This window comes from Rousettus aegyptiacus, unplaced genomic scaffold (genome assembly GCF_014176215.1).
Source record: "Rousettus aegyptiacus isolate mRouAeg1 unplaced genomic scaffold, mRouAeg1.p scaffold_m13_p_1, whole genome shotgun sequence".
In the NCBI taxonomy this organism is placed as follows: Eukaryota; Metazoa; Chordata; class Mammalia; order Chiroptera; family Pteropodidae; genus Rousettus; species Rousettus aegyptiacus.
In genome coordinates, this window is record NW_023416284.1 from 21,846,834 (window position 1) to 21,900,835 (window position 54,002).

The window sequence follows — 54,002 nt, forward strand, 5'->3', positions numbered from 1 at the left end:
GGAACCCCTTAGAGCAAGAGGCTGTGCAGACAGGCTTCTGAGGTCCTGGGGGGCTCGATAGGGTGCATGGGTCTCAGGGGACCCCAAAAACCAGCCAGAGCAATTCCAAGAGAGAAAATGGGCACCCCTCACTCGGAACAGCAGTCACATCCCTTCAATGGCGGTACATCTGATTCCTGTGTGTTTAGCATGCCAAACCCACCAGCAGAAGTGACAGGAGCAGCATTTCCCATTCTGGTGCCTGGACAAGGCTTTTCCACAAGGTGATGAGAAAGGGTTCTGCCATCCATGGAGTTGGTCAGTGCTCCATATTCCGTCCCTCTTCTGGATGGTCACACTGTGAATCTATCAGCATGGTCAAGTAGAAGGGCCTATTTAACTTTGCCAAACAAAATGTTTGCCTGCCTTTCTCGAACTTAGATTCCTTTTCTCTCGCTACTCCTATGGTCAGCCCATGAAACAGTTCTGTGGAACACTAGTTTGGGAAATGCTGAAATACCAGGCTACTCTAGGAAGCCTATTACATAAAAAGAACCATTACTTCCTACGTTATCTTTCAACTAGATTGTCGTTGGCCTTGCTTCAAGTGAGTTGTCCCTGAGCAGGACACTGCCTGGATATTTACTGAGTGTCAGACCAGCTGGGAGTTTGGGAACAAGGTTCCAGCCTCCTCTCCAACCCCATCCTCTAAGTCAAATGAAAGGTGAAGCAGTAAGTTCCCCTTGGGAGGGGCCATCTAAGGTGACAGAGCAGTGAGCCAAAAGGAGAGAAGTCTCCCCAAGGCTCAACCCTCCCGAGGAGGAGACTCAGGGTTGGAGCAGAGGGAGAAGGCAGAATGGCCCACCTACTTGAGCCTTCTCCCTGCAGGATTGCAAGACCAGAGCCTCAGGCCCTGGGAGGAATGAAAGGCTCCCCGGATCTGCCTTCACCCACCTTTATGGGTAAGAGTTGGGTTCTGGACTTAATTACTTGTACTCACATCCCTACTCTGCTCCTAATAGTTGTGTAAACTTGTGTAACCCCTCCAAACAAACCTCGATTTCCTTTAGTGGTAAAATAGGGACCATGATAGGACACAGCTCCTCTGTGACTGTGAGGATTAGGAACAAAGACGTGTCTCTATAAAGTGCTCAGAGTGACTGTCCTATTAATGTGGGAAATCGTCATCATCGCCCCCACAGGAGCAACCGATATCCGGGTCCACTATGAACTGGAGCATCTTCGAGGGGCTCCTGAGCGGGGTCAACAAGTACTCCACAGCCTTCGGGCGCATCTGGCTGTCACTGGTCTTCATCTTCCGCTTGCTGGTGTACCTGGTGACAGCCGAGCGTGTGTGGAGCGACGACCACAAGGATTTTGACTGTAACACCCGTCAGCCGGGCTGCTCCAACGTCTGCTTCGACGAGTTCTTCCCCGTGTCCCACGTGCGCCTCTGGGCCCTGCAGCTCATCCTGGTCACGTGCCCCTCGCTGCTCGTGGTCATGCACGTGGCCTACCGGGAGGCACGGGAGAAGAAGCACCGAGAGGCAGCGGGGGAGGACTGCGGGCGCCTCTACCCGAACGCCGGCAAGAAGCGGGGTGGGCTCTGGTGGACATATGTCTGCAGCCTGGTGTTCAAGGCTGGCGTGGACTCCATCTTCCTCTATGTGTTCCATTCACTCTACCCCAGGTACATCCTCCCTAATGTGGTCAAGTGCCACGCGGCTCCATGTCCCAACATAGTGGACTGCTTCATCTCCAAACCCTCGGAGAAGAACATCTTCACTCTCTTCATGGTCATCACAGCTGCCATTTGCATCCTACTCAACCTCGTGGAGCTGGCTTACCTGGTGAGCAAGAGGTGTCGCGAGTGCCTAGCAGCAAGGAAAGCCTCTTCCTACAAACAGGATGACCTCTTCTCAGGCGACCTCATCTTTCTGGGCTCAGACACTCCCCCTCCTCTCTTACCAGACAGCCCTCCAGACCACATGAAGAAAACCTTCCTGTGAGGGCTGCCTGCACTGGGCTGACAGGGCAGGCCTGGGTTGGAAGAGCTTGGCATCTCTTGTGTGTGCAGTCTTAGGGGTAACAAGCTGAAGGTCAGACGTCCTAGGAACAAATCCCTATTCCACAGCTCCCGCCACCTGCCCCAGTTGTGTGGCCTTGGGCACCTCAGTTTCCTTTTGTGTAAAATGAAGATGATGAGGCCTACCTCATAGGGTTGTTGCTGGGAGGAGGAGTTTAATTAGAGAATGACATGCAAGCACCTTCAGTGTGTGGGGCCCATGGTCAGGGCTTAATAAAAGTCAACTCCTCCACTGATTTAAGGTGCCCTTTGGTCCTTCGCTCTTTGTGACCTTTATCAGGTCATTGGGTCAACCTCTCTGCCCCTTGCAGAGAGTTGCTCTTGGTCCAGCCAGGTGAGGGACCATCCTCTCCCCTAGAAAGGGTCCCCAGCACTCCTAGGGGTCATGCTGCCCGCTCATCCTCAACTCTAGCCTTTATCTTCAGTTGTAATTTTAGGTCTACAGGTTGTCCACAAAGAGAATGGAGCTTAGTATGTGGGAACTACCTGCAGAAGTGGAAAGTTCATGGACTTTACGTCAGAACACTTGCACTTGAACCCAAATTTAAATGTAATTCCGGAAAGTGACTTTGGCTCCTCCCAAAATAGGTTAATAATACCGAGCCTGTGGGATTGTTGAGAGGACTGGATGAGCTCATGGCTGTGGATGGGGTTAGCCAGCTGTAAAAGGCCACATAAATGTTAACCATTGATATTAGGAAGTGCTTGATAAATGCTTATGAGAAACGAGGCAGAGGAGCCCCTCCCTGGCTGCACATTAACCTTCACCGTCCCAAGGCCCCTCTGCAGCACCTCCTGGGTCACACTCAACTTCCCTGGAGGCTTGCCCAGGAGACCTAGGCCCATAGAGGACAGACCACGAGGTGGTACCTGACCCAGTGCTAACTGGGCAACTGCATGCTGCCAAGCTACATTCCTTGTCTCCACCAGGGCAGTGGGGTGCCCTTGTCCAGAGGAACCATAGTCAGCCCTCCCATCCCATACACAGCTCACCAGCAGCCTAAGCTCTAGGCCCCAGAAATGTCCCCACCAGAGTGAGATGTAATCCTGGGCTGAATCACAGATGTCAGCTGCTGAGGACATCAGAACCAGGCTTCCAGAGAAAAGGGCAGGAGAAAGGCCTGGGGACAGGGGGACAGAAGGCAATAAGGCAACAGGTAGGGGACGGGGGAAATGCCAGTGTTGCTGACCCGGCAAATGAGGAAAGCAGGCCCCTCTCCCCACTCACTGCAGTCTCACCCACATATCTGCCAGCCCGGGGAGCCAGACCCAGCCATGCCTGGCCAGGCTGGAGAGAAGGCGTGGGCCAGGCTAGAAGAGCCACAGGTGTTTGCTCTGAATATGTGCCCGGGGAAGTCCGCCTGCCTGCCTGCCCACCTGCTCACTCTCGCTTGGCTCATTGGCTCAGAAAGCCCCACCCAGCAAGGGAGTAAGAAACAAAAGCTACCTTTGGGAGGCCCTCAGGCAGATGGACAAGCTTAGGGACCGGAGAGCAGCTGCTGGACTCAAGAAAGGTGAGGACCAAATTGGGCATGAAGCTGGGCTGGGAGGCAGGTCTAAGGATTCCCCAGGGGACCTTGGGCTGTGGGCCAGGCTTCAGGGAGAAGCAGAGGGAGCTGAGGATCCCTGGAGAAACCCCAGGGAAGCTCCAAAGAAAGGAAGGAATGTCCTGCCAGACCAAAGGAAGGACAGAGGACCAGAGAAGAGATGGGAAGAGGAGGGATCGGGAAGAAGTAGAGTTTCGATTCAGTTTAGCAAACATCTATTGTGTGTTCACTGGGCCAGGCCTGATGCTAAGTCCTGGGAGAACAGACAATAAGACATAGAGGCTACCCTCCGGGAGCTGACAGTCCCTCCTAGGAGACAGGTAAACAGGCCATTCGAGTACCAGTGATGCATGAAAGAAGTAGGAGGGTACTCAGAAAACGTTCCAGGGTCACGACATCTGAAGACGCTGAGATCTGAGTCAGGAACAGAGGAGGGGCCAGGTCAGAGATGGAACACGATGGCACTCAGGATGAGGGGGTGTAGAGGATGGAGTACCCATGACAAGGGCCTGAATGGAAATAATGGGAGATTTGGCTGGCAAACAACTACTAAACAGCTGCTAAAGCAGACAGAGAAGGGGATGCCCCTGAGACAAAAAGGAAATGGTGGGGGGAGGACTGTGCCGGAATCCCACCTCCACGCCCTCCCCAGTGCCTCCCTAAAGCCAGAATGGTTGGGATTCCAGAGCAACCCACTGTGGTCAGGACAGTCAGCCCCCAGGGCCCAGCACCCACGCGGGTGCTGGAGAGGTGGTGGGATGATGCCAAGCCAACATGGTTCCAAAGAGCCTGTTTAGTTTAGGAGGGAAAGTCAGGGTGAGGATGTCCTGGGGCCAGAGAGGAAGAACAGGATGGATATCACCATGTCAGCCAGAAAGGATGATATGAACACACTCAGCTCAGGGCCTGGCTCATGTTTGTGCTCAGTAAAAGCTGGAGGAAACTGAAAAATAAAGATACACATTCCTCCCTTCCTACCCTGGTCTAGACCTGGCAGCTGACTAGAGAGCAGATCATCGAATTCACACCTTCGTACTATCTCTTTAGAAGTTGGGTGAACCGTAGGGCTGAAACGGGGTCAAAGAAGTTGGAGGGCACACCCCTGCAGGACCATTGTCCTTCACATCTATCTATTACTTTATAGAACAAAATATTCCCTGATTTTGCAACTGAAAGACGGAAGTTCAAGACCAGCTCTGCCACTTCCATCTGTGGAGCCCTGGGCAGGTATCTCTCTGGGCCTTAGCTTACTCCCCTGTGAAATGGAGATAAAGGTGATCTACCCTGCCAAGGCATTTTGAGTGAGGACATGATGACACGGTGGTTGTGAAACGACTTTGCCAATCACACCTTTAATAAAGGGCACCCATTTCCAGGTTCTCCCAGGCCTCGTAGCCCCGAGGCCTGTGTGGGTGCACACAGGTGTAGGCCGCTCACATAAAGAACCATCAGCATGAACTGGGCATCCCTGCAGGGCCTCCTCAGCGGCGTGAACAAGTACTCCACGGCACTGGGCCGCATCTGGCTGTCCGTGGTGTTCATCTTCCGGGTGCTAGTGTACGTGGTGGCAGCTGAGGAGGTGTGGGACGATGAACAGAAGGATTTCGACTGCAACACCCGCCAGCCGGGCTGCTCCAATGTCTGCTATGATGAGTTCTTCCCTGTGTCCCACGTGCGCCTCTGGGCCCTGCAGCTCATCCTGGTCACGTGCCCCTCGCTGCTCGTGGTCATGCACGTGGCCTACCGGGAGGAGCGGGAGCGGAAGCACCGCCTGAAACATGGGCCCAACGCCCCATCCCTGTACGACAACCCAAGCAAGAAGCGGGGAGGGCTCTGGTGGACATACTTGCTGAGTCTCATCTTCAAGGCCGCCGTGGACTCTGGCTTCCTCTACGTCTTCCACCGCCTCTACCAGGGCCACTACGACATGCCCCGCGTGGTGGCCTGCTCTGAGCTGCCCTGCCCCAACACCGTGGACTGCTACATCTCCCGACCCACGGAAAAGAAGGTTTTCACCTACTTCATGGTAATCACAGCTGTGATCTGCATCCTGCTCAATCTCTGTGAGGTCGTCTACCTGGTGAGCAAGAGGTGCCTAGAGATCCTCAGCCCCAAGCGCCAGCGGTCTGGGCACCGGAGTTGCCTGTCCGATACGTGCCCACCATATGCCCTCCCCCAGGGAGAACACCCCAAAAATGGGGACTCCGTCCTTACAAAGGCGGGCTCAGCCGTGGTGGATGCAGCTGGGTATCCATAAGCCGTGAGGCTAGCAGCTGGGACCGCCTGCTCCTTAAGGCCACAGCAGGGCAGTGGCGTCTTTTCTGCACCAAGGCATGTGAAGAAGATAGTCGTGGGACTCAAGAAGCCAGTACTGTGGGGAAGTTTTATCTTTGGGTCTTGAGCCCCAGGAGAGGGAGGTTAATGGATGGCGGGGATTTTATATATGGTAATATATTTTATCATATTAAAGTCAAAACACTTAATAAATATGATTTTTCTCAGTACTTTGCAGACCAGGTAGAGAAAGACTGGCAGGAAAGCAGAGAGGTTCATGATGAACCTCAGAGAAGAGGCCAAGGCCCCTCAGTGAGCACCTGAGCCCCTGAGCTCCAGAACCTCAAATCCAGGTTCACCCATTGCACACCACATACACACACACACACACACACGCACAGAGTGTGCCAGAGTGTACCCCCCAGGGCATGGCTGGGAATACCCAAAGGCAGAGGCTGCTCCAGGGGTCTCTGCACTCTGCGACCAGCTGGCCAAGGCAGGAGAAGGACCCCAGGAAACACTGCGCCCAGCATAAGTTGGTTCTCAGCAAGTGTCCTTCAGACGAATACGTATGGCTCAGGAAGTGTCTGCCTTCCCCATTTAGGCCTCTCTAACCCTGCCCAGCATAGGTCCCAGGGGAGTGGGAACCTCTGAGGGTAGAAAGGGGAGGTCAAGTGGGGGAGGGACAGTGCTGAGAGCTAGTCCAGGATGAAAGTCTTCCAGGGTGTCTAGGAGGCATATCCCCAAAGGCCAGGGACCCTTGAGAGCATCCAAGCCAAAGGTTCCCTCATGGATCCTCAAGTCTGAGGAATTTCCCTTATCTTTCCTGGACACACATTCCCTCATTCTCCCCACCCCCATCCAAGCACTCATACTTAGGCAATTCCCAAACCCCCAACTCCAGCCTGGACCTGCCTGAGTGCCAGGGCCCCCACCAACTGCCCACAAGGGAACCCTCCAGGAGGTGCGCAGGCATCTCCCACTCAGCAACCTTCAAACCTGCCCTCCTCACAGACCACTACCCACCCCATGAACAGCACTGCCATCCACCCAGTTGTCCGAGCTGGAAGATGGTCTGACATCCTCATCCCGTCTCCATCTCCCAGCCCCTCGTGCCCCACATCCCAGTGCGACATCAAATCCCACTAATTCCAGCCCCTTAAATGCCTCCTGAGCAGACTCTTCTCCCTCTTCTCCCACCCCGCAGTCTTACCCTCTCACTGGGTCCCTCCCATCTGCCCCCCACTACAGAGACAGAGTAGTTTTTATGCCTATGAATCGGATCTTGTTGTTCTTTCTGCATTAAAAATCCTTCCACCACCACCACCCCCATTGCCCTAAATTTGGTCCCCACTGACCTCCCTAACCTCACCTCCTACTTCCTCCTTCACTGTACCCACCAATTATACCAAGTGCTCAGCCAGACACCTCATGCTGTGCTGTGCCTCGTGCCTTCAGACATGCTGTTCCCTCTACCTAGAATGCCCTTCCTCCCTCCTCTGGGACCCTTTCTGAAAACCCAGGGACAGCCTTAACCACCTTCTCCATGAGTCAGCCTAGCGCACACCTCTGAATTCTCCCTGAATTGGAGTGGTCGGTTCTCCCCATCAGTCTGTGAGCCCTTTACGAGCAGCGCAGGGCAAGACACTGAGTCATCCAGGCCTGGCTGCTTTAATAAATGTTTGTTACCTGAGTAAATGGGCTCTGAGCTGTTTGGCAGAAGGGACTGTGTCTTGCTGACCTGAATCCTCCACCACACCTAGCCCGGGGAGTTCAGCAAAGTGTTTTTTTTATTTGTTTGTTTATATGCTTTGTTGTTGTCCTTTTAACTAAGTTCAGCGTAAAGGTCTTATTTATAGGTGAGGAAACTTTGGCCTAGGGAGGGGAGAGGCCCCTCCAAGCCTACACAGATGGGGTGAGTCTATGGGGGCTGTGGCCCTGTGGTCCATGGAGAGACTCTATGTCCACCCCTGATTATGGGACAAGATCAGAAAAGCTCTCTGTCTTGGGTCAGGGTCCCTAGAAACAGAGCCAGCATTAGGAATTTATGTGCATATGAAGAAAGGAGCAGAGAAACAGGATAAGGAAGGAGCAGAGCTGAGCAAGGTACAGACTCGGAAATCCAGCATTGGCCTGAGCCCTTATAGAGTGAGGAGACTTTGGATCCTAAACCCCATCATAGGGCATCAGGCTGTGGAACTCCCATATCACCCAGTTTTTGGCTTCAGGCCACCTTAAGGACAGGAGGGCTGGCAAGGAGGGGTCGGCGGCTCCCACTCAACCAAGATCGATTGGCCATAAGTAGCCAATATTCACAGCAGCTGGGAAACAAGTGTCCCCTAGCATAGAGGACACGGCCAGGAGCAACAATACCATCTGCTGTACTCCAGGGATCAAGGGCAGCTCTACCTCCAGTCCAGATCAAAGCTGCAACTACTCAGACCCAGAGAACAGGGTGGCCCTGGCAGCTAGTTCCAAATCAGATGGCCCCACACTGCTCAGACCAACGTGGCTCCCATATGCAGGCCAGTGGACCAGCCATGGTCAACTCCCTCTGAGATTCTAGATACCTCATTCCAGCAGCTGGTGTTGGACCAACATATGGTGAGAGCATCCTGGGACCTGACTACCCTCGTGGCAGTCCTCTTCATGGGCGCTATTCCTGGAGGTCTCAAGTCCTGAGCCATTGAGCCAAATGAAGACTGAACGCCATCTGACCAGCCTGAGGGCCCCGAGGGAGCTGGGCAACTCCCTAGGAAACATTCAAGCTTCTCATTCTTATCCTCAGTCCCGCCCACACTCTCAAGACCCCCACACTGCCTCCTTACCACTCTCAGACCTTTCCGCCTTCACTCTCTTAAATATTCTTTGCTTAGCTTAAGCCCCTGCCATCTTTCTCTTCCACTCTCTGCCCTGCCTGCATTGCTGCCACCTGCTTCTCCTCATTCATTAAAGGACTTGAGCACATGACTCAGGACCTTCTGGTATTCTCTCACAGCCCTGGGCCACGGGCACTACCTGTGTATCACTCTGTCCTTTTCATTCCATGCCCTCCTCATCTCTCATGACCTCCTCGTCCACTCCAGTTAGTGACCCACTCACAGGACCACACCCCGGACTTTGTCTTCTCCCAGAAACGCTCCACCTCCAGAATCTTCCATTTGATTCAAACTGACAAATATTTATTGTTCGCTTTATGTGATAAGCCCCATGCTAAGTGCTGAGCCCCATGCTAAGTGCATTCGTCTGGTTAAGTTCCTGACCTCACGGAGCTTATGCTCTATGAAGAGGAAAGCTGCCAACTCGTGGGTCTCTGGGGAAGCACATGGTGCTGGGGGAGGGAGAGAGGTAGACCAACATCCGGGGACCCAGGGAAAAGGTCCTTGAGACTTCTTAAGCTGACACCTAGAGAAAGAAGAAGATTTTGCCAAGCAAATGAGGAGAGGACTCTGGACAGAGGTGATAGCGTATGAAAGGCCAAGAAAGGGAGAAGAAACCTGGTGAGGGATCAGGCTGAAGTAGACAGGGGGCGGGGTCACGCAGAGCTTCCTTTGTAAAGCCCTGTTAATGATTTTGGACTTTATCCTACAGACAGTGAAAAGTCACTGAAGAGACTTAGCACAGAAGTGACGTGATAGAATTTTTAATGTCTCTGGTTACAGTGCCAAGGCACCAGAGCAGGGCTACCTATTCGGAATCTGACACTAATAGTCCAAGAGAGAAACTGCAAGGGCCTCAACAAGGGTGTGTGCAGTAGGGATGGAAAGAACTAGCTGGATTTAAGAAATGTTTACCAGATAGAATCAAAAAGATTTGGTGATTTGATTGGGTGTGGAAATCAGTTAGAAAGAGGAATAGAGGTGACACCCAAGTTTCTGGCTCTGGGTGGTGGCGCATTCACCCTAGGGAGGAGCAGGTTTGAGGGAGATACTGGTAGCTTCAGTTTCAGACAGGGTTGAGTCTGAGATACAAATAAGGTATCCTGGTTATCCCCTCGCGTTCAAGGACCATCTCGGCCCTTGGCTCACTGTCTTTCTATTATTATGCTTATTGTTCTTGGTGACTTCATGTCCAACACCTTGACCTCTCAGGTCCTTGACTTCCTGGCTTGTAACAGGCAATCGAAGCCCCCACATGAGCGCTTGCATCCTAGGTCTTCTCTGTCCTGAGAGCTGCATCGTCTCCTATCCGTTGAGCTTACTCACTCTAGTTCCCACTCCAGCAATCTTGCCCCAATTATTGACCCACCACTATTTTACCATCCATCACCTCCTTTATACCCTCCTCTCCTTTCCCGGCTTGGACTCCATGGGCCCCCACACAATTTTTGATATCCTCCACTCCCTTGCCCTTCAAGGCTTTTACAGTTACTCAGCAGGCAAGACTCTAACTCCAGTTAAGCCCGACTCTCCATGTAGCACCTGTTCAGAGCACCTGGAGAATAATACAACTGGATTGACTGGTTTCAATGGACACTTCTGACCACAAAGCTCAAGTGGGCACTCAGCACCTCAAAGAAATTCTACATTTTCCTAACACTTTAACCCTTGTCAATGTAAGAAACGTCCAAACCTATAGAGCAGCGGTCCCCAACCTTTTTGGCACGAGGGACCAGTGGTGCTCCTATGAGAATCTAATGCCTGATGATCTGAGGTGGAGCTGAGGCAGTGATGCTAGCGCTGGGAACCCGCTGCAAATACAGACGAAGTTTCACTTGCTGGCCCACCACTCACCTCCTATTGTGCAGTCTAGTTCCTTACGGGCCACTGACTGGTACCAGTCCACGACCTGGGAGTTAGGAACTCTTGCTATAAAGAATTTTAATGAGTTTATTTGAGCCAAACCGATGACAATTTCCAGGAAGCAAAATCTCAACAGATTAAGAAAATGCTCGGGGGAATAGCAGTTTTGCAGCTTATTTTATACATTAGAATCAAAAGAGGAGACGTAAAGGGGGTTACATGAAATCCATTGGTAGTAGATTAAGGGAGCAGGAGAAAGCAAAGTGGGGAAATCTCTGAGATTGATACAAAGTAAAACAAAGACACATGTACTTCTTTTACATTTGTAGGTATAGGAGAGTTAATAATTAACATTTACAGCCCATTGTGATGGTGCTCAGGGACCAAGATAAAAATGAGGGCCTCTGTGGTCTTGCACTCTGGTCTGAGGGGTCTGGAAAAGGAGATTAGTCTGAGATTTCAAAGGTATGTTATCTTACATGCAAAAATACAATAGACAGGCTCACTTACAGTAAAGATTGTCAAGGAAGCTACCTGCCTAGGGTGTGACTATCTGCCATGACCTGCTCCTAGTTAGGAATTTTTATATTCAGACCATCTTATGAGTTTAATTTCAGTCTCTGAGTTTGTAGGGCCTGCCATGCTGGCCTCCCCTAAGCTTGTCAGGTTTAGTAGGTAGCCTTTTTTTCCGCTGACACCCTATTATCCAAGATGACTATATCATGCCTTCTCATCTTTTCCCAAACCTCCAGCTCCCATTCCCCTAATCTCCCATTTCAGCTGATAGCCATGCATTACATGTCTCTGGGAAAAAGAAGCAATGGCCAGCACTAATTTATCTGCCCCACCCCCACCAGGTCTGCCCGTTCCCTCTGCCTCCTCCCCTGTAACATGGATGAAGTGTCCCTGCTCTGGGTGCACCCGCCCTCCACTTGGACCCTGGACTCCATCACTCTTACGTACTCTGTACTGTGTTCCACAGTTGTTGCCTCACGATCTCCTTTCTCTAAATATACTATAACGTTTTCCTCTCTCTCTTTAAAAAAAAAAAAATCTCTCTTAACACCCCATTCTTCTCCAGCCTCTAGCTACAGCCCCTTTTACCAAAAATAAAATAAAATAAAATAAAAATCCCCTAAAAGTTATCTATACTTGCTATCTTCACTTCCTCATCACATTAACCCATGCGAGTCAAGGTCACCAAGGGCCAAAAAGTTGCCAAATCAGAATGGTCACTTCATTGACCTCATCTCGCTCCCTCAGCAACATTTGTCCATCAAGAATTCCTTCCTTAAACACCATCTTCCCCTGGTTCCCAGGCAGCACCCTCTCCTGGCTTTCCTCTCGCCTCAATGATGGGTCTTTTTTGATCTCCAGCAGTGCCTTTATTTCTTCTTGCTGATCTCTAAATGCAGAATTCCTCAGTTCTCTACCCTCTTTTCTCCTCTATATACATTTGTTCCTCTGTAATCTTGTCCTGTACCATCTATAAAACCAATGACTCCCATGTTTATACATTCAAACCCAACTACTCGCATAAGTGTTACACTCCCGTATCCAAATTCCTATTGGTCATCCAGAATAAACTCCTAACCCCCCTAACAGAGAACAGATTTATGATCTCTCTCAGTCTTCCCACCTTGGAAGATGACATCCTATCCTCCCAGCTGCTCAGTTCAGAAACCTAGTCATCTCTCTCCTCGGAACCACATCCACCATTAATAAGTCATATTGAATATAATTCCAAAATATGATCAAAATCCATTCTCTTACTACCATCTCCAAGTGCTTCCATCCCAGGCCGAGCCACCTCGTTGAACACCTGGATATCTGCGACAGTTGGCTCCCTTCCTCCATTCTTGCTCCTCTGCAATTCTTCCTTCGTGTGGCAACCTGAAAGATCTTTCCATCACGTAAAGTAGATCGGTCAAGTCAAATCTTCCAAGAGGCTTTCCCATCATGGCCATAAAAATGAAAATGAACTGAACTTTCCATGGCCTGTAAGGCCCTACATGGTTAGACCTTGGCTAGTTGTCTAAGCTCATCTCGCTGGACTCTCCCCTTCCTGTATGCCCCACCCACATTGGCCTTCTCCCATCTCCAGGGTCTTTGCACTGGCTTCTGCTGGCAGCGCCCTTCCCCCAGAACTTCACGTGACTGTCTCCTTGGCATTCACATCCCAACTCAAACATTCTCTCCTCCAAGAGGTCATTTCTGACCTGCCCTCCCCAGATGAAGCACGTACCCCACACACAGTCATTGTCCACCACATGGCCCCATTTTATCTTCTTCATAGCGTTTACTAGTATACATAATATTCTTATTTATGTGCCGGTTTATTCTCTGTTTCATCCCACTAGGATGAGCTTCTTGAGAACATAGACTCTGTTATTTCCCCCTCTTTAGCCACCAGCACCTAGAACAGTGCTCGACTCAATAAAAATGCACCAGCTGAGTGGTCGACACCCAGGTGGAGCTGTGTAGTAGGCTGTTGTAGAGGAGGGGTTAAAGGACTGGTCAGGAGATTTGGATTTGGGAATTGTCAGCAAAATGCTTGAATATAATATAATATTTTGCTCCGAAATTACCCCTCAGGTAGGAAGGATTTGTCATATATTCAAGTTCTTACAAAGTCTCCTGTAGTATGCGGCATGTTCTCAATTATTGCCTTTTGAACAACAAAACACTCTTTGGGGAAAAGTCATTAGCCTGAAATAACCTCAGTCAATGAAGTTTTGGATATTCATGGAGGTCTCTTGGCAGAATCAGAAAAAAAGTAGAAGCAAAGGCATTACAAAACAGATGATTATTCCTGGGAGATGTAGATCTTACCATTGCAAGCATTGTCTTTTTAAGCAATCCTTTTTTAAAAAAATAGCTTGAAGAACAATAAAGGAAATAGTTATGCTGTGAAGATGATAAATACACACCCACTAGATGATTGCATTTAATTCATGTGACCTAATATTACACAACCAGACTTTTGTGGCAAAGAATAAAGTTACTGGCATCATATACAGATTGAAAAAGTGCTGTCACCAATAACTTGGGCAAAAATAAAGTCTGTGTATTCTGTAAAAGTTAATGATAACAAACAAAATTCTAATGATATCGATACAGGTGTTAAAGAAAAATGTTAAAAGCTTAAATAAAATTGCTTCATAAAATATAAAGAGAGAAAAAGTAATTCATCTACTACACCATTAGATATGTGATGTTTAAAATGTATATCAAACTAAGTTAGCACATTATTATTTCAACCACGCTAAAAGTGTATATATTCAAATTAGCCTCCAAACTAATTTTGGAGGGTTTCATCTTATACCTGGGCCTCTGTGGTAGGTGGTAACTTAAGCCCTGAGAGTGGCTGATACTATACAGAAACTGAGAGATGAGAAGATGCCCTAGGATGAAGGCTTAAAGGCCAATTGGAGTGGGGGAAAGCTAGCAAAGGGGACTTTTGGGTAAACTGATATCACAGAAGCCAAGGGAACATGATATCACAGAGGAGGAAGACAAGGGATGAGTGTTCGAGAGAATTTCTAGAACTTCTAGAAGTTTCTAGAAGGAGAGTCTCTAAAAAAGAAGAAAGTGATCAGCAGACCCAAACATTACCGTGGGCCATTAGATTAACAAAGATGGTCATTGGTACCCATGGCAGGCGTTTCTTTGTAGAGAACCAGGTTCCAGTGAAATGAGGAGACAGAAAGATAGCAAGTGTGGACAACTGATTGGAAAATGGTGGCTGCAAGAACAGAAAATGAAAGGTGGTTATTTGCAAGGGAATGGAGGTAGTCAAGAAATATTTTTGACAATGAAAGAGAATCGGGAATATTTAAATAGTGGTAAATCCAGTGGTAGAGAAAGGAATTCAAGGTCCCCAAGAAAGCCAGAGGGAATAGGATGCAAAATCCAAATAGAGCCTCAGGCCGCAACAGGAAAAGGACTGGTATTATAACCAGACGGAAGGAGGAAATGGCTGAGACAGGCCCAGATCGCCTCACTCTCTAACAGTAGCTTCCCCTACCCTGTCTCTTTGCTCCTCCCTCAACATATGTTCATGTTCATTTAACAGATCAATGGTGACCTCCTATATAGGCACCTCCAGACCTGACTTGTGACCTTCCCCCAATCTGCCAGCCTCCCTCTATTCGCTTCCTTCTATACCCAGCCTGAACTTGGGCTCCACAGAGTCTCACTACCACCTCCATCTCACATGGGAGCTTCTAAATTGATGTCTGCCCTCCCTGCTAGACTGCTAGCTCTACAAGGGTAGGAACAGTATCCGTCACGTTTGCCCATGTATCTTCAGGTCCTGCACCATGCTTGGTATGCAGGAAAAGCATAATAAAAATTTGCCGAGGTAATGACAGGAATGACTCTTGGTCCTACCAATATCCCCATTGTCCCTCTGCGCCTCTGCTTAGCAAAACTCTGGGCCCAGATCAATCCAACCTCACTTTCCCACCCCTACGCCCTATGCTGGAGTGAAGCAAACAGTCAGAGCAAGGTTGCTGCAGATTCGTGTTCTCCAGCACATTTGGACAACTCTCATTCTTCCCTGTTTTGCAACCTCTGCTGTCTTTCATGGTGGTAGCCTTCTCGAACTTCTCCAATCTCCTAAAACCTCTAGCCACTTCCATCTTGTTTTCATCCCACTTGAGAGAGAAAGTAGCAGCTGTCCGAGAAGAACGCTCTCCCGTCGAATGCCGCCAGTCCTACAGACCAGCCAGTGTCCACACCGGTCCTCCCTCCTTTCCCCCACACAGTAAAAGGGGTGAGCCTACTCCGATTAATGCTCTCCCCACCTGTTCTCATGGTTCCCTCTCTCCCCACCCTTTACTCTCTCCTGTCCTTTCAACCTCAACTCTCTCCTGGCTCTCTCAGCATTTAAGCATGCTCACATCTCTCTCATCCAAAAAACACAAACAAAACCCTTCCTTGACCCCATGTGTCCCACAGCTCCCTCCTTACATCTCTCTTGGCTTTCACAACTGCACCTCCTGAAACAGAGGGCTGCACTTACTATCTTGACTTCCTCAGCTCCCACTCACCCCGCCAGCTATGATCCAGTCTCTGCCCCGCTCCACTCAAACCGTCCTGCCCTTGCACACCTACAATTCCTTTGTCACTAAACCCCAGTGGGTGCTTCTAGTTCTTGTACAATGGGCCATTGAACAGAGTAGGCAGCCTTTCATCCTGAGCCTCTTCCCTGTGCCATAAATACCTTAGGTCTTCTGTCCATCCAGTACTTCTCTCCCCCTAAACTGGCCCCCTGATTTCAGGGTGGATGTGTGCTCCAGGTGAGGCCACTTGGGGTCCTTCCCCAGACTACTTGAATGGTTTCTAAGTGAAGCACAAAGCAACAAAACTTGACAAGATATGAGCTCAGAGCTACTGGTGACCATGAGCAAAAGCCCATCAGTACTTGCAGAGAAAGCAGCCAACAGTCAGAGGAGCAGGAGTGAGGCAAACAGGAGAGAGGTCATAGACACATCTAAACACAACTCCAGCCAGGTACTTCTTGGGCCCCAAGGTGCCCCTGCTCTTCTCATATTTCTACAAACCAATCAATTCCCTTTTATGCAGAAATTAATCCAAGACAGATTTCTGTTCTTTGCAATCAAGAGCACTAATACACCCAGGCTTCACAAACACTACTCTTCGAGTTTCCTGCCATGCCAACCACTCCCCCTCAATCTCCTTCAGCAACGCCCCCTTCACTGAGGAGGTCCTCAGGGCTCTGTCCCAGGCTGTCCACTCTCCTCCATCTTCACACGCTCCCTGAGGGAGCTTGTCCTCTCCCAGGACTTTCATTACCCTCTGGACACTATTGATTCCCAAATCCATATTTCCATCCCTCTTCTCTCTCTCTCTCACTCTCTCTCTCCTCTTTTAGTGTTTTATTGTGGTAAAATTCCCATTTTAACCCTTTTTAAGTGTACAATTCAGTAGTGTGAAATACATTAACAATGTGGTGCAACCATCACCACCATTTCCATGACTTTTGCATCAACCCTAAGAAAAACTCTGTACCCATGAAACGATAACCCCCACTCAGCCCCTGATAACCTGTAATGACTTACTGTCTCCATGAATTTACCTATTCTAGATATTTCATGTAAGTGAAATCATACAATATCTACACTTTTGTGTCTGACTTATTTCGCTTAGCATAATGTTTTCAAGACTCATCCATATTGCAGTATGATCAGAACTTGATTCCTTTTTATGACTGAATGATATTCTATTGTATGGATATACCACATTTTGTTTATCCATTATTCCCTCGATGGACATTTGTCTGGGCTATTGTGAACAATGCTGCTATGAACATTCATGTACAAGTATTTGTCTGAGTCCGTTCTCAAATATTTCAGGTATATAAGTAGGGGTGGACTTGCTGGGTCATATGGTAATTTTACATTTAATTTTTTGAGGAACTACCAAACTGTTTCCACAGCAGCTGCACCATGTTGCATTTGCACCTGCAATGCACAAGGGTTCCCACTTTTCTTCTCTCTCCTGAGGCCCAGTCCCATGCATCTGGCTGCCTAAGGACATCCACACACATATATCCCACAGGGAACACTGCAAGGGTGTGGGGTATCAGGGTGGCTGGGTGAACCAGCTGGGGGTGAGGAATGTGCAGAGACAATTTGGCTTAGAAAAACAACCAGTCCTGAGTCACACCTCACCCCCGAGGCTCTGGGAGGGCTAAGCATCAGGCATTAGGTGAGGCTCAGGGATGGAGTGTGGGATGGGATGAAACTGTCTGTTGTACACTTGCATAATCAGAAAGGGTTTTTATAGGCTGTGTCAGAAGGTCCTGATGGCTTTGTCAAAATGGCTGGATTAGAATATCATTTACAAACACACATCATTTAGCAAACTCCAGGCACAATCATTTTCTTCTGCCTCTCCAATCTGTTCCTCTTCCTGTGGTTCTCAGCTCAGCCCATGGCAAACCATCTATTGAGGTGCCTATGTCAAGATCTCTCCAATTGATAGGAACAGAGAGTTCAGGAAGTCTCGGCTATACTCCCCGATGCCCGGTGCCCATCACCTCTTCAGCCCAAGGTCGAGACTCCAAAAGCTCCCACATCACAGGTGGCACGTTGATTTCAGGCACATGCACATTCCTCACCCCCAGCTGGTTCACCCAGCCACCCTGATACCCCACACCCTTGCAGCTCAAAGGACAACCTAAGCAAAAAGCCACCTCCCATCCAGAAGAGAGCAGAGGCTGGGTGAGGACAGACAGACTCAGTCAGACAGACAGCTTACTCAACCCTTGAGTACCAGGGGTTGGACCTGGTGACAGCAAGGAGGGAAAACAGATGAGGCTTGGTCAGTAAAGCCTTCCTTGAGGAGGGCAGGTGGCCGGGAAGGAACTTCTGAAGGGGAGAAGGATGGGATGGATGTTAAGCTAGAAGGGAACTGATTAAATAGCTGCCGTGTGTGGGCCTGGGACAGGGCCTTACTGTGCTTGATGGGTTTCATTTACCCATTCTACAAGGACTTTTGTCTAAGAAATGCCAAGCACCGTTTAAAGCACTGGGAATACACCAGAGGACATGACAGAAAATATTGTTGTCCTTGTAGATTTTAGTGATGGGGAAGACAATTAACAAAACAAATAAGCAAAATATAAGATACATTACATTATTATAATGCAAGGAGAAAAATAAAGCAGAAAGGGGAGTAGGGAATGTTGAGATGGGGAAGCCGAAAGTGAGGGAGAAAGCCAGGCAGAGATCTCAGGAGAAAGTGCACCAGATAGAAGGGCAAATCCACAGGTGCTAGGGCTGAGGAAGACCCCATGCACCCCCGGGATAGCAAGGAAGCCAATGAGGCAGGGCAGTGGAAGAGCCTAGAGGCACAGAAAATGAAGCCAGAGCTTTCAGATGAGGCCTGAAAAAGACCAGCTCACACAGGGTCCTTCAAGCCAACTCGATGCCTGTGAGTAAGCAGGAAGCCAGTAGAGCATTTTGAACAAGAAGGAGCATGGTCCCCTAGGTGGCTGTGTTAGCAACAGATGAAAAGGAGAAAGGGATAAAGCAGGGAGACCAGTTACAAGACTACTGCAATAGTGCAGAGAAAAAAATTATTTATGGCTCTACTGTTACCAGGATAACATGCATGGAGCTGGTAAGAAGTGGCCAGATTCTGAAAATATTTTGCAAGTAGCACCAAAATGATTCACTGACATTGAATGCAGAGTATGAGAAAAGGGTCAAAAATGACTCTAAGATTTGGAGGCTGAATAAGTGAGTAAAAATGCCATTTGCTTGAAGAGTAAGTGAGAAGTGAAGTTTAGAGAGGGATCTAAGGAGTAGGTTGCCAGATAAAATACAAGACACCCAATTAAATTTGAATTCCAGATTAACGGCAAATTATTTTTAGCATAAATATGTCCCACGCACCATCTGAAATTCAAATTTAACTGAGCTTCTGGTTTGAGGGTTTTGTTTTTGTTTTTGTTTGTTTCGTTCCTAAATAAAGAAGGACCTTAATTTGGGACAGGAGAAGCTTGTGATACTTACTAGAATTCCGTAGGAAGAGGTAGAGAAGCAGCTGAATAGAATGGTCTAAGCTGAAGATAAGTAACTAGGAGCTGTCAGCCTAATTGTGCTATTTAAATCCTTAGACTTGACGACATTACCAAGAGACTGAGTAAGAGCAGAAAAGAGGAGTCCTAGGACTGAGGCCCAGGGCACCCCAGTATTTAGAAGTCAGGGAGATCTAGAAAAAAACAACAAAGAAGACTGAAAAAGTAAGGCCAAATGAAAGAAGAAATGATATTCTGGTGGCCAAAAGCTGCTGAAGTTCAGGGACAGATGAGGGTTGAAACTTGACGGTGAGATTTAGTGATGGGAACTTCGGTGAAGCCTTTGAGTGAAATATGAGGAGCAAAAGCACGATTAGGCTGAATTCAAAAAAGGAACAAGAGGGGGTAAAAAAAAAAAAGGAGATAATGAATCAAGACAACTCTTTTGAGGAGTTTTGCTATAAAGGGTTGAGAAAAAATGTGGCAGATGCTGGAAGAAGTATAGTTAAGGGAGGTTTGTTTGTTTGTTTGTTTGTTTAAGTTAGAGAAATACCAGCATATGTATTGTAATGAGAAAGATCCAGTGAAGTGCGAAAGAGTCATGGTGGAAGATGAAGAGAAACGATGGAGTGAGATCCAGGGTGGGTAAGGAGGAGTAGGATTCAGTACGCATGTAGGATGGTGAAATCCTGATAGCAGCTCAGAAAAGTCATATATTTTCTCCTTTATTTGAGGACAAAGTTGTGCAGGCAGAAGTTCCAACTAATTCTGTGTATCTTGGAAGAAAAGCAACACCCTAGCCTGGGTCCTGGGACATCTCTTCCTCCCTACTCACAGCCCCAGGCATGCTGGAGCAGGGCTGGAAAACTCCCATCCTTCTGCCTGACCTGTATTCCAGTGAGTTCTACCCGCCCCATGTCTCTGTGAGAAGGCCTTCAACCCCACGAGAGGGCCTACGCCCCCGCCACACACAGACAAACATGGGGAAAATCCCAGACAGAATGGGAAGGCTCTGCCCTTCCCAAAAAACCCCGTCTGAGGCCTGGGCAGAGTTTCAGACACAGGGAGAGGCACAGGAGCAAGATCAGCCTGGGCCAAGGACTGGGCTGGAAGAGGTACGGAGGCAGGCTTAAGACTTGCCACCCCAGAGAGCAGGTGTAGGCCCTGAGGGTAGTGGGGGTGGCTGGGACAGCCGCCAAGGGCCTGGTGCAACATGGCTTTGTCCTGAGGCAGGGGGGTGGCCCAGATGGCCTCCCACACATTCCCCTGCTCAGGGAGGAGAACTTTGGTGTAGAACAGGAGGGCCTGGAGGCCCTTCGAGCCTTTTTCTGGAATGGAGACTCCTCCAGCTCACTCCAGAATAGGCAAAGGCCAGTTGTTGGCCTTCGATATTGCTGCCTAATGTCAGGAATGAGAGGGCAGCATCTGGCAGGGTCAGAATGATCAGACCTATGCAATAAAATTTCCTAATCACCAGAGCAGAATAACCCAACTGCACACAGAAATACCACCACCTGCCACCACCTCACATACAGCCACACAGGCACACAGCCTCACAAAACCCTACCGGCCACCTCCGCAATCATACATATTCACAGCCACACACCAAACATACACACACACACTCCCCTCACTGCCCCTTTAACACACAACTACTCAATCTCACACACAGATAGTTCTCACATATAACCTTATGTGCAACCAGCATTTACTTTACAAGTAGTAAGTGGGTGTTGGCTACATTTCAAGCCCTGGAGATGAAGAAGGAGCACAGCCTGTGAGCTCCCTGCTCTCCTAGGAATAATTTCAGAGAAGGTTCTGAAGAGCGACTGCTGAGGAATTAGGGCGAGATAACTTCAGACAGAGTGACCAGAGAATACCTCCATGAGAAGGTGAGACCTCAGTTAGAAGGAGGAGCCTGCCAGATGAAGAGCAGTCCAGGCGGAGGGAACAGCAAATGCAAAGGCCTGAGGCTGGGCTGAACAGAAGGAAGGCCAGTGTGACTGGAGACGAGGCAAAGCTAGGTCATTTGGAACTTCATAGGCCAATGTCAGAAGAGTGGGTATTAGTATAAAGGTAATAGTGAGTTACCACAAGGTTTTAATAGGGGAGTGACATGATCTGATTTATATCATTAAAGCATTACTTTAGCTAGAAGAAACCATGGGACAAAATTTCTTTCCGTTCTCAAAATGGGGAAGGCATTTCTAATTATAAGCAAACCCAGGGGCTATAAAAGATAAGATTGATACATTTGACTACATAAAGAATGTTTAATTCTCTACAAAGTCAAAATACAAGTGTCAAACTGTAGGGGAGTGGGAATCCTTTCTCTTTGTCCTGTTGACAGAGGGCTTGTTTCTTTAATATGTAAAGAGCTCCTAAGAAATCAATAATTAAAAAGTCAATCATCCAACTGAAAAATAGACAAAGAACAGTTCACAGAAAAAGTAACATTGGTAGCTCTTGACAGTATGGAAAAATGCTCATTCTCAGTCAGAAGAGAAATATAATGAGATACCACTGGCAAACATCATTCAGTTTGATAACACTCTGTATTGGCAAGGATATGGGGAAACATGCCCTCTCATGTCTGCTGGCAGCATAAACTGTTTTGACAATATTTATCAAAATTTTAAATGAGCAAACAACTTTAACCCAAAATTCCACTTCTAGGAATATATCTTACAGGCATAATTTTAAAACCATGTGAATGATGCATATCTATTGCAATGGTGTCACAGTAGAAAGAAATACAAGGTTGGAAACAGCCTTAATTTTCATTAATATGGGACTGATTAAATATATTACAGTACAAATGCTATTCAATTGGTGTTTAAGAGACAGCTCTACATCTACTGATGGAAAAGAATGGCATACTATTCAGCTGTAAAAAAACAAAAAAAGGAAGGAAGGAAGGAAGGAAGGAAGGAAGGAAGGAAGGAAGGAAGGAAAGAAGGAAGAAGAAGAAGAAGAAGAAGAAGAAGAAGAAGAAGAAGAAGAAGAAGAAGAAGAAGAAGAAGAAGAAGAAGAAGAAGAAGAAGAAGAAGAAGAAGAAGAAGGAGTTAGCTCTGTATTACTGAGAGAGAAAAATGTCCTATATTTTATTAAATAAAAACAGCAAAGTATAGCACTGTGTTCATAGTATACCTCCATGGGATAAATGTAAAACTAATATCTATATAGGCAAAGATACACAATTGATCTCAGAAAGGAAAAACAAGTAACTGGAAACCTGGTAGTCAGGTGGGCAGCCTTGGCTGCAAAGTCTGGTGTTCAGGGAGAAGTCAAGAGTAACGCTAGCAACGTGGGACTCATCAGCAGATGGATGGTATTGGAAGCCCCGGGACTGGATGAGCTCACCCAGGAGAGAGGAGGCTGAGCCCTGGGTCATGCTCACACTGGAGACTGGGACGGGAGGCCTCTGAGGTACAAGGAAACTGGGAGCGTGGTGTCGAGGAAGCCAAAAGAAGAAAATGTCTTGAGAAGGAAATGGTGTTCAGAAACACTATGTCGGGTGTTTCTGAAGGTCCAGGAGAATGAGGACAGAGAGATGACTGTTGGATTTAGCATCATGGAGATCCATGGTGACTTTGATGCGGCTGTCTTTAGCAACATGCTAGGGACAGAAACATTGTTCAAATGGGTCAAAGTGTAACTAAGAGGTGAAGAAGTGGGCAGCTGGTTTTGCTTTGAAATGTAACAAGTGTTAGGGAGCAGATAAGAGTCATAGTCCCCCCCTCACAGGACCCCATCTACTCACACATCTCCCCACACGAACACATGCACAGAACCACTGGGACCACCCCAGCACTGTTGAGTCTCAGCAATGATTTTCAAGGCCATCACTCAGCAAGTAAATGATGGCCTCTGCCCTGTGGCTCTATCCAGAAACTCGCCATAGCTGAGGCCTCCAGAGCTGGCTCTGCTCTGAATATCGGTGTGACCCTGGGCAAGTCGCCAACCCCTCTCAGTTTTCTCATTCATAAAAGCAGGAAGGGTCATACCTTCTTCATCTGGCACTGTGAAGATGAAATGAAGCATACGGGACAGTGCCTGACACAAAGATGTTTTCGAGCCTCAAATGCCCTGATAGTTTTCTATCACAATGAATAGTAGGTAGGGTGACCATGTAACTGATCCTCCCAAGTTTGGGGCACTTTTGAGAGTGAAAGGGGATGCTGTTAATTACACAAGAGCCATAGGTGAAAACAGGTAGTCCTGAGAAAATGCGACGTACAGTCACCCTTGTGTCAGCAACATCATTGCTGTTCAGACTGGGAGAGCTCAAGCCCGGTGTGACTAAGGTCCTGGGGATCCCCAGGGAGACTGTAAAGGAACACTAGGGTTTCCCCTACAAGCCTGAGGCACTGTGGGCTCTCATTAGGCTCCTAATCTTGGCACGCTAGTAAATGAAACAGTGTCCTTGTCCCTAGAACCCAGCCCAGCCACCGCACCCCAGTCTCAGCTACTGCCACACTACAAATACACACCCCACCTAGACTCAGCAGGGGTCTAGGGCATAGGTTCTAGAAGCCAGCTGCAGCCCACCCTCGCACCCACCAAACCCCCCTAGCCAAGCCTCCCTCAGCAGGGGATCTGGGGCATACCACACTCCTCCTACAGGATCAGCCCCTTGTAAGGACCTCCCCCCATCATGCCATCACCCCTGGACAGAAGATCCCATATCTCCTTTCCAAGCACAGGATTTCCTGCTCCCCTTCCCCCTCTGGGCACAGGGTCTGCCCCCAATTCTGGTTCTCCAAAGTGCACATGCTTCATTCGAAAACACAGGCTGAGGTGACATGGCTATCGGAAGACCTGTCGTGGGTGGGGGGAGGGGGGGTGCAGGCCCCCAACAGTGCCCCCACTCAGGGTCGAGTCCAAGCGCCAGGGCGGAGACAGTCACCACAGGGCGCGGACACAGTATCCGTGGCAATGCGCGTGGGTGAGTCGTGATTGCAGTCCGTCCCGGGGCCACAGCATTTAACAGTTTATAGTGCTTCACGCCTCTAATCTCATTGGAGCCTTTGCCATAGCCCTGCCCATAGCCACCGACGCCCCTATTCACACGTGAAGAAACCCAGGCTTTACGAGCGAGAAGCCCCTCCGAAGGTCGCCCAGGGAACGCGTGGCCGCGCAGCGACTAGAACCCGACCCTCCGCGGCCGGGCCGACTCCCGGGCTCCTCCCCCAGCCCTCCCTCCTCCACACGGTCCCCGGGGTGTGCCGGCCGCCGCGTGCGCCTAGCCGCGACTACCCGGCCCGGGCTCCGGCAGACCCGCGCCTCTGCTGCGGGCCGCGAGGACGCGGGGTCCCGGCCCCGCGGTGGCCCCGCCGCTGAGGGTAAGTGCTGGGCGCGGACGGAGCCCCGGGGGGCGCTCGGCGGTGACTCTCGGCGGTGGGCTGGGGCTTGATCCTGCCTGCCAGACCAAGCTGAGGACTGGGGGCGGCGGAAAAGGGGGCGATGGAGGGATCTTTCCAGCCCAACCACCCCACTGCCTTCTTGCCCCTAGATTCTGGGCGCAGATGGGTGCTCCATTTGCTGGAAGGTTCCCAGACACCCCCCTTCTATGTCCGAAAGCTCCCAAGCTGCCTGGAACGAAGGATAATGGGGGCGGGGGGCGAGGGGCGAGGGGCGGGTCGCAGAAGGGAGGAAGTGTAGTGCTTTAGATTTTGCTGGAAATCCGTGTAAGCCACGGGCCGACTTAAGTTATACGCGGGTTTTCGACTGCCCGGGAGTTGGCGCTCCGAAGTCCCGCTGTTCGAGGGCCAGCGGTGGTTCTGGGAGGGGCGTGGATTACAGAGTGGCGGCAAAAGCTGGGCGCTCTCCGGTCCAGGAGCTGGTGTTGGGGGCTGCAGGGGGAACCAGAACCGGCTCCACCAGTCCCCGGCCTGGGCTTGGAAGGAAATTCTTTGCCGGTGAGTCGAGTACTTGGGGTGTGTCTGACGTGACTGGGCAGACAGGACCGCAGGGAGTAAGTAAGGTGGAGGCCCAGAGGGGGGCTGCACCCGGGTGGGCTGCCGCGGAAGGACGTCAGGTAGAAGCACGTGTCAGGATCCCTGTCCTCCCAGGGCTGGCAGGCAGGGCTCCAACCTCCGCCTCATTGGTCTTGAACACTCACCGGGTGAGTAGCAGGCTGGGGAGGAAATGGTCTCATACATCTCACAAACAGCTCGAGAAAGTCGAACTTATTTGCCTTTAGAGATAAGGACATGGGGTCAAGGAGATTAGGGAATTCTTGGAGGTCACCTAGCTAGCAGGTGACAGAGCAGAGGCTTGAATTCAGTATGTGACTCCATGCTCAGCGCGCATTCCACTCCAGGTCTTAGAAGGAGCAGAGAAGGGGAGAAGAGGACATTGTGCGCTGATAGGGTCTTCCCCAATTACCCCCATCTTGTCCTCCCAGGTACGAGACATCAGGAGGGCTGAGGTACTGAAAAGGAACTACACCTTCTCCCTCTCTCTAGAGAAGGGACGTTTTCCCCCAAGCTACCTTGTTCAGACTGCCCCTTAGGGCTCCTGCGGCACCTCCCAGCCCCTTCCTCCGAGCCGCCTCTCTGAGAATTCAGCATTCATTTGTTCATTCAACATGTGTTGAGTACCTACTATATGCCAAGCACTAGGCACTCATTTAAAGCAGTAAGACAGAGTTGACATTCTCGTGGGGAGACAGACAATAAAAAGAACAAATGCTGATTAAATGCTATAAAGAAAAAGGAGGCAGGAGCAGAGTGACTGGGAGGGAAGGGGCTCCCAGCTTCAGGATCATCTGGGGAGGTCTTGAAGGAGATGTTTGAAGCAGAGACCTCAGTGATAAGGATCCAGCCATGAAAGGTTCTAAAGGTTTCCAGGCAACAGGAAAAATTACAAAGCCCCCGAGGTCACCAGGGCGGCTGGAGCAGGGAGACAGATGCAGGGTGAAAGTATAGGAGAGAAGAGTGAGAATATAGAATCTGGGCGTCAATTCTATGCGTAAAGAGAAGCTATAGAGAGTTTTAACCAAGGGACTGATATGATCCTATTTAACAGGCTCTAGGGCCACAGGAGCAGATACTAAAAGGCCAATGTGGAGGCCATGGCAATAATACCAACATGTTGATGGTGGCTTAGACTAGGGTGGTGGCATTGGAGGGGTGAAAAGCAATCATTCAGGGGGGTGGACTGACAGGCATCATGAGTGTTCAGAGTCACAAACCGAGTTCCAGGAGCGCTCACGTGTACACACAGGCCCATACACCCACGTGGAGAGGTGCATGCTGTTACACCCACAGCAGCAAGCAGACGCACCCATCCACACCCTCTGAGTCAGTCTGGGACTGGGAAAAAAGATGTGTGATATGGAGGCCTGAACGAAGCATATCTCCGCACTGCAAAGCCCTGGCATCCAGCACAGCTGGGGTGGCCGAGGCTCCTTCAGGCCCTCGTGTAGGGAGCAGGGAGTTCTCTAGATATTCTCTAGATCTGGTATCCCCCAGAGCCAAACCATTACCCCCCTCCACACACACGCCTAATGTGAATTGGTCTCCTAACTTCACCACCTGCTGGCTATGAGACCTTGAGGAGTTCATTTCCCATCTCTGAGCTTCTGTAGATTAGGATTCAACCCCAGTTTCACAGGATGCTAGTGAGGCATCAACGAGATAAACTACAAGAACTGATCTGGGCAGGCACCGCCCCCTCCGCCCCCCACCAGAGAAGGGGAGAGGAGGTGATGGACAGCACAACCCTGGCGTCTACAGTCCAGCCTTGAATCCAACTCTAGTTTTAAATGAGCGACTTGACCTCTCTAGATCTCATGAGTGGCCAGCATTTATTGAGCACTTACTATGTATTAAGTGCTTTGCATCCCTCATCTTCATCTGTAAATGAGGAGCGTAATAGTATCCACTTCATGGGATCATTAAAAGGATTAATGAAACCCTGCGCATAAAGTATTTAGGTCTATGCCTGGCTCATAGTAAATGTTCAATAAATGGTAATTGATATTATCAGCAGAGGCATATTCCTTTCCTTCTGGTCTAATAGCTCTGTGACTTTGGGCAAATTATTTAACCTCTCTGCCTATTTCCAACCTGTAGCTTAGAAAGAATAGTCCTGATCTCATAGGGTCTTTGCAATGATCACATAAAGAGCTCACAACAGTGCCTGGATGATAGTAAATGCTCAAAAAAGGTCACCTATTCATTGACATCTGGTTTTTTCGGTCAGGTGTGCATGGTCCTCAGCGCCTCTACCAGGCACCATGGACTGGAAGACGCTCCAGACCCTACTGAGTGGTGTGAACAAGTACTCCACCGCGTTCGGGCGCATCTGGCTGTCAGTGGTGTTCGTCTTCCGTGTGCTGGTGTACGTGGTGGCCGCAGAGCGTGTGTGGGGAGACGAGCAGAAGGACTTCGACTGCAACACCAAGCAGCCGGGCTGCACCAATGTGTGCTATGACAACTTCTTCCCCATCTCCAACATCCGCCTCTGGGCCCTGCAGCTCATCTTCGTCACATGCCCCTCGCTGCTGGTTATCCTGCACGTGGCTTACCGTGAGGAGCGGGAGCGGCGGCACCGCCAGAAGCACGGCGACCAGTGCGCCAAGCTGTACGACAACGCAGGCAAGAAGCACGGCGGCCTGTGGTGGACCTACCTGCTCAGCCTCGTCTTCAAGCTCATCATCGAATTCGTCTTCCTCTACGTGCTGCACACTCTCTGGTACGGCTTCGGCATGCCACGCCTGGTACAGTGTGCCAATGTGGCACCCTGCCCCAATACCGTGGACTGCTACATCGCCCGGCCCACTGAGAAAAAGGTCTTCACCTACTTCATGGTGGGCGCCTCTGCTGTCTGCATCGTGCTCACCATCACCGAGATCTGCTACCTCATCTTCCACAGGGTCCTAAGAGGTGTACGCAAGAGCAAGCCCACAGGCTGTCACAACAACAGATCCTGTGCCAGCCGGGCCTCCACCTGCCGCTGCCACCACAAGCTGGTGGATGCTGGAGAGCCGGGCCTGGACTCAAGTGATGACAAGCTGCATGCTTCAGCACCCATCCAGACCCCCATCTGACCACGGGCTGGGGAGCGATACCGGGGCTGCCAATGAGGACAGTTGGGAAGTATTGCGCCAGTGGAGGGGTCCTATAGGTGCTGGGTGTCCCCACTTCGAATTCACTAAGCTATGCAATTTCATTTGGGGCAGATACTTTTTGAGCACTGGGCACTATGCTAAATACCTGGATATAGGTCACGCCACAGGCCCAGTGCCACCCCTTGGAGAAGACCTGAAACAAGCAAATTAACTGCTGTCCCCAGGGGATGCTCAGGGCACTCATAGCAGAGCTTCTGCCTAACCCAGGAGGCAGTGATCAGGTGAGACTTCCCTGAGGAAGTGTGTTTAAGAGAGGTGAGAAGAACTGCAGGCACAGAGGCCCTGAAGCCACAAAAAGAGAGATGCCTGCCCTGGGTTGGATGTACCAGACCAAAAAGAATCTTCCTTCCCTCCAGAGAATCACCCAGATTCCTGCAGTGGAGAGGAGGATTCTGCCAGCAGTGGGAGGTCTGGAGGCCAGAGAATGAGGTTGGGAAGAGGAGGAGGATGCTCTGGCACCAGCCACTCCTCAAGACAACCTGAGATCCTGTGAGTGAGTCATCACTGCTCTCAGGGGAAGTCCTCCTACCCCAGACTCCGCTCTCCCAGCCGCAGAAAGCCTTGTTCCCATCTTCCTCCCTACAGACGTGCTCAGTCTGGTGCCAGCCTTTCAGATCTGCTCCATGGGACCCAGGGTGGATGCCCTGATAGGAACATCCCCAACGCAGTTTCCTTGGCATCAATAAAGGCTGTGTTTTATACAGGTTGGCTCTGTCTATTCTCCCACACTGCCACCCTGAGGCCAGGGAATGTAGCCCTCATTAGGGGAAAGAGCTCCTTGGCTGGGGTGAAGCTAGGGAGGGGGCTGCGGTGGAGGCTGGAGCTGAAGTTAGGCTGGGGCTGGAGGTGACAGGTGGAAGCCGGAGTGGACCCTACTGATACACATGTTGTGACTGTAGATGTGGTCACAAGAGGGCGCTGAACTCCCGCTACGACACCACTTCTAGCCAGTTACGGCCAACCAGCCCTGAGCACACACAATCACTGTCCTCTCATAAACAAAGCACACTCTGTCCTCCTTTGTAAACCAGTCACTGCCATCTACAACCACATTCCCATCCTGTGTACACAAAATCCCTGTTAGTCATACTCTCACTTGTTCTATATGCTCCCAACAGGCCAGTTGTCTCCTCTAAGAGCAGGTAGTCCCAGGCTCACTCGAGCATTACTCAGCTCTTTCCATTTTCTCTGAGCATTTTTTCCACACTAGGCCCCTGGCGGGATGGTGGGACTGCATAAGGAGCGGGAGCTTAGAGCCTGGGGGAGACAAGAACACACTCAGCTGCACCACCCACCCCCTGGGATGGCTCACAGCCCCCTCCCAGCACTGTGCTGATGTGAAGTTTAGGGGACACCAATATCCAAGGGCAGCCCAGAAGGGGAAGCAAAAAGCATGCAAAGGCTATGCTGACCTAGAGGAATATTTAGTGCCTATTGAAACCAAGGCCAGAAGCCAGAAATCCAGGAGGCCGTGAGCCAAGAGCCAATGCAGGCAGGGAGAGGCCGGGTCATCGTGTCGATAGGACAGGCTGTGGTTCACCTCTGCTCTCAGGCATGGCCATTAGTGGAGTGGATAACCCAGGCAAGTTTAAAGGGCCCAGGGCTGAGCTGACACCCTCCCTCAGGTCTAAATGATAGCTTAACGACTTCGTGATCACGGCTTCACCATGCTGCACTTCAGCAAACTTTCAGAACCTCAGTCTTGTCACCAGTACAATGGGAACCATGTCAATCAGAGTCCTGGCAGGAAACACAGCACATTCAAACCAAGTAACTTTAAAGAGTTTCCTGGAGAGACAGTTTAAAAAGGTATGGGCATGGTTAAGGAAACCCACAAAGGGTAACTGCAGTATCCTGGGGCTAGTACCAGGGTAGCAATGGGCAGGAGCTGCAGGAGACCTCCAACCACGGAGACTAAATAAATAGCCTAGCTTCACTCTATCTCCTGCTCACCTGCCATCGGCTCCCACTGACTTGACCCAACTAGAGGCCAGGGAGCAAGGGAACCCGTTGCGGTAGTCAACCTCCCAGGGCACAGAACAGGGTAGAGAAAGGTGGAGAGTAGATCTGAGGGGCAAAGAGAACAGTTCATCCCAGCACTCAGGACAGTACCTAGGATTGTTGTAGAGAGAAAAGGAGACGCTATAGGTTAAACATTAGTACAGTGCTAAAGTGTCCAGTAAATACCCAGGTACAACCAAGTTTAGGGAAGTCTCTGCCTGCTGCCCAGGCCATATGGTACCTCAGCCCCAATTTGGACTGGACGTTTGCAAAGGTCTCAGGAAAGGGTGATCTCCAGCCATGCATTCCAGCATCTTCCAGGGTGTTCCAGCTGCATGACCGTGGATGTATTAAGAGGTCAGAGCAACCAGAGAACATCATTGGCTATTCCAGCATGCCCTGAGCTTCCAGTCCTGACCCTGCTTCTCCAAGCTGGGGGCCAGGACCATGGGTGAGGAACATTCCAGCCCTGCACATCCCACCTTTGGCCTGAGAGCTATTCCAAGCATTGCAGCTCACTGTTCTCATCCAGTATCTGTTGGGCTACTGTTTACCACCCAGAATCCCCAGTGCACATCACCATCACCGCATTCACATCCCCTTGGCCTTCTCTGCTCAGGGTACACACTTCTATTTCCTCCTCCCCCATTGCATGGGAATTCACTTGCAAGCTTCCTTCGATTGTGTATATTATAGAGTCCTATTTCATATACACGGCCTTCAAGTCCACATCTACTATATGATGTAATAGCCACCTTGCAGCCCTAGGTAAACAGGAGATTATTTTGTATTCATCGCCTTGGCCCAAGTTTCCTGTTATGGACCGAATATTTGTGGTTCCCAACCCCCATCCTCAAATTCCTATTTTGAAATCCCAGCCTCCAATGTGACACTGTTAGAAGGTGAGGCCTTTGGGAGGTAATTAGGCCATGAGGGTAAAGCCCTTATGGCTGAGATTAGTGCCCTTATAAGAAGAGACATGAGAGAGATGAGCTTTCTCTCTCCAGCATGTAAGGACAGGATGAGTAGACAACCCTGTGTAAACCAGAAAGAGGGCACTCACCAAGAACCTGACCATGCACCCTGATCTCAGACTTCCCGCCTCCAAAACCACGAGACATCAATGTCTGTTGTTTAAGCCCCGCGTCTGTGGTAGTCTGTTATAGCAGACACCCCCATCATCTCTGCCCAGGATTACTGCAACAATCTCCCTGCTGCCCAACCCCGCCCCTGGGGAGCAGATGCCAAGGAAGATTTAAGAGTGCAAAGGGTCCACTGGGAAGTAATACTCGTGAATGGAAAGGAGAGAAAGTAGGACTAAATGACAAGGCTCATGGTAGAGAGCACTGTGTTCAGAGACAAAGATTGTCCATTACAGGAGTCCCGCATTGGGACTCCAAGTGGCTGGGCCCTTGAGCACTGCTTGGCTCAGTCATCACCTGGGGCCACCCCAAGCAGAGCTTGGCCACTTGGACAGCTGAAGCCAACCCGAGAGTACTAACAGCTGGAGGCTGTCAGCTGACCAGACTCCTCACAGCTGGGCAGCAAGTCCTATACTGAAGGAGGGCACCTGCTGTCTACCACCCACCCCCACAGTCTATTCCCGGCATAGCGGCCAGGGTGATTCTGTCAAAACCTAAGTCAGGCCATGTCAGTCCTCTGCCTACAACCTACCTACAAAGGCCTCTCAAACAGACCTTTAGGGGCCTACAAGCTCTGCTTCACTCCGCATTTCGACTGTTCCCTCTCTGAACTCGTCTCTCCTCTTTGCTCACCTCACTCCAGCCACCCTGACCTCCTCACTGTTCCCCAAGCAGGAAACACCTCAGGGACTTTGCACTGCGGGTTCCCTTAGTCTGGAATGCTCTTTTCTGCAGAGGGCCACAGGGCTCCCTCCCTTCAGAGCCCGTGCCAACCATCAGCTACTTAGTGAAAATGTCTCCCTCCTATTCAAAATTGAAACTGCCGCCCCCTGTACCCTCAATCCTCCCTTCTTACTTTACTTTCCACATGGCATTTATTGCCACCTAACAAGTTCTGCATTTTATTTTGTCCATCTGCCCTCAGCTAGGATGTAAAATTCACAACGACAAGGATTTTTGTTCCCTGATTCCTCTCCAGTGTCTAGGACAGCGCCACAGCACCAGGAGCACTGAATATTTGTTGAATTAATAAATTCGTGCATGGGCCTGGTGCCCTACTAGGTGCTGGAGATGTAAACAAGACCCGACTGTCTGCCCTCAAGGGGCTCACAGTCTAATGGGGGAGAAAGTAAAGACAAGTAAATGATGCACCAGGGCTGGGAGAGGGGAAGTGGGGAGTTGTTTAATCGGTACAGAGTTTCGATTTTGCAAGATGAAAAAGTTCTGGAGATCTGCTGCACAACAATGCGAATGTACTTAATATTATTAAATGGTATACTTAAAAATGGTTAAGATGGTAAATATTATGTGTTTTTTACCATTAAAAATGCACCCAGAGGCAATACCTGAGCCACTGAGAACACAAAGGCACCTGTAACCCAGTGGAGGCCAGCCAGGGGACCTCTGGGAGGAGGCGGCAGGGAGCCGGGTCCTGAACGACTTGTAGGGTTCAGCGTGTTAAGAGTGCTCCAGGCAGAGGGAACAGCATGGACATGGCAAGAATGCACAGAGAACCACGGTCTGGGTCTGGCTGGATCATGGGGTGGAAGAGGAGAGGGGTGAGGCTGGAGAAGCAGCCAAGGCCAGGAGCAAAGGGGAGCCACTGAAGGATTTAAATGGGGCTGTGCTGCGGTCAGGGAAGGGTGGAGGCTGGGTTGGAGGGGGTGGGGCTGGAGGCCGGGAGACCAGTCGGGAAGCCACTGAGGTGGTAGCCTGAACAGGGTCATGGGCAGTGGGAATGAAGGCAGAGGTTAGGTTTTAGGGATATTTTCCAGGTGGAACGGCCAGGTTGTGGGTATTACTGTATGGCTGATCCTATCTCCTCTTCTTGGGAAGGGTCAGGTCATTCGAACCCTGGCCTCCAGAGTGCCTGAGGAAGCAGTAAGAGCAAGGTCAGGGCAGCTGTGATGTCTCCACTGGCTCCTCCCTCTTGCCCAGCAGATGGGTCAGAAAGGCTTTGGGAGAGTCCGGGCCCAGCCACAGGAGAGGAGCTCTGGGAGCAGAGGCTGCAGCGGGGGCGTGGCAAGAATTTGCCTCTAGGGACCTCTGTTCTCATGACCTCAAGGGTCAGAACCAAGCGGGTGCAGTTGTCAGTTTTGGGAATCAAGAAGTCTCCGCTCAGACTGATCACGAAGTTCTGAGATCTGAGCCAAGCCCGCCCCTCATACCGCCCCAAAGTCCTGTTAGTCCTGCTAAAGGCAGGACCCTTGGGGACCCTGGGACACTGATAGTCCAAAGACTAAATCCTGTTGTGGAAAAACAGGGACCTTTTGGCCACCAACCCCAGGCCTCGGCCCCACCTGCCCCGTCTCCTCACCACCACTTAGCCCTGAGCTTCCTCCCCCTCAGCCCTTTCTGTTCTGTTGACGTAAGAAATTTCCAAACCTGTAGAGAATTTTTGTAAGAGTTTATTTGAGTCAAGCAAGATCTGGAAACAAGATCTCGACAGACTGAGAAAAATGCTTCCAAGAAAAGACAGTTTGCAGCTTTGTATGCGTTTGGAATTAAGGAAGAAAGGTAAGGAAGATTACTTGTAGGTGGGAAAAATCAAGGCAGAGATGGGATCACAGGATAGTTGGCAAGACTTTGTGGTCTCTCGAGGGTGGTCACTCTTATAGAAAAGAGGCATTTCAGAACAGCATTGACCTAGATGCACAGGAAAAAAAAAATGGTCAGGGCTTGCTTAAGGAGAAGATAATCCTTTTACTAAAGAAGTTATATGGCTGGGGTGTGACTACCCACCCGTACCTGCCCATTTAGGAATTTATAATCAAATCGCCCCGGGAGGTTACTTTCCATAGAATCCCTTTCTTCGTCCATAGCTCCCACCAAAACCAACCTACAGACCCATTTTGCCACGTTTTTAGCCACCACTCACTTGAAAACTTTCTGTGTATTATTAGTATTATGCTATGTGCTTTGACTGGATCTCCTGACACTGAACAGTATTACTATCCCCGTTCTGCAGAGGAAGAAACTAAGACACAGGGACTTATACAACTTGCCTAAGGGCACACAGGTCAACAGCAAAGTCTCAACTTCAGCTTTACTTCCTCCAGCCACCAAGGCCAGGGAAGACTCAACACCCTGAGGCAGCGGCCAAGGTCTCAGTTCCTTGGATCTTTGCTCTTTCTCTTTCTTTTGCCTGGAATGCTCTTCTTCCCAAACTGGCTAATGCAGTCTCCTCCAGAATAAGTTCCTAATCAGGCCCCTGTGAGTCACCCTGTCCTTCTTAGGAGAACTTTCCACATTTACCATGTCACTGCTATCCAAGGGCTGATATGCTCCATTCCTGTCTCCTGCACCAGCCAGGGAGGGCCAGCGGCCAGAGACTACATCTGGCTGATTTATGGTCGCATCCCTAGCTCCATGCACATGCCAGCAGCCCGACAGACCCTCATTACTGTTCATCAACAGGGTGAAGCCTGAACAAGCTCTGTCCACTCTACCCCCATCTAGAGGCATAAGAAGGAGATCCAAGCTAAAGGTGGAGAGAGTTCCCCTTCCCCAATGTCAAGTGGCCCATGGGAGTTACTTAGCGACCTCTGATTGTGTAGCTGCCCAGGAGTAGGGATGTTTAAGAATTCTGCAAGGATGCAGGCTGGGCTAAGACCCAGCCCCACCGCAGACTCTAGGAAGGCAACTCGTGCCCTGGTGAGCCTTCATTGCCCAGTGCAGGACACGCTGTGGCCACCTAACAAACTAGTGGTCTCCCCTCTTTCTTCTCAGCAAGGGCAATAAGCCCCTTGGGTCAAGGGGAGGCCCTTCCCTGGAGGTCCTGTTCTGTAAAATTCCCCAGGCTCAGAGACCAAAGAGAGAGGCTTACAACTCCAGCATTAATTACATCAAGAGTTTATTTTTAAAAACTTATATGGGAGGCAGGTCTTGAGCAGCAAGATGTCAGCAATAGCCTCAGCACATCCACATCGTGGAAGGCGGGAAAGGATTATGCAAGATGAATCGGGCGCTGGGGCGGGACCTGGCTCCAGATAAGGGGCAAATGCCTTAAGGGTTCACCGGGGCAGGGAGATGCCTCTTTCTGGAACCAGCTCCTGTGGGCATAGGGGAGGGGTGCATCAGAGTCTCTGAGAGGATTTAAAAGAAGCAATCTCTGTCGTGGCCCGTATCTAACTGTATCAAGCTACAGGATCTGGCACCAGTCGCAGTCTCTCCGCCACACTCTCCCCAATCCCCCACCCCCCATTCTCATCCCCGTCTGCCCACCCTCACAGCCCCTCAGGCCAGTTGCCTAGATCACTAAATTCTTGCTCTAATCCTTTCAAATCCACCGCCCCGAAAAACTTCATCTTGGAGAACTGTTCTATTTCCAAAGAAACGGGGTTAGGAGAGTTTACCACCTGGATGGAATATCAGTGGAGGGGGCGCGAACCCCCTTCACGCCCTAACCCCGAAAGCCACTTCCCAGGCCCCATCCTCGAGAGTCCGCTTGAAGGGAGTCAGCACTTCGGCAGCTAGTTCTGAAAAGTTCCGCGCTGTTCCGCGCAGTTCCGCGCTGCCCTCCCGCGGGTTTCCTGCCCGCCCCGCCCCGTCGTGCTATTTAAAGCTTCCCACCAGGCGCAGTGGAGCAGGGCTCCCGCGAGCACCGCTCGGGCCAACGCCATCGTGCGTCCCCACCGCCACCTGGGCCGCCTGGCAGGCAGGCGGTGAGTTGTGCTTGGGAGTGGCAGATGGGGGGAGGGGACGGCGCCACCTGTCAGAGGCTGAGGGTTGCTGCGGGAAGGAGTGGGGCGGACAGGGGGCGAACCACCGCATGGGCACTCACCCAGCCTGCCTGTGGCCAGGTTCTGTGCTAAGCCAGGTTCCTACCTTCTTTCATTGTGTCCTTATAACCCCAGAAGGCAGAAATATTATTTCCATTTCACAAGAGAGGAGATTGAGGTGCTAAGCCGTCACTTAATTAAAGCAAGATCCCAGTTTGTAAGAGGGACCAGGATTGGAATCCAGGTCTGGTTCTAGAGCAGGGCTCCAAACTGCTTTGCTCCTCTTTCCTTCCCTTCCTTCCTCCGACTCCCGCTGCCCCCAAGATGCTCTGAGAACTTTGGCCTGTGCCTCTACCCTGCTATGACAATTCAAGAATCTGGAATTTAGCAACAACAGCTTAGGGGGTGTATGAGAGCAGGGCAGGAGGCATGGAAAAATGGGACAGGATCAAGCATCCATATTTAGGTTGCAGGGGTCATTATTGCTGGCAGGTGGAGCTAATACAAGGCACTGCCTTTAAGGTCTAACACCTCTCCTACCACAAGCTCAAAGGTCAGAGTAGGATGATGAGGGGGAGTGGGGACTGAAGGCTTTGGGCCCCCTGGGAAGCTGAAGATAGCACCACTACCCCCCTTTGTCGGGACAGCATGTCCTGGGCAGAAAGGAGGAGGGGCATATCAGGGCTTCGTGACCTTGGATAAGTTCTCTGTTCCCATAGGCTCAGCCTCGACTTGATCCAGATTTTTGGGACTGTGGTCATCCTGGTACTCCAGTTGGGAACAAGAGGGACATAGATATGTAACTAGACAGGAGCCTAGCTGCACCCTTACCAGAGCTTAGCAGCCATCATCCAGAGGTCTGCTTTCAGTCCTGACAGCCCTACTGGGTGTGAGCCCTCAGGCCAATCCCCGCCCATCCTTGAGCCTCAGTTTCTCTGTAGGTAAAAAGGTTGTGGCTGACCTCCCTGCAGGCTTGTTGGTAGGACAGCTGAGAAGGATGCCATGTGATAGTTTCCTCTCTCTCCCTGCAGACAGAGGCCCAGGAGCCATGGGTGACTGGGGCTTCCTTGAGAAGCTGCTAGACCAGGTCCAGGAGCACTCGACTGTGGTGGGCAAGATCTGGCTGACAGTGCTCTTCATCTTCCGAATCCTCATCCTGGGCCTGGCCGGTGAGTCGGTGTGGGGCGATGAGCAGTCGGACTTCCAGTGTAATACGGCCCAGCCAGGCTGTACCAATGTCTGCTACGACCAGGCCTTCCCCATCTCCCACGTCCGCTACTGGGTGCTGCAGTTCCTCTTCGTCAGCACTCCCACCCTGATCTACCTGGGCCACGTCATTTACCTGTCTCGGCGTGAGGAGCGGCTGCGGCAGAAGGAGGGGGAGCTTCGGGCACTGCCACACAAGGACCCACAAGTGGACCGGGCGTTGGCAGCCATAGAGCGTCAGATGGCCAAGATCTCAGTGGCAGAAGATGGTCGCATGCGAATCCGTGGGGCACTGATGGGCACCTATGTGGCCAGTGTGATCTGCAAGAGTGTGCTAGAGGCAGGCTTCCTATATGGCCAGTGGCGTCTCTATGGCTGGACCATGAAGCCTGTGTTTGTGTGCCATCGACTACCCTGCCCCCACCTCGTGGACTGCTACGTCTCACGCCCCACGGAGAAGACTATCTTTATCATCTTCATGCAGGTGGTCGGACTCGTCTCCCTGCTGCTCAACCTGCTGGAGCTGGTGCACCTGCTGTCCCGCTACCTCATCCGGGGGCTAAGAGCCCGGCAGGGCCAGGATGCCCCCCCAACCCAGGACACCACCTCAGAACCCTACGCTGACCAGGTCTTCTACCTCCCCATGGGCAAAGAGCCCTCCTCCGAGCCATGCCCCACCTACAGTGGGCTCTCATCCAGTGAGCAAAACTGGGCCAACCTCACTACGGAGGAGAGGCTGGCTTCTTCCAGACCCCCCCTCTTCCCGGGCCTGCCCCCCCAGAGTAGCCGGAAGTCCCCCAGTAGCTCCACCTGCTCTGCTCCCAAGAAGCAGTATTTGTAGGGGCCTGGGGCTTATATCACCCAACAGTGGGGCCTGGCAAGCCCGGCTGCCTTGGGTGCCCTTTCCTTTAAGGATCTGCAGAGATGACTGGGGCAGGGGAGTGGGTGCTTGCTGGCCAGAGGGCCTCACCGCAGGTTGTTCTGGAACACCTGAGGTTTTTCTGGTGACCAGAGAACACCATGGTTTCCCCTCCAGAATGTGGCTTTGCCCCAGGTACAGACAGCTTGGGGTGCTCTTAGCCAAAGGTGTTATGGGCTCTCTGGCCTTTTACACTTGGTTCGGAGGGACCCGGAGCCGAGTTACGCCACCCCCACCATCGTGGAAGATTGTCCACCCGGGTCGTCCCCACGCCCTCTCCTCAGAGGAAAAGGCTGGTCGAGGCTGCTGGCTTGGCCTTGATCACACACACGTACAGAGCCTGTGCTGGATCTGGCCCTGTCAAAGGGACTGGTGTCTTGTTCTCATCACTCCTTCCTAGTTCCACTGTTTATGCTTATAAAATAAATAGGACTTGATCACAAGCTAGGTGTGTATATTGATCACAAGCTGTCGTGATGTGAATCAGGGTGGGAGCTGGTATGGGGGTGGGGGAGTGCATGTGCTTTGTCCAGGCTTTCTTTTCTTTTCTGTCCTGCATAATCTAATGTGTCTTTGGCCTCCGCAACCCCGACTCCGGCTGGCACCTTAAACCCTCAAACTCATACATCCTGCCTCTCAGCATCCGGAGTCCTAAATATTCTACTTTTTGAAATGCCTCAGGCGCCATCCTCTTCTTCCCATCCCCACTGCCTCAGCCCCCGCAATGTGCCCATTAATCAGCGGCGAAAGCAGTGTTCGTCTCCATCCTTCCCCATGGCCATCCAGTGCCCCTTGCAGCATGCTTCCTTACTGAACACTCTGTTCCCGAAGCCTGCCTGCCAGCCAAGCCCTTCAAAGTCCAGCTCAGATGGCCCCTGCACCTCATCCCACCTCATCCTCTACTGGGGGAGGCAGGTTTAGATCACTCGTCCCATCCTGCCTTGGCCCTTTCTAGTCTGCCCACCAGAAGGAGCAGCTCGAGGACCTGTATCATATCTCTTTCCCATGTACCTTAAACTCACTTGGTGAGAACAGACAATGGCAGCAGTATAGAGAGGTGGAAGTGACTGTGGAGGGTTCAAATCTTACCTCTGAGTCACAAAGTTTACAGGAAGAAAAAAAAAAAAAACAATTGAACTGGATCTTGGCCAGTTAATATGAGTTATCTAGGGAGGAGAAGGAGACATTGAGTATTTGGGCAGAGAGAACAGTTGTACAAAGGAGAAGGGTCAGGGGTGTTGAGGGTGGTGCTTAGGACCTGAGCAGCCTTCTAGGAAATGGGAAGAATAGCTGGGGTTGAGCTCGGTGGTGGTGGAGTTGATTTGATCCAGGTGGAGGGAGCACTCAGGTAGTAGCCCTCGGAGACAAGATGGTTGTCCTCCCCTACCCAGGGAGATCGGGGGCTGGGAAGAGGGAATGGGGTCCATCTCACATGGCCACATACTTCTCTTTGAGAGCCTTTACAGCAGGTTGGCAACTTGTCCCCTCTCCCATCAAGACAGGTTTTCCAAAACTCCAGCTCTGTATCCCTCGCCCTGGTCAGAACTCACTCACTCACTACTTACCCATCAAGTCTGGGTGCTCAGCCTTGTAAGTTACCAGCCCTCTTACTCTTCCAGCTTTAGTCCCTTGGATTCCTGCGATCCAATAGATCAGTCTCCTGATGCCCCCCTAAACTCACCCGGTATACTCCCACCCTTCTCCTTTGCCAGCCGGGAGTGCCTCTCCCTCCATGCTTCCAAACCCCACCAGTCGTTTAAATACTACTGTACTGTGGAAAAGCCAGAGCCCGAATGCAGAAGAAAGTGTAAGGTGAGCTTTGACATCAGAGGGTCCTCAATTTAAAAGCTGCCTCTAACGTGTACAAAGCCAAGTGTTCTTAAGTCGATCATTTTACTGCTCTGAGTCTGTCTTCTCACCTCTAAAATGCAGATAACATTGCCTGCCTCTCAAGTGACAAGAAATAAAAATAAGAGAAAGAGTGTACCTGGATCCTAGTATTCATGCAATAAAATTCAGCTCAACCTCTCCAGCAAGGCCATCATGGTTTCTTCCTCCAGGAAGCCCTCCCTGACTTCTTCAGCTAGTCTCCAGTGATGATCTGTACCTCTGAGGAATCGGGACCACTGCTTCGTATGAGTCTATTTCACCTCCTCAGTGAGTCTCTAAGAATTGCCAGAGAAATATATTTTTATTCCCCATGGTCCTAGCCCTGCATTCACTCTGGCTGTAAAATGAGGGATTGAGTTAGATTGGGCAGAAAGTAGGCTGTTCACACATTGGAAGGGCATGATCCAGGAGGCTGAGGTCCTTTTCTAAGGGATTTGACCTAAGCCAGGGTGAGAGGCAACATCTGTTGGTTAGAAGTTGGTTTCTTAGAGCCAGCCACACCTGATATTCCCTGGGAGCCTACCTTTCTCCTATTCTCTACCTGTTCTGACTTGCAAAGGTAGGAAAAGACAGGTTTAGGTGAGTGAGGGGGGCATCCTTCCCCTCCCTCAAAGCTCACCAGCTTTCAATATTGGGGCTGGGGTCAGTCCAGGGCCTAGGGACTTGGACCTTTGGCAAGGTTGGGGTTGGGTCCTAGACGACTGGCCACACAAACACAAGGGCAAATGGGCTGGAGGGTTAAGGGTGAGGATAGTGTAGTGGGAATGGGACCACACAGAGCGGGGTGGGGCCAGTGCAGTAGGGTGAAGACTTATGCCATGAGGCGCAGCTGTAGCTCTCTCCCACCTGTTCATTTCCTAGCTGTTGTAACAAAGCACCACAGATTGTCACTTCAGTGACAGATATTGATTATTATAGTGCTGGAGGCTGGAAGTCCTACATTCAGGTGTTTGCAGGGCTAGTTCCTCCTGAGGGCTGTGAGGGAGAATCCGTTTTGTACCTCTCTCCTAGCTTCTGGTGAGCTGCTGGCAACTTTTAGCATGCCTTGGCTTATGAAAGCATCTCCGCCATCTCTGCCTCCATTTTCACATGGCATTCTCCGTGTGTGTGTGTCTCCAAATTTCTTCTTTTTATAAAGACACAAACCATATTAGGTTAGGGCCACCCTAATGACTGTATTTTAACTAGATCACCTCTGTAAAATCTCTACTTCCAAAAAAGGTCACATTCTGAGGTACTGGGGGTTAGGACTTCAACTTACCATTGGGGGGCACAATTCAACCCACGCCACCACCCCACCAGTCCCACCTTACCTCCAAGCACTTGTAGGGGGAGACTAAGAAGAATATTAAGTATGTATTAGCCTCAAGCATCTCCTTGGTGATGTGGCCTGGATGGAACACGGCTCACTTCTTCCTTCAGCTCCTTGGTCCTCCCACCAGCCTATACCACACATCACCAAGATCTAAGTTGGGAACAGGCAACTCTCAGTCACAAAAAGGGCCCTAGGAGACTTGACTCCTGCCTCCCATCCCTCATACTCCCTTGACTATGCTCCTTTCCCTTCTCTGGGCCTCAGTTTCCCCATTGTGAGATAAAAGGGTTGAATGAGAAATAGATATGTGGCAATTAGGTATAAGGAGTATGGCATGGAGTAACTTGTTACTAATCATTGATCTGAAGCTCACAGGTGATATGCTATTTTTCATGAATCGGAACAGATTCAAGATTATTTCTATAATAGGATAAATCCCAGTCACTTGAATTTGCACTGCCTTCCTGAGTAGAAAAAAGGGATAGGGTTATGTGGAGTGCACTGGGAATTCTGCATAACTCGAGGTCATCTTATCTGTGATCCATGGAGGCATGTGAACATTTTGGGCCATGTATAAACAAAGCAGCTGTAGGGCTGAATGATGTCAAACCCTCTTCCCAATATAAAGTGCCTAGCTCACTGACCGCTGGGTTGCTGACCTCATGATTTTCCCACTGACTTCCAGTACCTTGACTTGGGCGGGCCAGGGGCGGGGGGGATCCTTCATTTCCTTTTCACGCAAATCTCAACATGACCACTGATGCAAGAAGAGGAAGCCATCACAGGACTGTTGGAACTTTTTTCTCTACCTTCTCCTGCTAGCCTTGACTCTGACCCCAAGGACCACATGAGGCGTAATTATTCTGCTCTTCCCAAACAAGCACTGCAGCCACACGCATACAGCCGCCAGGCCTGTCCAGAACCAGCTCTTCTCCTGTTCCTCCAGCTGACTCTGATTTCCGGAAGCCTCTGGCCAACCTGCCATTTGTCTACTTTCCTCTTAAGATGTGTTACTCTCCCCTGGGGGGTAGACATGATCAGAATCCAGATTATCACCTCTCTTACCTCAAAACTTCTACCTCTACTAATAATGAGATTTAAGATTACATTAACTTTTCTATTTTCTTCTCCTTTGCATATGTAGACATTTTTATTCGGATTATAAAGGTAATGCATGACCATTATAAACGATGAGATCCCACCATCCGGGGCAACATTTGTTAACATTCAGAAGTAATTTCTTTCAGCCTCTTCCGTGCATATTTTTAAATAAAATTGGAGTAAAGGTGTGTCTGTAATTTATATCCCGTTTTTTCCATTTTACATTAAATCATAAGCCTTTCTCCCGCGTCATTGGGTATCTTTGGAAATATCACTCATTGGCTTTATCGTATGACTTTAACATTATCTGCTTAAACATAATCCTAATATTGTGTTTTTGGGTTGTTCACAATTATCCTTTATTATAAATTGTACTGTGGTGTAAATGCCTGTGCTTAAATGTTTTTCAAAATTGCCTATTTCCTTAAAAGAAAGACATTCCAAGAAGTGAAATTAGGTCAAAAGGTATGAAATTTTAAATTTCAAAAGTTAGGGGCTTTTTCCTGATTATGAAAGTAATTCATTGTGGATGATTCAGAAGTGTAGAAAAGCACAAACAAATTACAAGAAGCGAAGGCACCAACTACTTCTGAGAGCGGGAAAGAAGGTGGAGCTGAAAACAGAAATGCTGAGCGATAGCCGCTGGCCCCCCAGGTCCCCTCCTCCATTCTGAGCATATAGGCGACCACCCTTGCCCCACCATGTGTAGGGATGAGAGCTTATTCCCTAGAGACGATTAAACAGAGATGGATGGAGAAACACCATGCACAGCGGAGAGTGGGAGTACCATAAAGAACATAGAGGAATTAAGGGAAAATTCACACACTGAACGGTGACCCTCAGCCTTCTCCCCACACTTGGCTCCCAAAATGCCGGCTGATAGATAAGGCTATAAAAAGAGGATCTGATCTAGACTGTAGGTGGTGGACGGCTGCCTTGAGGAGTTGAGCGTTAGCACTTGAAAGGTGAGGAGGAATGACCCGGGGAAGAGCTGGGAAGAACATACCAGGCAGAGGAAACAGCATTCTCCAAGGCTCTGAAGAAGGAGGAAGGGGCTCAGTATATTCGTTGCTCAGGATTATTTTTGATATGAACTGAAAGATGCTTTCCAGATAAAATTACTTGTATGTTCATTAGCATTGTATGAAAGTGCCCATTTCAAGGCACCCATACCTGCGTTATTAAAATGTTTTACTTTCTTTGTTTATTAATTATAAGGTAGGCAAAATATATATATATGATATCACCTTTCAATGCATAAGCATTGATTACTAGTGAGACTAGTAATATATATATACTTCCTCAGCACTCATGTTTCTTCTGTACATGTTATTTGCCCATTTTTCTCTCAGGTTTTAGTGTTTTCTAATCAATTTGTATACATTATTTATCAATTTATATAAGCTCTTTATAGAGCTCTTTTATCTCTATATAAAGATAAAAGTCTTTCTCTGGCATATTTGTTACAAAAAATTTCTCAGTGTGTTATTTAGTCCTTTTTAATTTCAATGTAGTCAAATTTATCAAGTTTTTCCTTTTCAATAATTTTATGCCTATACTGTTTCCCTCTTTCTAAGATTACTTTTCATCTTATATATTTAATATTTTCATCTGTCTTGAACATAATATGAGACAAATAAATAATTGTTAAGTAAATAAAAGAATGAACAAATAAATTAATTTTATCACATAATGTAAGGTGAAGTGCTTTTTCCCCCCAGTTACTAATGATTCCAGCAACACTTATGGAATAATCCTTCCTATACTAATTTATGTTATCAGCTTGACCATATACTACATTTTTATACATAAACAGTTCCTGGACTAGCTAAGATTCTAATCCATTGATCTATAATTGGTATGATACTATTATTCTTTTAATTAGTGTAGCTATGTAACACATTTTAATATCTAGTAGAAGACATTCTCCCCTTTTTATTTTTACTATTTTTGAGAATCCTAGAAGTCAGGTATATATTCTCTAGGCAGATGTTTAGAAGTCTTCTCAGTGGATTCTGACAGACCAAAAAGAGACCTAAAGATATAGGCTCTAGGGAATCCCCCAAGGAAATAGAGAGCTGGATGGCCACGCAATGAAGAACATAGTCATGAGGTCCCACGCATTTATTCAAAGCTTTTAGTGACCCTCTCTTAGATATGAGCCCATGGCCAAGGGTCAGGACATTTAAGGAAAGTATATGTAAGAGTCTGAATCAAAGAATAGATATACATAATCTCTATTTTTTAGAGAAATAGAGATTACATATGGAGAATAAAACATTTTTAAAGCTATTAATGCTTTCCTCAAAAAGATAAAAAAGAGTTTTATCACATGATATCACTTATATGTGGGATATAAACCTAAAAGCAACAAATGAGCAGGACAAACAAACGGAGACTCATGGGCATGGACTATAGGCTAGTGGTTACCAGAGGACTATAGACTAGTGGTTACTAGTGGGGTGGGGGAGGAAGACTGAGTGAAGGGGGTCAAATATAGGGTTTAGAGGGAGGGTGAAGTGGGTAAAGGGGATCAAATATATGGTAGCCGAAGGAAACTGGACTTTGGGTGGTAAACACACAATAGAATATATAGATGTCAAATGATAATGTACACCTGAAAATTATATAATTGTATTAACGAGTGTTACCCTAATAAACTTAGTTAAAAAAATAAAAAGTATATGTCCATGAAATAAGATGATGCTATAAGAAAGAAACATGCAAAGGAAACAACAAAATCAAGTTCTTGGAAAGTAAAAACATGATAGCAGAATTGAAAACTTCAATAAAAATTTAGAAGATAACTATGTAAACCTCCAGAAAACAGTAAAAGACAAAGCACAGACATTAGACAATATTTTTTAAAAAACAATTAGAAGACAAGTCAAGGAAGTCCAACTCATAGAAGTTCTAGAAAGGAGGAACAGAAAAAATAGGAGTGAGATTAGAGAAAATTCTAGATTGAGAGGGCCACTGAATATCCAGCCCAATAGGTCCACACTACCGAAAATTTTCAGAACACTAGAAACAAAGAGATAAGCCTATGAGTATCCAAAGAGAGAACATTGTTCCACATACAGTCTCAAAAATCAGAATGGAATAACAATTTACAACAATATTGGAAGCTACAACATTCTGAGGAAAGTGATTTTCAACCTGGGATTCTATACCCAGGCTAATGACCAATTAAAGTGTGAAGGTGGACTATATGCTCTGCAATTGTCTTGATAGCATTATTCCTTGAAGATTTAAATAAGCTTTTCTGTAAAGCTATCATTCTCTAAAATTTTTTTCACTATCTTCCACGATATTTGTCCATTCAATTTTTCTTCTTCATGAATCTATCTTAGTAATTTATATTTCCCCACCAAAAAAAAAAAAATTCCCATGTGAATTAAGTGTTTGGACAGCCTTATGTCATCAAACCATATATTCTCAGTTTGCTTACACTTCAACTAAAAGCCCTAAGTAAAATTGTTCCTGGGCTTCTTTGTGTGCAATGTGGAGGCGTTTTGTAAACAAGGTTATGCTAGTTTGCTAAAACAAATTGGAACGCTTTTCAGGAAAAACCCCTGAGCCTTTTACATGTGGGCTGCCACTAAGCTATTACTAAGCATGAGCTTATGTAATTGAGAATTTGGGCAATAAAAGTGACAAAGTTGACATCTGTACAAGTGAAATGCCATCATGTCCATGTCAGCCCATTGCTCCAACTGACAAGAACCACCCTCTTAAATCTAGATTCTGTCATCCACAGCATTAGCCACTCCTAGCTTCAATAAATTAGATTTATCGAATTAGATAAATCTGAGTTTAATGCAATTAAGTGGGCTTCCTAGGTCTGTATGCTCGGAGTCTTTGTTAAGTGCAAAAAAGATACAATTTCTAAAAGGTCCTATCTCTTGTTCTACCCCACTCCACAGGAGGACCTGAAGGTATGGAGGACCTGTTACCTAAGCCACGTGCTAAGCTCAGGGAACCTCACAGCTCAGCTGTGACCCAGAGGGATCTCTGAAACCAGAAACGGAACTCAATGGTAGAGGGAGGGTAAATTCTTATAAGGGAACAAGCAAGAGGCACAGGAAGTCAAGCCCAGCACAGAACCCATAAAACTTCCCAAGATGAGATGCCCACATGGTAGGTTAAAACCATAGTTGCAAGCCAAGCTTTAGTCATGAGAAGAACAATCTTTGCCTTACAGTAGTTGGTCTTTGCTGAGAACAGAATGCAGTGAGCCGGGGAGCCCAGGATGGCATCCCAGGATTGGCTCTAGAGAGGCCTTCAAGACTGAGATGGCAGCAGGGAGCGTCAGAGCCAGACATACCTGGAGTAGAGAAAATGAGGGGACGGACCGAGACTGAGGACTCTACCAACCCAGCAGCGACATCAGTGGGAGTTTTGACATTGTTTCCAAATGAGGTTACACATACAATTTCTTTTTTTTAGTATGTGTGTTAAAAAGCATTCAATATTCACATACTTGAAATATACCACAATTATGTGTTTGAAAGCATTTAATATTAGCATATTTGAAATATACCACGATTTTTGTAATTTTGTCCATACAATTCTTTACTATTTAGTATAACAAGAGTCTCAAGAAATGAAAGTAGCCCAAGCTTTTCAACATGTGAAAGGCTTTGAAAAGAGCCAGAAACCTGAACCAAGGATTTTGACAGCATAGGTTTCTAGGTCTTCCCTATTAGACCAGAAGCTCCATGAGGTCCTGGACTATGCATCCTCAATATTTAGAATCGGGTATCAGGAAAATGGATACACTAAGGTTTGTGGAATTTGATTGAACCGAACTCAGAGATTCTGACAGCATTCATCAGAGAACCCTTTCAAAAGAGTAAAGTTCATGAGCTTATTTGCAGAATATGAATATATATCCCTGGAGCCTGGGGCAAGGGTAAAGGAAAATGGGGCAAACAGAGACTCAAGCAGATAAGAGAAATATCTTCTCTGAGGTTTGCTGCTGTCTCTGAATAGGCATCTGAATCTCTTCTAAATGGTGAGGGAGCCCTAGGACAAATTGAAGTCAGGATCTACCTCCCATTATGGAAGCTGAAGTTGTAATGGCTGAAAAATGACTGCTAGAAATTTATTACTTGCAAGAAAATTACTGCTTGGCTATGCCCATGAGAACATGGCTATGTCCATAGAAGCATAGGCTGTTACCCATAGGAACATAACATTCTAAACAAGCTTTCTGCTTCTATAACCCTGCTTATGCACCTGACCTGTGAGTTGACAGGTAATGAATAGAAGAAAGATAGACCTTCGTATTTAGACAGAATGAAGAATGGGATTTGGGGCTTAAAAACTCTGTACCTTTACATTTCGGGGCTGCTTAATTTGGGGTCTGCGTATCCCTGGCAGGCCCAGCTGGCTAAATAAAGAATGTTTCCTATAACTCACTGAGTTCCAGTGGTCCATGTGTCTTTCGGGGGCTGGCGGCTACAACAAAGTAAGGAGATAGTACCTTTGCCCTAGCACCTAGCAACGAGGTCTTGGACCCATGACTTAAGTTCAGCCAATCAGACATTTCTACCTAGGACTCTCCAGGATGTGCTGCCAAGACATAGGGCAGCTGGAGGTGAGCCCAGTGGTATGATGGTGTCTTATTCAGCTAGCGCTGCTATAACAAAGTACTATAAAGTGAGTAACTTAAACAGTAGACATTTATTTCTCACAGTTCTGGAGGCTGAAAGTTGGAGATGAGAACGCCAGAATGATGGGATTCTGGGGAGAACCCTCTTCCTGCTGTCTTTACATGGTGGGACTGTTGGTGAGAGGCAAAGAAGCAAGCACTCTATTGTTTCTTGTTATAAGGTCACAAATCCCATCATGAGGTCTCCACCCTCAGAACTTAATCACCTCCCAAATACTCAATCTCCAAATACCATCATCTTAGGTATTAAGGTTTCAAAATACAAATTCTTAGGGTTCAGTGCATAGCAGATTGTGAGTACCCAGGGACTACAGAAGCCAAGACCATGGTAGGACGTGTCCAGTTACAATATCCCTAGCCGAGGAGTCCTAAGCAAACTATTTCAATACTGGGATCTTGGCGGGGGTTTGCCTTCCTTAGATCCTGTCCAAGTCCAGTTCTCAGCCTTCTGGATCAATTCTATGAGCTATCTAATACCTTTTCAATTAAATTATTTTTCTGTTTAAATTAGTCACAGTTCATTTCTATTGCTTTCAACCAAGAGTCTTGACAAACCCTGTATAATTCTCTGACACACTCCATAGATGTCATTACCCCATCATTGGTTATAATGTTAACCAGAACAGAGCCCTGAGGCAGGCCACTAGAGCACTTCCCTCATTCATATTTCCCAAGCTTTGGAAAACCACACTTGATTAACACTTCAGAAAATGTAACTCAATCTATGAGGCCAGCAATACCATAATACCAAAATCAGGCAAAGACATTATGTAAGAAAAATACAGACCAGGATCTTTCATAAAGGAAGAAAGAAAGGAAGGAGGGAGGGAAAGAAGGAAGGAATAAAAGTAAGAAAAAAGGAAGGGAGAGAGAAAGGAGGTAGAGAAGGGAGAGAGAGAGAGAGAGAGAGAGAGAGAGAGAGATTGAGAGAGAGAGAAAGAAAGGAGAGATGGAGAGGATAAGGAGGGAGAGGGAGGGAAATGAAATTAATGCATGTAGATCAATACCGCTCATGAACATAGACACAAAAAGTCCCTAACAAAAGTTTAGGGATATAGAAAAAAGGTAATACATTTTGATGACATGGGCATTGTTCCATAAATATAAGTCTGGTGTAACATTAGGAAGCCAAAACCACATGATCATTTCAATAAATGCAAAAAATAAAAATTAAAAAAAAAAGCATTTAATGAATTTCAACATATATTGATGATTAAAAACTCTCAGTAACCTAAGAATAGAAGGGAGCTTCTTCAATCTAATAGAGTGTCTACGGAAAATCTACAGCTAACACCATAGTTAATCATGAATTAGGCAAGGAAGTCTGATCTCACCACTTCTATTCAACATTTTACTGGCCAATGCAATGAGGTAAGATAAGAAAGGCATACATCTTTATAAAAAAAGAAGTCAAATTGTCTTTATTCTCAAACATAATTCTTTGGGAAATCCTAAGGAATCTATAATAAAAAGATACTAGAACTAATAAGTGAATTTAGTGAGATCTCAATTCACAAGGTCAATATACAAAAATCAACTTTATCTTTATATACTACAAAGAATAATTGGAATTTTTAAAATACTATCTGCAATAACATTGAAACTATGAAAAACTAGGAATCAATTCAACAAAATGTGCAAGATCTGTACTCTGAAAACTACAATGCATTGTAGACAGAAATTAAAGAAGATCTAAATAAACAAAAGATATACCATGTTCATGGATAATAAAACGCATTGTTTTTAAGATGTCGAATCCTCTGAAATTGATTTATAGACTAAATACAACATAAGTTAAATATAATATAAGTTAAATATAATCATGATCACGATCTCATTAGGCTTTTTGGTCCCTGACAAAAGTCCTTAACAAAAGTTTAGGGATATAGAGAAAAGATAATTTATTATAATTACATAGAAATTGACTAGCTGATTCTAAATTTATATAAAAAGGCAATGAATCTAGAAAAAAAATTATGTTGGAGGACTGATTGTTTTCAAGACTTACTGTATAACTCCTATAATGAAAAGGTGTGGTATTGGTACAAGGATAGACATATAGATCAGTAGAACAAAATAGAAAGTACAAAAATAGACTTACACATTTTTTGATGAAGATGCCAAGGTAAATAAATAGAGAAAGGATACTTTTGTCATCAAACGGTGCTGGAACATTGGATATAAAGGGGGAGCAGAGGGAAGGAACCTGAGCTCTCACCTGACACCATACACAAAAATCGTAGGTCGAAAATCTAAACATGAGAACCAATAATACAAAACTTTATATCAAAAGCAATAACTTAAATACATGAAAGGGTGTTCAAAAATATTAGTAATTAAGGAAATGGAAATTTCCTTAATGAAATACCACTACAAAATGAAATATCACTATAAAAACCACTAGAAAGGCTAAAATGAAAAAGGCTGATCATACCAACGACATGGATGAACCTCAAAAACATATTAAGTGAAAAAAATAAACACAAAGACAATAAACTATATGGTTCCATTTATACGAAATTCTAGAAAAGACAAAACTTCAGTGAGGGAAAGCAGATCGATGATTGCCAGTTGTGTGAACTGTAAAGTGGGGAGTCATCTCCATTAACACCTACCTCACAGGGTTGTTGCAAGAATTAAGTGAAAATTAAATGAGATAACCTCTATAGGGAACTTAGTACAGTATCTTACACATGCAAAGAGTTTAATAACTGTTAGCTGTAGATTTTTAATCATTGATATTTTTCTGGCAGAGCTTACCAGGGCTCTCACATATCATGTCCTTCTCTTCCTGGATACACACGGCTAGACCCCACTTCTAGTCTCGTTGCATCTAGGTAGTACATGCAACTAGTTTTCACCAATAGCATGTGGATGAAAGGGTTATAGGTTACCTCTGGGCAAGGCAGTTAAGAGCAGGTTGCATCACTATGCACTCTGTCTACTAGACAATAAAGAAGATCTAGTGGAGGACCCTGAGACCCTAGAAAATGATAGAACCACAACATGAAAAGACTGTGAAATAAGCACAAAATAAACCTTTATTGTATTAAGCCATAACAGTTGTTTTTTTATTATTGATATTGTTGTTACAGCATTAACCTACCTGACTAATCCGATATACATATATAATATTGCTCTACCCTTATCCTTCCTACTCTGAACACTCTGAAGTACTCTGAGTACTTCCTACTCTGCAGTAGGTTCAGAGAGGTTAAGGAACCTGCTAAAAGTCATACCGCCACCAGGTAGCAGAGCTAGAAATTAAACCTGTTCATTCATATGTTTGATCTTTCATTAATTTAGTCAACAAATCATTTCTGCCATTTGCTCTGTGCCAGGCCCTGTGCTGGGCCTGAAGACACAAAGAGGCAGGGAAACAAAGTCCGCAGGGTGCTCGTGGAGAAACAGATCCATGACTCAGTAGCTATGGCCCCAGGCAGAACAGACACAGACAGAGCCTGTGCAAAGCAGGCCCTCTCTCGTCCCCTCCCCCAGCTCTGCGGTACCCCAGCAACAGCCCAGAGACATTTCCTGAGCCCTCTGTTTTCCTTGGCCCTGTGATGGGAGACAGTATCGCCCGACAAGGTGGAAAACAAGACGGGGTGGGGAGGTGAGGGGCAACCAGACCTCCCAGCAACCTGTCCCAGTCACTGGTGGGAGCAGGGAACAGAGAGGGCTGCCCTTCCATCCACCCCCCAGCCCATACAGGCCATTGTTCCCTTGTTGTGACAGGGGGTTCGGCTGGGGCCTCAGACGAGGGGCTTCCTCCCCAGCTGGAGGAAACAGGCGGCTGGTGAGCCAGCTCTTCACTCCAACAACAACAGGCTGCCTGCCTGCTGACGACCTTGCTGGGGGGCCGGCCTGAAGCCAGCGAGGCCACCCCACTCCACCCCGCCACTGGCAAAACATGTTTTCTTGTTTTCTGAGGGGGAGAAGGCCCATACCCATCCTGAACAAACATGGGAGCTGATAAGCACAGAGAGGCCTGGCTGCCAGGCTGTCAGCTGGGGCTGCTGAGGCAGGGACAGGGCCAAGCTCACCCTGGAGGTCACTCAGGCCAGAATAGTAGGTTTAGAGTCAGAGGGGCAGACAGTGAGGTCCTGGCCACTCCAGGGATAAAGCGCCCAACCCTAAGTCTTTCTTGACTAAAAAGGGGAGGAGGCTGCCAGGTACCATCACTGACCTCAGAGGCGCAGTGGGCTAACCTTTGAGAAGAGTGCGCCCGCCCCCTGGGCACCTGCTTCTCAGCCAGTCGCTACGCCAGAGCCCTTCTCAGCATCACCACTTTCAGTGCTCACTGAGAACACGAAAAGCAAAGATTGCCGCCTGTCACCTTTTTCAGATGAGGAGCCAGAGGCTCAGAGAGACAAAGTGATTTGTCCAAGGCCACAATAGCAATTGGCCCACAGCTGGGATATAAATCCACATCTGCCAGACCTTAAAGTTCATGTTATTTTTATCATGCTCTAGCCAGCCCCAAAACCCTTCATGTTTATAGAGGTCTTTAGCCTATGAGGTACTACTCATCAAGCCTCTGTATTACTTTCCTAGTGCTGCTGTGGGAGCCATCATCAACATGCCGTAACTACCCCTCATTTTTTATCAGGAAGCTCAAAACAAACCCATTAAGTTAATATCTTTTGTTTGGATTTCCCCCCAAAGTAGACCCTGAGGTAAGGATCTGAGTGCAAAGTAGTTTCCTCCAAAGCTGATCCCAGGAAGAACCGATAGGAAGAGAGCTAAGGAAGGGCAAACACTTACACAAGGTGCATGGGTCAGTCAGTGGGCCAGAGCTGCTGTGAGCATCTGGGGCTAAGTTCCCCTGGGGACTTCCAGGATTCAGCACAGAACAAAATTGTCCCCTGAGATGCAAAAAAAGCTAACATATTATCCACCACTTCCACCCATTCTGAGTTGAGGCTACTCCTGGAACCTTAACTCTCCAAGCTTCCAGATTGCTCTGTGAGGGACCTGAGCATGCTCCTGCAGCCAGAGAATGTCCTCAGGCAGAGAAATGTAAGCTGGCATGCCAGCAGGTGCAGGAATAGTCAGTACCAAGGGGACATGAGTGGGGTACTGACAGCCCCTGCTGCAATCAGTAAAACAAAGCGCATCGCCCCCATTTTGTAGATGTAACCATTGTCCCCCTAAGCCACACCACCCCCAAGCCCTAAGCATTTGGTCCCATAGGCCCCTTTTCAGCTCTAAGTAAGAGGATCAAGGGTCACAGCCCTTGCTGCCAACACCACAGGGTCTGAACACCACCAAGAGATTGCAAGTCCCACCATCCTCACCAATTCTGACTCTGTCCAGAGAGAATCCTTGTCCTTTGATTCTTCCCACTTCCACCTCAGCCTTTCATCTCCCATAACCTCTCTCTCCAAAAGGCGGAAACAGTATTTATTTCCTCTTCTTTTAGGGAAAAGGTCTTAATATTATTTTCCATAAGCCATATAATCAATCCCCAAATACCCTTCACCATTTCTCCTACTATATCTGGGGTTCTTAAACAAACGAGACCCCTGGTGGCTTACTCACTCACTGTCAGTGTGTCCACTACAGGCATACAAATGAGACCACACCCAGAGTTTCATGGCACAGACAGGAAAAGGCTCTAAAAGCAAGTGGTTTGTCCAACTCTCATGCAGCACGCTAACTTCTAATTCCAAATCTTTGGAAAAGTGGGAGTGTGCACCCTGTCACACTGGA

At 48.3% G+C, this 54,002-nt stretch overlaps 4 protein-coding genes across 7 annotated transcripts in view; all 4 read left to right on the top strand.

Moving 5' to 3' along the window:
* Nucleotides 1–1,988, top strand: part of GJB5 (gap junction protein beta 5) — a 2,952-nt gene extending 964 nt beyond the window's left edge. The window contains exon 2 of the mRNA XM_016147300.2: nucleotides 1,182–1,988. Within this exon, the coding sequence (XP_016002786.2) occupies nucleotides 1,206–1,988 (783 nt within the window). The 5' untranslated portion in view covers nucleotides 1,182–1,205. The remainder of the gene's footprint in view (nucleotides 1–1,181) is intronic.
* Nucleotides 1,989–3,524: 1,536 nt separating this feature from the next.
* Nucleotides 3,525–6,053, top strand: GJB4 (gap junction protein beta 4). Its single transcript, XM_016147299.2, has 2 exons — nucleotides 3,525–3,579; nucleotides 4,757–6,053. The coding sequence occupies exon 2, from the start codon at nucleotides 5,066–5,068 to the stop codon at nucleotides 5,867–5,869; it is 804 nt and encodes a 267-aa protein (XP_016002785.2). The 5' UTR covers nucleotides 3,525–3,579; nucleotides 4,757–5,065; the 3' UTR covers nucleotides 5,870–6,053.
* Nucleotides 6,054–24,184: 18,131 nt separating this feature from the next.
* GJB3 (gap junction protein beta 3) lies at nucleotides 24,185–29,021 on the top strand. 2 transcript variants are annotated; one of them, XM_016147298.2, is made up of 2 exons: nucleotides 24,185–24,524; nucleotides 27,391–29,021. In XM_016147298.2, the coding sequence occupies exon 2, from the start codon at nucleotides 27,425–27,427 to the stop codon at nucleotides 28,235–28,237; it is 813 nt and encodes a 270-aa protein (XP_016002784.2). In that variant the 5' UTR covers nucleotides 24,185–24,524; nucleotides 27,391–27,424; the 3' UTR covers nucleotides 28,238–29,021. The 2 variants fall into 2 exon arrangements, with proteins under 2 accessions (XP_016002784.2, XP_016002783.2); XM_016147297.2 differs by lacking the exon at nucleotides 24,185–24,524 and adding an exon at nucleotides 24,969–25,100.
* Nucleotides 29,022–33,847: 4,826 nt separating this feature from the next.
* GJA4 (gap junction protein alpha 4) lies at nucleotides 33,848–38,262 on the top strand. 3 transcript variants are annotated; one of them, XM_016147294.2, is made up of 2 exons: nucleotides 33,848–33,978; nucleotides 37,214–38,262. In XM_016147294.2, exons 1-2 carry the CDS (start codon nucleotides 33,921–33,923, stop codon nucleotides 38,227–38,229), a joined length of 1,074 nt encoding a protein of 357 aa, XP_016002780.1. In that variant the 5' UTR covers nucleotides 33,848–33,920; the 3' UTR covers nucleotides 38,230–38,262. The 3 variants fall into 3 exon arrangements, with proteins under 3 accessions (XP_016002780.1, XP_016002781.1, XP_016002782.1); XM_016147295.2 differs by lacking the exon at nucleotides 33,848–33,978 and adding an exon at nucleotides 36,060–36,125; XM_016147296.2 differs by lacking the exon at nucleotides 33,848–33,978 and adding an exon at nucleotides 36,236–37,119.
* The last annotated feature ends 15,740 nt before the right edge of the window (nucleotides 38,263–54,002 follow it).

Coding starts and splice junctions, on each gene's coding strand:
- GJB4 (XM_016147299.2), top strand. CDS start 5,066: ATGAACTGGGCATCCCTGCAGGGCCTCCTCAGCGGCGTGAACAAGTAC.
- GJB3 (XM_016147298.2), top strand. CDS start 27,425: ATGGACTGGAAGACGCTCCAGACCCTACTGAGTGGTGTGAACAAGTAC.
- GJA4 (XM_016147294.2), top strand. CDS start 33,921: ATGCTTCCAAGAAAAGACAGTTTGCAGCTTTGTATGCGTTTGGAATTA. Junction 33,979..37,213: donor TTTGGAATTAAGGAAGAAAG/GTAAGGAAGATT, acceptor CTCTCCCTGCAG/ACAGAGGCCCAGGAGCCATG.